Source organism: Mauremys mutica, chromosome 7 (genome assembly GCF_020497125.1).
Source record: "Mauremys mutica isolate MM-2020 ecotype Southern chromosome 7, ASM2049712v1, whole genome shotgun sequence".
Classification (NCBI taxonomy): domain Eukaryota; kingdom Metazoa; phylum Chordata; order Testudines; family Geoemydidae; genus Mauremys; species Mauremys mutica.
This window is the reverse complement of record NC_059078.1, coordinates 32,167,489-32,233,008: the sequence shown is the minus strand read 5'-3', so window position 1 is coordinate 32,233,008 and position 65,520 is coordinate 32,167,489. Positions and strand designations below refer to the sequence as shown.

The following is a 65,520-nucleotide window of genomic DNA, read 5'->3' as shown; positions in this document are numbered from 1 at the left end:
CACGGGGGAGCAGCTCTCAGAGCAGAGAGCTCTGTAATGTAGCAGGCACAGGCAGGAGATCTGCTGGCTGGGGGCAGAAGTGAAAGAAATTCAGAGGCAAATTTTTAACAAGAAACCATTGGAACATTTGACCTAGGAATGTGGTGGATTCGCTATTGCTTGGAGTCTGTAAATCAAGATCCAGTGTCTCTGTTTAAAATACACACACTAGCTCCACTGCAGGTTATGGGCCTGATGCACGAATCAGTGGGTAACTTTTTTTTTGTTAATTTTAGACCAAAAAATAAATTTGTGTGGATTTTCACCATTTTTTTTTGCAGTTTTCAGTGGCTTTTAGCTGAAATTTGTTTACTGTTTTATTTTTGTTTGAATTTCCCCCCAGAAAATGTGCTTTGATTGTTTTTATGGGGAAAAAATAGTGTTTTTCCCAACCTGCAAAAGTGATTTTTTTCCCAGTGGCTTTCAGCAAATTTTACAGTTTAAGGCAGCTCTTGGCAGAAAAAAATTACTTTTTTTAATTTTTTTTTTTGCCAAAATACGTACATTTTTCTGCCAAAAACTATTTGGGAGGTTTAATGTAATGGTTTTGGCAGAACGTTTTATGTGTTTTGGTGGTTTTCATAGGAAAATTTGAGTTTTTCCTTTTGACAATTTTTTTCCCATTGTTCGCAGTAGTGGTGTAGCCGTGTTGGTCCCAAAATATTAAAGTGACATGGTGGGTGAGGTGATCTCTTTTATTGGACCAACCTCTGTTGGTGAAAGAGACGTGCTTTCAGCTCTGTGTAAGCTGGAAGCTTCTCTCTTTCACCAACAGCGGTTGGTCCAATACAAGAGATCACCTCACCCACCTTCTTTCTCTCAATTTTTCCATTGACATTTGTGACAAAACAATGCTTTGGTTTTGTCTTCATTTAAACTTTCCCCGGCGGTGGGGGGAGGCGAGGGCGTGAATCAATTTCCAACGAGCTCTGATGGCCTCTTTTTGCCTTGCTGAGTTCTACACCAACGCCTTCTAGCAAAACCCAACTAGCTGCTCTGGCTGTCCCAGGGGGGAGAGGAGCTGCGGGGGGCGGGGCATGGGAAGTGGAGTGTATAGTTAGAACAGCACTGAGGCTGCTCTCATTCTGTTCTGTGTAGAGTCATCACCGTGGTATCTGGGCACCTTCCAGTGGTCCATTGAGCAACATGACTCCACATTTGTCATGTAGGGGTTTCTTCTCCCCTCCTCTCCCAGGGGGAGAAGCACGAGCAGTGGAATGTCTTGTTTTGGTAGGGTTTTTGAATATAGCTGTTGCTCTGTATTTGTATTAGAGAAGGCAGGGCAAGGAGATGCACCTGGCACTTGGAGCAGAAGGTGGCAAGGTTTGGGATGGGCCTTAGCTCCTCAGGGAGCTCATTCTGCAGCCCCCCAGAAAGATCTGTCTCCCTGCACAGATGAGCTTTACCCTTATTGTAAAGAGTGCCACTGGGTCAGAGGAGCGGAGTGGGGGGCTCCATCCTGCAATTATAGGCAGCCTTCTTGGTACCTTGGGTGCAAGTCATGGAGCCTGCAGGACCCAGACCTTAAACTTGACTCAGCATTGTATGGGAAGCCAGTGCAGGGAGCAGAGGAGAGGGCTGATGTGTTAACAGTAGCCGACACTGCTGAGGAGATACGACGCAACTGACCACGTCAGCTGGAGTTTCCTCGGGGCTGAAGGTGTCACACCCAGGTCACTGCAGTGCTGTGGTTGAGCTGAGCAATGCCCAAGGCTGAATAACTAAGGCCAGGTCATGGTTGGCCAGGCTGGGGCAGCATCTCTGAGCCAGCTGGAGATGGTTGAAAGCATTAGTCATGGAGTGGGCGCTGGGGGCCCGACTCTGACGGGGGCCGGGTAATTTAAAAACACCTGGGGGATTGAACGATAAACCAGACCAGCAGCCATGTAGCTTTGCTTTCTCTGCCTGTGATCAGCAGAGTTCAGGACAGCTGCATCTTTGAGCCCCCCATTAACTTGTGTTTCACTAAAGCATTTTCCAGAGTCTGGATCGAGAATCCACCCCTGTCCTTGGCAGGTTGTTCCAATTGTTAATCACCCTCCCTTTGAAAAATGTGTCCTGTATTTGAATGTGTCTGGCTTTTGCTTCCAGCCTTCAGTTCTTAGTCTGCCTCTCTCCACTAGGTTAAAGAGCCCTTTAGGACCCAGGATTTTTTCGGTGGGAAGGTGCTTACATACCATGATCAACTCACTGCTCAATCTTCTTTGTGATTAAACTAAACTAAACTAATTGAGCTCTTTAAGTCTCTCACTGTCAGGCCTTTTTTCCCCCCCATCTTAGTGGCTCTTTTCTGCACCCTCTCCAATTTAACCAACACCCTTCCTAAAATGTGCACACCAGAACTGGACGCACTATTCCAGTACTAGTCTCACCAACGTCCTATACAGAGGTCAAATCACCTCCCTGCTCCAGCTCGCTACTCTCCTCTTTATGCCCTCTGAGGCCCCCTGCTGGAGCCCTCATGGCCCTGCCACACCCTGCCCCAAAACAAGGCAATGGAAAGGGTCCTCCAAGCTGCGTAGAGTGACTGTGTGGGACGCAGCCAATCAGGGCCCAGCAGCCTATTATAAGAAGAGCTGCAGGGCCAGAGGGAGTTCAGTTCCTTGCTGGAGCTGTCGGAGTGTGGCTGGTTGGCAGATAGAGTTGCAGAACCCTGGATAGGGCAGCACTGCCAGTACCTGGGGAGAGCAAGAAAGCGCCCTGAGCTGGTTACTAGGTCTCCATTAGGACGAGGCCCTGAGGTAAAGGTGAAGATGCTGTGGGGAAGTGGCCCGGGGACTTAGAGAAGCCATGTGACATAGTTAAAGGGACACAGCAGACAGCTGTGATCTACAGAGTCCCTGGGCTGGGACCCAGAGTAGTGGGTAGGCCTGGGTCCCCACCCCACCCCGTTAGCCACTGGGGGGAAATGGCCTGGACATTAAGGCACCCCAGAAGGGGAACTGAACTATAGTGGCCCAACTGGAGAGCTGTAGCCAGGAATCCCCAAGAGGGTGAAGACATTATCCCTGCTCTGGGATAGAGCAGTGCCCCAGGCCTCCCTCCCTGGAGACAATCTGAGAGTGTGTGTGCAGGTGTGCACACTTGGCCAAGGGGGTGCTCATGAGAGGCACCCTGTTACAGCATCCCACGACTGGATCAGCCTGTGATGGGGCATCCACCTCACACTGGCCAGTAAGGGGTTAATAAAGCCCTAGGGAGGCTGAGTGAAAAGCAGCCAATAGGAGAGGGACTATGAAGAATGGCCACTCAGGGCCCCCTTATAAGAGTTGCATGATGGACAGAGGAGAGCAGAGTGAGTAGCTGCATGGAGCTGGCGGAGGAAGGATTGTATCTGGAGTAGGCTGCAATGCTGTAGCACCTTGAACAGAGCACTGCAGGCAGGACCCCAGGGAGAGGGGAAGGAGCTCCGGATGAGCTGCTGAGACTGAGGGGGGTTGCTGCGGCCCAGGGAAATGCAGCGATCGTAGAGGCAAAAGAATGCAGTAAGTGACTGTGGATCAGAGAGTCCCTGGGCTCACGCCTGGAGTAGTGGGTAGGCCTGGGTCTCCCCATTGTGGAAGTAGGACGACAGTTTACTGCTGTCACCACTGGGGCAGTGGCTGGACTCCTGAGGGGCTAAACCTCCCCCAGAAGGGGAGACATGGACAGTGCCATGGCCGGGGGGGGGGGCTGAGCCACAAAGAGGATGCTGCAGTTCCTGAGGCGGCGAGAGGGGCTGTAGGCAGACGGCGGAGATCAAGTGACAGTGTGCAGACTGTCGACCTTGAGCTCATCCCCAGAGCAACCTAGGGGAGGCACCAGGCCAGTGGTGAGTAACACACCGTGACACAGTCCTTTGGGCCACTGTGTTGCACTGGCAGCTCATATTGAATTGCTTGTCCACTGTGACCCTCATATCCTTTAGAGTCACTGCTTTCCAGGATAAAACCTTCAAAATGGAAGCCTGTATTTGTTTGGCATGGAAAACAGCCCCGTCTTGACCTCAGTGCTCTTTCACTTAGTGAAAGGGTTTCCCATGGCATCTTTGGCTGTAACTTTTCTTCCTGTCCAGCTGCACCCCAGAAGTGGCTGCATATCTGTGGGGCTTTCTACACAGACATTGTGTCGCAGTTATGGGGGAAAGACCTTGTGCTATATCTAAGGATAGGTGGTACGAAGGCAGAGAAGTAGGAGTCAGGACTCCTGGGTTCTTTTCCTAGCTCTGGGAGAAGAGTGTGGTGTAAGGGGTTAGACTGGGGGAGCAGGAAGGCTGGGAATCAGGACTTGTAGGTTCTATTCCCAGGGGCTCCAGGTGGGGAGCTGGGTCTGGTGGATTGGTGTTGGGGGAGAGAGGGGCTGGCAGTCAGGACTTCTGGGTCCTATTCCTAGTTTGGCTGTATTATGCATAAAATATTTGACTCCCGTTAATCTCCTTTTGGAGGATCTAATAATGAGTCCACCCCAGCTGGCAATGGGTTGCAAAGGACCCATGCGTGGGAAAACAAGATACAGTGTGATATTGTTTTGCACTGATGCATCTATTCATCTTGGAGTAAGGGATGGCTTCCCAGAGGTACAGTGGCTTTGCAGAGCGCACACACATGCCCAAGGCTGTGTTAGCTACAGGAAAGCTGTACAAGCACAGACTATCAGCCATCTTGTCCTGGGTCTGATTACACCCACCAGCACTTACAGTGAACATCCTGAGGGCTTGGATGTGTGCCAACGAAGCATTGCTAACCCCGGACTGGGATAGCTGCTCTCTCTCATCTCACATGTCTCCAAGGCCCGGAGAAGCATATTCCTTTGCACAATGAAGTCTCAAATCTCTGCAAACCCACTATGTATTCACCACCAGTCTGGGTATTGCTTTAATATACCAGGCCTTTAATCTCGCTCGCCACGGCTTCGGTTCTGACCTCATTTCTAAGAGCAGCTCTGCAGGATTGACAGAGCCTGTGAGACAGGCTTTCAAACAAGATCACAATGAATTTCAATCAGTGTACTGGGTGCTGCACAGACCCCCCCACTCCTTGACTCTGACAGGGTAGGGAGGAAGCATCATGTCAGGTGCTGCACAGACCTGGACCAAGCTTGAGGCCCTTCGTGCTGGGCCCTGCCCAGACCATGACCGAAATCAGGAGCCCAGTGGGTCGTGCACTGCCCAGCTGGTCCCTGCTACAAAGACCTTCCAGTCTAAGTGGACAAAAAGGAATAATTATCCCCATTTTACAGGTGTGCAAGTGGAGGCAGAGTGAGATGAACATTCGAGTAGAAGGCAGGGACAGAGTCAGAACTCAGGAGTTCTATTCCTGGCTCTGGGAGCACAGTGAAGTCGAATGGGTTAGAACAGGGGGTGCTGGGCTTCAGCACCCCAGACTGTATTCCTGGGGCTGATCACAGTGGTGGGGTTTAGTGGGTTAAAGCAGGGGAGCTGGGAGTCAGGATTCCTGAGTACCATCCCTCGCTCTAGAAGCAGAGTGAGTTCTCATGCCTAGAGACAGGGGAGCAGGAGCCAGAACTCCTGGGCACTATTCCAGACTCACTCTGAACTTTGGGGCATGTCCTTTTCCCGCTCTGCACCTTGGTCCCCAGCCTTTTTTGGCTCCGGCCATGAATTCCAGCAGAGTTAGGAACGGGGTGTCCAATCCTGGCCTGGCTTTTTCTCCATTGTAGTGCAGTGAGCTGTACCATTCAGGGAGGAGTGGAGGATGCTGATTTCCCTCAAGGGAGCCTGCACTCTGGCACCTTCACCGCAGCAGCAAAGGAATCCGTTGGCACGTTGTTGGCTTGCGTTTCCTGAGATGTCCCCCAGGAGGATGGGAGCAGCCAGAGGCGCCACAGGGAGCTGGCAAGGACATAGGGCCTGCCTCTCAGATTTCCCCCCCTCATGGCAGGTAAATGAGCTGGGAAGCCTCTGCTGTTCCATCACATCTATGGCAAAGACCCAGCACTCCAGGTATTGTGGCAAAGAGTTTGTATTAGGGATCTGCCGAGTGCTGGGTGCGCGGGGGGGTGGAGGGGTCTAGTGGGTTTGGAGGGGCGGGTCTAGTGGGTTTGGAGGGGCTGGTCTAGTGGGTTACAGCTAAAAATCACAGAGCAGGGAGTCAGGCCTCCTGGGTTCTCTGCCACCTCTGGGAGGGGAGTGGGGTGTGGTGTGTTAGAGCAGGGGAGGCAGGACTCCTGGGTTCAATTCCTGACTCTGGGGATATTGTCTAATAGAATATCAGGGTTGGAAGGGACCTCAGGAGATCATCTTGTCCAACCCCCTGCTCAAAGCAGGACAATCCTCAGACAGATTTTTGCCCCAGATCCCTGAATGGCCCCCTCAAGGATTGAACTCACAACCCTGGGTTTAGCTGGCCAATGCTCAAACCACTGAATAGGTTTAGCTCGCCTCCACTGGTCCCTGCACATTGCAGCCTGCTCCAGGGTGGCGGTGGCAGGGTCTCTGCCTGTCAGACTGGACTGGGCCAGGCTAACAGCAGAGAGTTTGCTGACTGATGAGAATTAAGTAGATTTTCTGTTGCCATGGAAATGCTATAGCTGGGTAAGGAGAAATCCTCCTACTCCCAGAACTCCTTCCCCGACACTGCTCTGCCTATGGCCCCTCCTCCCCCGACATGCACCACTAGGCCCCATTCCTCTCCCAGAGCTGGGAAAAGAACCCAGCAGTCTTGACTCCCACCCGCTCTAGCCCCCAAATCCCACTCTACTCCTAGATCTGGCATAGAACCCAGGAGGCTTAACTCATGGCTCTGTGCTTTTTAGCAGCACGTCCATCCCCCCCACACGGACCAGCTCTTCAGTTTTCTCATTCCCTCTATTTCATCCCCAGCTCCCAAATCACTCCCCCTCCCCCTCACCACTACCAGGCAGTTCCTCTCCCCAAGGTGCTAAGATGCATGGAAAGTGGGGAGAACCAATGTCACTCAGGACATTTGGATCTAGGACACAGCCTAACCTTGGGGGATAGATTGTAGGAGGGGTAATCCTGCCTTCCTCTCGCAGGCGGTGCTGACCTTCATAGAATATCAGGGTTGGAAGGGACCTCAGGAGGTCATCTTGTCCAACCCCCTGCTCGAAGCAGGGCCAATCCCCAGATAGATTTTTTACCCCAGTTCCCTAAATGGCCCCCTCAAGGATTGAACTCACAACCCTGGGTTTAGCAGGCCAATGCCAAATCACTAAGCTTCCCTCCCTCCAGCACAATGCTAGGGGGTGCTCTGTTACAGGGAGCTGGGCAGGGGGCTCAGTTGGGGGCACTCTCCCCTGGCAGTCAGCGCTGGCTCCCCAGTGCATGATGCTGCAGGGAGCAGGGTGGGGTTCAGCAGATGAGTTTCAGGATGTTCTCGTAGCTCAGGAAGGTCACCGCGTTGACAGGGAAGGAACGGATAATGTTCAGGGTAAGGCCCTTTAGGAAGACCTGGGGTCCCTCATACCGAACGCTGATGCGGATGCAATCCCAGACCCCGCAGTAGGACACTCCCTTCACCCCGTCCATCTGGAGCCGGGCCTTGATCACGTCCAGGGGTGTGGCGAAGACCCAGGAGGTGGTGCCAGCACAGCCCCCGGCTATGAGAACTGTCACTGGCCCTGGGAGCAAAGGGGAGAGGGAAGAGAGTTAGGGCTCGGCAGGGGCCGTTACCCCTCAGTCAGTGCTGTCCCCAGGGCAGTGGTTGTGGTTAGTTATTGCAGTTGTTAAACAGCTGTCAGTTTCCACCCAAGAGATGGCTGCATTATAATGCTGTGTGAAAAGATCCATCTTAATTGTTTCTGCCCCATCAAAGCACTCGCATTACGCAACAGGAATCCAGTTCCCTACAGTCTCTTCCCCCGGTGAGGTGGACTGTAGGGGGCTATCCATTCCCATCTCACCTGGTTCTCGCCCCTGCACTGTCATGGCCTGGCAGAGGCTGGTGTAGGTGAGGAAGTAGATGGCCATAGTGGGTGTATCTCGCAGCACCAGGGCCCAGGTGCCCCGGAACAGGCCCATGACCCCCTCCTCGCGGAATATGCTGGCACCACAGTGCACTGGGCCCCGGTACTGGGCTCCAGAGGCCCCCGCTAGACTCTTCAGCCCATAGGGGTGAAGCTGGTTCTGTAGCCGAACTTTGATCAGGTCAACAGGAGCCAGGACCACAGCCTGAGATGGGGGGGCGGGGAGAGAAGGGGTGAATGGGAAAAGAGGCCCATGGTTAGTTCCTCAAGGAAAAATATTGATAAGCAATGACTCCTGTGGCTGGAGACAGAGAACCGCAGGTGTCCCAGCTCCCAGCCCCACTTGCTCTAACCCACTTCCACCCCACTCCCCTTCCCGGAGCTGGGATAGAACCCAGGAGTCTTGATTCCCAGCCCCCCTGCTCTAAGCACTGGACCTGACTCCCTTCCCCTCCCAGAGGTAGGGCTAGAAGCCAGGAGTTCTGCTCTCTACCCCGCCCCCCACATGAGCTGCCTGGTCCCTCACCTGCATCAGGCCGGAGAAGCTGCCAGCGGTGAGGACGTGGGCGTAGCTGGGAGGGTTGGCATGGCGGTCGTGGTGATGGGTGGCGCTCAGGTACAGCAGGGCATTGCTGTAGGCCCCAAACATCACTGAGTTCACCAGGGCCACGCTCAGCAGTGGGAAACTCATCCCCTTAAAGAAGCCTAGGACCTGCAAGGCAAAGGGCACCATGGAGGGATCAACACCAGCCCTGAGCGTATGTGACTCATGGCTCGGCATGAGGGAGTGAGTGGGGAACCCCTCTCCAAAGGCTGACACCCATGTGTACGCACACACTGCTCCCCCTAGCATACAGCATGGGGGGGGCTGATCCCCATCAGGGGCAGATGTGCAGCCCCCAGCACGAGGGGAGCCTCTGAGCTTGGGCAGGGGTCTCTTGGCACTGCCCTAATACAAATAATAAATGTGCTGCCTCAAACCGTTTCATTGCGGTACGTTTTGATTACGCAATCCAGGATCCCCCGATAGCCAGACTGCGTCTGCAGCCGCACCTGGAATGAGACACCATCTTTAAGCAAAGAATTTGCAGGGAGATATTAGCAGCGGCAGTTTATGTAAAGGCCAAACTCCTCCTTAGAGGCATTTGGAGGTAGCATTTTCTAGTGGATGGGACTGTGGCCTGGGACTTAGGACTCCTGGCTTCTGTTCACAGCTCTGGCTGGAGAGTGGGATCTAGGGAGTTAAAGCTGTCGGGGGGTGCTGGGAGTCAGGACTCCTGGGTTCTATTCCTGGTTCTGCCACTGAGCTGAGGCAAGTCCCTCTCTGTGCCTCTATTTCCCCTCCCACCTTGTCTATTCAGACTGTGGACTCTTGGGGGGAGGGGTTCTCGCTCACGGTGGGTCTGTGCAGTGCCTCTCCTGATGGGTGGAGGGCCCTGATCTCGTGGGGAGGGATGTCTGTGTAGTGCCTGGCCTGACAGGGTGGCCTGAACTTGGGCAGGGAGGGTCTGTGCAGACAAAGACCCCTATGTCGGTTAGGTCGACCATCATAAGAAATAAATGAGTTAAAATAGCTATTGCTTGCCCTTTGAGGTGCTGGACACTGCTCTGAGCTAGCTAGTTCCCTAGCAGGGATGTATCACCTCATTCTATCTATAGGAGAGAAGTTTTCCCTGTCCCTTCCCACCCCCAATCCCCCTACAGCAGTACCAGCTTCAGATTCACCTTCACTGTGTCCACTGGGTGCCCTAAGGCCAGCCCCACAGCTCCTGTGTCCAAAGGAAAAACAAGTCAGTTGGAAATTAGAACCTGCCGCTGTCCCGGTTATGAGAATGGAACCCAGGAGTCCTGACTCCCAGGCCTGCTGCTGTAACTCACTAGGCCCACCCCTCTGGGGGCTAGGAATAGGACCCAGGAGTCCTACCCTCCTCCACACGTCCATAAACACCCCACTGCCACTTCCTCTTTTTCTTGGGGATCCCAATGCTGCCGGCAAATGTTAAAATGGTAGAAAAGGACACAGACCCCCAGTGCGAGACAAAGCTTGATTTATTTTTAACTCGCTTGTTAATGAGCGACTGGGAAGTGTCACTTTTTTTTTTTCAGCAAAAAAACTGAATTTGGAACTTAAATTCCACTCTTTTTAACATGCAAATAAATTGGGGAGGGAGGCCGGCCTTGTCATGGTGAAGCTGGACTGGGATTCAGGGAACCTGGCTTAATTCCCCGCTCTGCTACTACCTCTGCCTCCCTGGGTGATCTTGGGCAAGTCACTTCCCTGCTCTCTGCCTCATTTTCCCCCCTCTATAAAGGGGGCAGAATAATCTTTCCTTTGTCTATTAATTTAGATTAGAAATTCTTTGGGGGCAAAAACTGTCTCATTATGTGTTTGTGCAGTGCCCGGCACATGGGGGCCCCAGTCTCAGTTGGCAGGGTCTGTGCCGCACTTAGCCCAGGGGAGGGAGGTCTCAATCTCATCTGAGGTCTGGGAAGCCCCTGGCACGACAGGGTCCTGACTCTGAGCGGCAGGGGCATGTGTCTGGGCAGCACCCAGGAGGAATTGGATCCTTCTCATTCTTACCTGAAATCCAGCCAGCCACAAACTCCTCCACAGGCATGGTGAGTAGAGCGCACAGGGACTGTACAGGGCTCTGGATAAGAGGAAAGATCTGGTCAAAGTTAATCCATTTAATCCCTAACTTGTCCTCCTGGGTGCTTCAATCTTTAACTTGATCCTCCCCTGCCCTGTGAATTGCCCTTTTCGCAACAGCAGTGCCCAGGGCACGCAGTGAAATGGAAACGCAGGAGATGAAGCAGGGGTGACCAGGCAGAGTTAGGGTAACCGGGGAAACTCAACTGGTGCAGTATCTCACTGAGATTAAGGGCTGGATCCACCAGCCAGGCTGGCTGCTCTCCCCCCCGGGGCCTGTCCTCCGCCAAAGGGGCTGGAGCCTTTCAGGCCCACACTCAGGGCTGGATTTTCCAAAGCCCTCCGTCCTCAGCACACAGCTCCTTAGATGCTGAATTAAATTCACGCTGTGCCATTCTGAAAAACAACTCTCCCCTCAGGAAGATTCCCAGACCAAGAGAAGCGCGGAGCCTGCTTTCTGTAAGGACTGTAAGTGGCTTTCGACGGGTTAATAACTGACAGCAGACTGTGCTGAGCATGTTTCAGGATGGGACGTTATAAAGGCTGGATTCTGCCAAGGCCTGTTCAGGTGCTTACCGGGAGGCATTTGGACGCAGATCCTTACAACGATGGAGGCACTCAACTCATGGAGGCACAATTGCAATCGGGGACAGGGGTGCTTTTTGGCTTTCCTCTGAAGCATCGGGGATCACCTACAGCTGGAGCAGGGATAACAGGTAATGGGGCCTGCGCTCTGAGGTTTCTCTGTTGTAGATGGCTGTAGGGTGAGTCTTGTTCAGGGTCCAGCTGATCAATGATGTGGCAGTGGGCAGGAATTCTCCCCCCCCAGGTCACAGTGGCAGGGACCTTTTGCCCTCCTCTGCAGCATGAGGCGTGGGGCAGCTGTTGTGCTCATCATGGTCTTACCTAATCAAGCCCCACATAATGCCAGAGACCCTGGTTCTCTCCTGTTCTCTGCATGGGGCTCACAACCCCTTCAGCCAGGGGTGGGCAAACATTCTGGCCCGAGGGCCACATCTGGGAATAGAAATTGTATAGTGGGCCATGAATGCTCATAAAATTGGGGTTGAGGTGAGGGCTCTGGTTGAAGGTGAGGGCTCCGGGGTGGGGCCAGAAAAGAGGAGGAGTTCCGGGTGGGGGAGGGAGCTCCGGGTGGGGGTGAAGGCTCTGGCTGGGGTGCAGGCTCTGGGGTGGGGCTGGGGATGAGGGGTTTGGGGTGCAGGAGGGTGCTCCGGGCTGGGATCAAAGGGTTCGGAGGGTGGGGGGGATCAGGGTTGGGGCAGGGGCGTGGGGAGAGGCTCAGGGGTGCAGGCTCTGGGTGGCGCTTTTACCTCAAGCGGCTCCCGGAAGCAGTGGCATGTCCCGTCTCCGGCTCCTATGTGGAGGCGCGGCCAGGTGGCTCTGCACGCTGTCCGGTCCGCAGGCACCACCCCTGCAGCTCCCATTGAAGTGCCAGAGGGGGCCATTGGAGCACATAGGAACTGGAGGGGGGCCATGCCGTGGCTTCTGGGAGCTGCGTGGAGCAGCCCCCGACCCTGCTCCCCAGCTGGAGTGCCAGAGCGAGGCAAGCCCCAGACCTCACTCCCCAGCAGGAACTTGAGGACCGGCTTAAAATGGCTGGCAGGCTGGATCTGGGCCACGTAGTTTGCCCACCCCTGCCTTAAGCTCGAGGGTGGAAATGCTGAAGTCATTGGGCTCAACCTACGACTGTCTGGGTGAAGTTTAATGTCCTGGGATATTCAGGTCAGACTAGATGATCTAATGATGCCATCTACCCTTAACCTCTGAAACCCTAGACACCGCTCCCCTCCCTGAGCTGGGGATGAAACCCAGGAGTCCTGACTTCCAGCACCCCTGCTTTAGCCACTGTATCCCCTCCTCTCCCACAGCCAGAGACAGAAAGCTTGCCTCCCGCCCACTGACAAAGGATGGTGTGGGTTAATGAGCCAGCACCTTTTTTCCTAGCCAGGATGAAAGCAGCTTCCACAATCCCAGGCCAGTGCCTCCATCCCAGCACCCCCCAGCTGCCTTTGCAAACCTTTCCTCTCCCCTTAACCCAAGGCCCTGGACAAGTTTGCAGCACACACACATGGAGTGTGCACTGGGGCCCTAACAGCGAGCTGCTTGCATAGACAGATCCTCGCAAACCAGTGTTACATCCTGTGCCGTGGCCCTTAGCGGCTAACCCTCCTCTCTGCACCCCCCGGGAAGACTTACCCCATGGGGGTGGCGGGCACAATTTAGCCGGAAACTAAATCTCATCAACAACAACGTTGTTTATAGTCATGCACAGAGGTGTCACTTCCGGCTGGACTGCATTTACTTGTCACGACTCCACCTTTCACGGTCCCACTCCTCCAGCATTCGGCCGGCCCCCTTTTCAGATCACCACCTTGCCACCGTGACGGCCTCTCTCTGCGCCGAGAGGCCGGGACCGGCCTATTGGCACTTTAACATTACAAGGGCCCCTCGTTGATTTTGCTGATACAGACTAACACGGCCCATCATATCAAGCTACCACTAGAGGGAAGCAGACACCTATTTCAATGCACTTGTTGTTTAAAGTAGGGTCTGAAGGGCAGAAACTGAAATCAACTACGCCCAGCTAATCTTGACTGAGAGCAGGGTAGGGCCCCTGTTCTGTTGTGCCAGGCGCTGCATGGACCCTGACTGAGACGGGGCCCCACAGAGCCGCATAGAGCCCGGGGTCAGGTCCCACTGGATGCTGCTCAGACCCTGACTGAGGTTAAGTATCAGAGGGGTAGCCGTGTTAGTCTGGATCTGTAAAAGCAGCAAAGAATCCTGTGGCACCTTATAGACTAACAGACGTTTTGCAGCATGAGCTTTCGTGGGTGAATACCCACTTCGTGGGATGCAAGGTTGTGGCCCATGTCAGGTCACGTGCTGCACAAACCCGGACCCCGGCGAGACAGCCCCTGTCCCGAGCTGCTCACAGCCTAAGACCCAAAGGGGGGAGGGGAAATCGAGGCTCACGCGTTGGCAAAGCCGGGAACGCCCAGCCCGGTGCCCGCGTGTGACCCCTGCCCTGCGAGCGAGCGCCTCCGTGCGGGGGGGGGGGGGCTGGTGCACTTGGCTGCCCCCCAGCCTGGTGTTCTGCAGGGCGGAGGCCGCCCGTTTATCGGCCCCCGCCCCCGTTGGCATCGCTGGCTCGGACGGGTTCAAAATTCACTGTTGGGTTTGGGAGCCCCCGGTTCGTACCTCGGCACCACAAACCTGCCCGGAACCAGGTTAACCCACAAATCGAATTCCGGTGCGGGCGCCGCCGCCAACCGTCAGGCTCGGCGAGGCGAATCTCCGTGACGTCACACAGCCAGCGGCGGGCGGGGATTGGGCGGGACATCGCTCCCTCCAGCTTCCGGGGCTCGCCGCCCGCGCTGCTTCCAGCTGCACAGACCCGGGCAGGGAGCGGGAGAGATTCGGGCGGGCGGCGAGCGACGGCGCCATGGAGGTGAGAGGGGGGTTGAGAGGAGGCCCCCTGGGGCCTTCCGGGGGTCTGGGCTCCCCTCCCCCCAAGGGATTCCCGCTCTGGGGCCCAGCACCCCCCCCACCCACCAGGGACCCTCTGCCCATCCCTCCTAGTGCCCCGCACTCCTTCCAACCCAAGAGACCCAATGTTCTCCCCCCCCCCGCTCTGGAGCCTCGCACCCCTCTCACACTCGAGCCCCTCTGTCCCACCCCCACAGGGGACCCTCCGCCCCCCCTGCTGTGGGGACCTGCACCCCTCCTCCTTGAGCCGGCTCCCCCTGTGGCCCTGCACCCCTCTTCCAAAGGGCCATCTGTGACCCCCCCCCATCTAGAGGGCTCCCAACCTTGGGGAGCATGCAGAGCCCCAGGATCTCCCTCCCCCTGCAAGGTCCAGGGATATCCCTGGCTTCCTGCCCGGGGGCTCCCATCCTCCCCCCATCCACTAACTTCCCCCCCCACCCAAGGGTCTCCCAGTGCTGCTAAGATACCTAACTAGTGGGTCCTTACACTTCTAGCTGGAGGCTCCTATCCCCTGCTTGGGTCCAGCAACACCCTCCCCACACTAGTCCAGGTTCCCTGGGGCTTGGCTCCCATCTCTATGCCCTCCTCGAAGTTCCTGGAGCTGTTTACCCCAATGTGCGCGCCCCCCGAAAAACGCTGTATGCCTGGGGGTCTCTCTCTTGTCGATAACCCCCATCAAGGTCTGAACCTTTTCTTCCCCTTCTCCCCCCCCCCCCCCACCGATGTTTGTGTGTCTGCAGATGGAAGGCGCAGATGGGGCTGCTGTCCCCCCCAGCTTGGCCGATCGCTCCCATCGAAGCAGCATCTCCTCCATGTGTGCCCGATGTAGGTGACATTTGGAAGGCAGGTGGTGTCTTTTAGAGGAGGGTGGGTTGTCTGGTGGTTTTGGGTTAGGGATTGGGAGCTAGGACCCCTGGGTTCTTTTCCCAGCTCTGGGAGGGGAATGGGCTCTAGAGTGGGGCGGGGGGGAGTAAAGAGAGGCAAGACTCTTGGTTTTTGTCCAAAACTCCGGGATTGGATTTACTAGAGCGTCTCATGCTTCATAGCTTGTGTAGGCTGAACTCATTACACACCCTGGGCTCCTTTCGTCCCTCCATTTCTGCATCACCCCTTTCCCCCAGCTCCCTGTATGCCATGCCCCCATCCTCCTCTTCTTCAGGAACTCCTGCAACCCGATTCCCCTTTTCCCCCATGCCAGGGCTGTATATGGCCTCCCATTTCTCCCTTTCCAGTTTTTGTGACTGTTTTTCACCAAGTTCTATAGGGATCTGCCTAGAATATTACTGGAAATTTTGGAGCGACTCGGATGTAGCGTTCAAAAGCTACCGTGTTACAGACAGAGAAATGCCCTGGAGTTGAGCATAAAGATTGATGTAAGCCAGTGGCTTTCAAACTTTTTTACTGGTGACCCCTTTCACATAGCAAAACTCTGAGTGTTTATAACCAGTCCCCTTATCAATTAAAAACACTTTTTATATATTTAACACCATTATAAATGCTGCAGGCAAAGTGGGGTTTGTGGTGGAGGTTGACAGCTCGTGACCCCCTATGTAATAACCTCACAACTCCCTGAGGGGTCCTGACCCCCAGTTTGAGAACCCCTGATGTAAGCCAACTCTTGGGCCTCTGTTCAGTCAGCTGTGTCATGGCTACATCAGGTCAGGACTTTTCCACGCATTGTTTGTCACCCAAAGATTCAACTTTGCCAAAACCAAAACTGTTCATGAAACAGGGTCGGTTTTGACAAATCTCCGAGCTCAAAAACTTTTGGGAAAATAAACAGTTTTGCGGTTAACAGGCTGTGTCATCTTTTTTGAACCAGAGAGTTCTGGGGGTTTGAGTCAAAATGATGTGGTATTTGGAAATTTTAGCAAATATAGATTTAAAAAGATCGAAATTGAAATGCATCAAAACTGATCTGGACTGAACTTTGTCAACTCTTTGGTTTGTGAAAATGTTCATGTTTTTGACTTTTTATCTTAGTTTGGGATGGAAAATTTTTTGGGGTATCAAAAACTTTCATGAAACAGGAAAACTGTGACCCTCTGCTCTCCTCTTAGCGGTGGATGTCCTGGTATATCTGATCGATGACACTGTGGTGCAGCTGAGCGTGGACAGTCTGATGTCTGTCACTGTTCATGAGCTACATCGCATCGTCCGGGACGCCCTGCAGCTTCCTGAGTATGCCATGGAAGTCTTCGCCCTGTGGCTCATCTCTCCCTTGCTTGGTGAGGTGCTTGGTTCATTGTCAGGATCTCTTATGTTACATCCTCTCCTGTCACACGGGGGGGGGGGGGGGGGGCTGTGCATAGCCTTCTCTACTGCTGCATTACCCAAGACTTTGCAAGTCTCATCACCCCATTTTACAGGGGAAACTTAAGCACAGAGAGGGGAAGGGATTGGTCTGAGGTCATGTGTAGATTTATTGGTGGAGCTGGTAATGGAACATGAGGGTCCTGACTCCCAGTCTCCTCCACTCTAACCATTAGGCCACCCCTCCGCTCCCAGAGCGGGGAATGGAACCCAGCAATCTGGTTCCCAGCTCTGATCACTAAGCCACAGTCCCCTCCTATTGCTAGGGATAGAACCCAGGAGTCCTGACTCCTGGTCCTGTGCTGCAATCATTAGCCTGCCCTGTCTTTCCACTGACAAAGTATTTATCTGCTTCTTACTTTGCATTGTCTATTTCGGTAGTAAATGGTTGCTGTTTGATTTCAGGTGGGTTGGAAATGTGTCCCCTGGCTGTTGTGTGACTCAGCCATTGTTTGTTAAAATAAATAAGGAATGAGGAAACTTCCTGTATCCATCCACCTGTGTTCCTAAATAGAGGTTCTGAAATGCTTTCTGTTCTAAACAGCCTCAGCGCCTCACCCCGGAGGTGGCCACATCTCTGTGCTGAGTGAGGGAACCCTGTATAAACATCACCCCAGAGGTGGCTGCGTTTCAACTGTTGTCAAAGCAACTCCTGTGTTTGTAATAAAGTGCTTTTGGAATCGGTCCTCGGTGGGTACTGAGGTACGGCTGCCTCTAGAGTGGGGTGCTGGGACTGTTGATACAGGAGTTCCTCACTGAGCATATGATGTTACATTGATTTATTGTGATGAACACTAGTAACAGTCCCTCTCTTGCACACTTACTGGACAATCATTTGCTTTAAGTGCAACCAGGAACCCCGTGCAAAAGTCCTTCAACTGGCTCTGCCCTGTGGTCCCTGAGCCCCCAGCCGGAGGGTTGTTAGCAGGAAGTGTTGAATGGCAGGCAGTGGGTTAATCTGGGGCTGTTGAGCCTGAATCTTCCCAGCTGGGAGCACGTCGGGAGCAGAACGGAAACTTCCAAGGAACATCCAGGCAAAATGAATCATTTCATGGCACTGTTCCAGCTAGCTTGGCTGATGTCTTTGTCACCTGACTTACATCTGTTCCCTTATCTCCCATCAGCTTCCCATCCCTAGCACAGCCCTGCTGTAACCTCTCAGATGTTTCTTGCTTACTCTCTCAGACCTCCCCCAATCTCCCCAGCCTGCTGGTTTCATTGACCCTCTCCCGGTATTAGGAGTCCCAGCAATGTCTGACTGTCTTCAAAACTTAGCATCTCAGGCTTTTTAGCAGCTGCAACCAGTATTGCTGGGTTTGATGCCCTCCAGTGTGAAGGGAGACTGGGAGTCAGGGCTCCTGGGTTCTATCCCCAGCTCTGGGAGGGGCGTGGGGTCTAGTAGTTAGAGCACAGTGCCTGGAAGCCAGCATTACTATTAGTACAAGGTGTTGCATCTGTCATTAGGGCTCAGTCTCTGTCCAGGTGCCTAGGTGTTGTGACTAAGGCTACGTTTTAGTCACGGGTGTTTTTAGTAAAAGTCATGGACGGGTCACGGGCAGTAAACAAAAATTCATGGCCCGTGACCTGTCCATGACTTGTACTATATACCCCTGACTAAAACTTGGGCCGCGGGTGCTCGGGGGGGGGGGAGCGGGCCGCGGGTGCTCGGGGGGGGGGGAGCGGGCCGCGGGTGCTCGGGGGGGGGGAGCGGGCCGCGGGTGCTCGGGGGGGGGGAGCGGGCCGCGGGTGCTCGGGGGGGGGGAGCGGGCCGCGGGTGCTCATGGGGGGGGGGGGGGAGCGGGCCGCGGGTGCTTGGGGCGGGAACCCCACTGGTGCTGGGGGGGAGGGTTGGCAGGCTCCTTACCCGGTTCCGTGCTGTTCCCCGGAAGCAGCCAGCATGTCCCCGCATCTCCTAGGAGGAGGGAAGGCCAGGGGGTCTCTGTGCTGGCTCTGCAGCGCCCACTGGCCAGGAACCACAGCCAATGGGAGCTGCAGGGCCAATGCCTGCAAGCAGGGGCAATGCACAGAGCCCCCTGGCCCCTCTGCCTAGGGGCTGCAGGGACCTGCTGGCCACTTCCAGTGGCCCTCCCCACTCCCAGCCCTGAGCCCCCCTCCCACAGGCTAACAGACACACAGCCTTAGCTATGCCAACAGGTGCGCTATCAAGAACTGCAGGAAGTGGACTATGCTTCAGATCAATGAGGTTTTGGGGTGTTGTTTTCCATCTGCCAGTCTCCATTGCCACCTGTGCTTCTGCTGCCCTTGGTTAGCAGCACCGTCTCCCCCTGTGGCATCCCAACCTGCTGTGTGAATGGCCTTTGCTTCTCCTGCTTGGGACTCCAATGGTCAGGAGCACAGCTGTTACCCCTCCTCTGCCCCCTCCCCCAGTCTGTGGAGACAGAGGGAGCATTCACAAAGGGGGGAGGGGACGGTGAGTTCTCCCTTCCCACCCCACCTGCTGACTGTCCCTGGGCCCTGGCAGTGTTGAATTTAGCAGGTGCTTATAAGTGGTTTAGGAGGGCTGGTTTTTTATTTCTATTACGGTAGTGCCTAGAGGACCCAGGTGACAACAGGGCCTCTTTATGGGGTGTGCATTATTGGTAGTATGACAGTAGTTCCTAGAGGTCTCAGCCAAGATTGGGGCCCCATTCTGGGGTGTGCATTATTCATAGTACAGTACTGTGATTCTGTCCTGACGGCTGGGAGGAGAGTGGGGAGCAGTGGGGGCTGGGAGCCAGGACTCCGGGGTTCCACAGTAGTATTAATAACAACTTCGGGCTGGCTTCCCTGGACAATTGACTCTGCATCTGGCTCCTGGGCTGCAGGGCTGATGCTCTGTTAGAGACTCTCTCTTTCTGTCTTAGAGGTGCAGCTGAAGCCGAAGCACCAGCCATACAAGGTGTGCCGCCAGTGGCAGGAGCTGCTCTTGCGTTTCACTGATTGCCAGGAGGATGAGATCATGCAGGGTGCGTGTGCGAAGCTTCCTCACTCCTTTCTGGCCCGCTGACACCCCCGCCTCGACCTTGGAATGCCCTCCTCCAATTGCTGAGCTCATCCTGCCTGGCTTAGTTGTACAGAGGGGAGTGTATGCCAATGGCTAGAGCTGGGTGTGTGTGAAAAGAGCCAGGACTCCTAGGGGGATGTGGTCAAGTGGGTGAAAGCTTTGGGAGTTAGAAATCATAGGTTCTAGTCCCAGCTGGGGGAGGGGAGGCATCTAGTGGGTTAGAGCAGGGAGTGGGAGTCAGGGCTCTGGGTTTCTATCCCCAGTTGGGGGAGGGGAGGGAGTCTAGTGGGGTTGGTAGCTGGGATTCTGGGGTTCTCTTCCCAGCTCTGACCTGTGTATCCAGCCTGGCTGGCTCCCCAGTTTCCAGGAGGCGGTGGGAAAGCAGACTCTTGGGCCACGTACATGTCTTTACCGGGGTCTCTTTTGTCTCCCAGATGAGCCTTCCCTGCAGTTCAGAAGGAACGTGTTTTTCCCGAAGAGAAGGGAGCTGCAGGTGAGCACATGGGCTCCTATCTGAGTCTCCTCTGCTGGTGTCACTCACCTCTGACTGTGTGGCGAGGCCTTTTGCATATTGATCAACTTCTTATTGTTTAGCCTCTGATTATCTGGGGAGTTAAGAGCCTAACGCACTGCAAGCCCACAAGAGATGGGGTCGTTGGGAAATCCCAGCCTTGTCATACACAATTTCTGTTGCAGTAGCTCTGCATGGGTGTCCCCTCCCTGGCAGCCCCGATCATGGCCCCTGTTGTGCCAGGCAGTGCACAGACCATCCCCTACCCGAGGTGAGGGCCATGTCATGTGGGGCACTGCATGGGTACATGCTGAGAGACAGACCTAGAGAGGTGGGGGATTATTTTTGCTGTTATACGAATGGGGAAACTGAGACACAGAGAGGGGAAGTGACTTGCCCAAGGTCACACAGGGGAGTCAGTGGCAGAGCCAGGAATAGAACCCAGGTGTCCTGTGTCCCAATGCCGGGCCCTAAGACCATTCCTCCTACAAAAACATCTGCTCTGTCTCTAGGCTTTTGTAAAATCTTGCTGCGACCAACCTGGTGTTCTGGACTTTGTGTCAACCTGTCAAATCAGTCCCTCAGCCTCCTGCTCTGGTTCCTTAGGCATCATCTACAGTGGGAAAGTCACACTGGTTAACCACAGATTTTAATTCTAGCTGGTTCCAGCTCCTCTGGAGATGTTGTAAATTCGGTTTAATTTAACTCTGTTTCCAGTGCCATGCAGCGAGAAACTGAAGCAGCTCAGTCTGTTCATTTTATTACAAAGCAGATTGAGAGAGGATCTGCTAGTGTGGGATATCTTCCTGGGGAGCAAACCCCACATACCAAAAGGATAGAACTAGTTGGGAATTCGTCAACAAAATGATTTGTGTTTGGAAAATGCCAGCTTGTGGAAACCAAAACTCTGCAGAAACCCGTTTTGACGCATGTAGCAGGGAAAACTTCTCCAGGCCTGGGAGGGCTACCAAGAGAGAGGTGGGCCAGTAGTGCAGTGGTTAGAGCGCTTTCCTGGGATGTGAGAAACCCAGGTTCAAGTCCTTGCTCTGCCAGACTTAGATTAGGAGCAGGGTGTTGAATGTGGGTCCCCAACATCCTGCACAAGTGCTTCTATCCTGCAGGGGGGCATGAGAAATTTTGAAAAGTTTCAGTTTCCTTCTCCCATCAGAACAAAAACAAATGTTGAAACTTCAAATGTTTCCATGCAATGGAATTGCTTCCCAGCCAGCTCCACTACAGGACTCTTAACCTAGCAAAGAGAGGCAGAAGAGGAACCACTGGGTGGAAGTTGAAGGCAGACATGTTCCAATTAGAAATAAGGCACCAGTTTTTAACAGTGCAGGTCATTAACCACTGCAACGAATTCTAGCGGGGAGTGTCAGAGTCTCCATCTTTTGACTGGGCTCAATACAGGGGTAGCTGGGTGAAATGTAATGGCCGGTGTCAGACGGGAGACCAGACTAGATGATTGACTGAGCCCTTTTGGCCTTAAAATTAACCTCCCAGGCAGCCCAGCTTGAGCCAGAGGTGGAACTGGAGCCACTCTCTGGCCTTAGCTTTGATCACACCCTTTGGCCTGCAGATCGAAAACGAGGCTGTCCTGCGGCTGCTCTACGAAGAGGCCAAGTTCAACATCCTGGAGGGACGCTACCCGTGTGACGTGGAGGACTGCGAGCAGCTGGGGGCCCTGGTCTGCAGGCTGCAGCTGGGTCCCTACAACCAGGACCAGCATACGGCCTGTGCCTTGAAGTAAGTGGGGGGGTGGGGGCATTGTCTAGAGCAGAGGTGTCAGTCATCTGGAGGATCAGCCTTTTAACTGTGGGCCGGGGTATAAACTCAGGGCTATGTACTCCCCCTTGGATGCCCAGTAGGTCTCCCATTGGGGTTGGGGTGGCCCTGGGAGCAAGGGGAGAGCAGTCTTTATGCAGTTACTAGGGGGGCTGTATGCTTGGTAGCTTGCGTAGGCCAACCGCATTGCACAGGGGCTCCGTACATCCCTCCACAGTTCCCCATGTGCCACCCTCCATCTCAGGGGCACCCTCTCAGAAAAACCCTCTCCCCCATGCTAGGGGTTCTGGATGCCACGCAGTCCCCCTACCCCCATATCAGGGTCTCCCATTCTCCTCCCTGTGCCAGGGGTTGTGTGCATGCTCCTATCTCCCCCCCCCCCCCACATTCTTTCCATCTGGGCAATTAGTCATTTGGGATGTCAATGTGTTCCTCTTGGGAGGATGAGCAGAGAGAAGCAGGAGTGGTGTTATGCTGAAGGCGTTAATAGAGCCATCAACTAATTGTTTGATTTATGCACAAGTGCTTGACACTGGCTGTGTGAATCAAATGGCAGAGGCTCCATGTGTCCTCCATATTTTCCCCTTGTGGTTTTTCATTCCCCCCCCGCCAATCCATTGGGTTCTGGCCATTGATGCCTAGAACATTTCCTGAAATTTTGGCAACGGTCAGATGCAGCAGTCAAAAACTATTGTTGCGTCTATAAAGAGAAAAACCATTGAGTTGAGTGTAGAGGCTTTGCAAGCTGTGGCAGCTACGCTTCTGTTCCTGCATTCAGTATCAGTCCAAGAGCAAAGCTGTAGGCTGATCGTTGCTTTCCCACTTTGGTTCTTCATTCTCCCATCTTCCTTTCTCTTTCTCTCCTTTTTTCTTCTCTCCCTTCCCTACAACAGTTGCTTCTCACCCCTTCTCCCTTTCCATCTGCTAAAATGATCAGCCATGGAATAGTCTGACACTTGTCATCTTAGAGCTCGACCTCCAGTGAGATTAGTATGTGTCATGGGGAGTGGACCCCTTAGAGTATCATTAGAGACTCAGGTGTGTCAGTTACATTCAGAGCAGTTTCCCCCCTGCACACACACACAAAGCAATTGGTTCAGGCTCTCTGCAGACTCAGGCAGGCCTCACTGTGTTGCTTGCACTCAGGGCATTCCCCCCAATCCATCTCTGAGCTATTGTGTCGAGCTCTTGGCAGACTCAGGCAGGTTCTGTGATATCAGTCACACTCCGGTGACATTGGGAAGCTTGAGATTTTGTACCATTGGAATGTTATGCAAGCCACAGATACATCATACAGGCCACGCTTGGTCTGCAGGCTGTATGTTTGATATCCGTAATCTAGTTGAGTATACTTCCCTCTCAGAACTGGGAATGGAACCCAGGAATCCTGGCTCCCGGCCCCCTGTTGCTCTAACCAGTGGACCCCACTCCTTTCCTGGAGCTGGGAATAGAACCGAGGAGCACCAGCTCCTAGTCCCACTGCTGAATGTGTTTTCCTATGCTTGGAGTGATGCTGGTGAATGAAGATGGGGCAGGTTTCCCCCACTCTGTGCAGCTGGATGCTCCCAGTAGAGGGTCTGCTGATCCCACGCAGCTCACTTGCTCCCAAAGAATGCAAGATTGGCTGGGATCCTGAGCCAGGATAATGGCTCACTGTCCCACCCAGCAATGCTGTGTCTGAGGGGCAGCTTATCTGGGCTTGCTTGTGAACAATGGTGCTATTCAGTGAGGTGGTGCGTGTAGCTGTGCAACACCCACCTCTATTGGCGAGTCTAGTTGCAGCTGTTTAAAATGTGCCCTCCACCGGCCTGTCTGTGTGCTGAAAGGAGATGATGCCAGGGATGTACTCGTAAATATTCTGTAAGCTGTGATGCTTCTGATCCTGACCGTGGCAGAGCTCGGAATAGAACCCAGGAGTCCTGGCTCCCTTCCCCTCCTTCCTCGGTGGTATCCACACAAGTTACAATCTCCGAGGGGCAGCTGGAGAGGAGGGGGGATGGTTAACTGGATCAGGAGGCTCCATTAATGGGGGAGGATGGAATCTCAGTAAAGAGGGTTGGGGGGAGGGAGGTGTCATAGCCCAGGAGTGAAGGGGCTGAAGGGGAGGGAGCTGTCTTAGCCTGGGGGCTATGGGGGGCTGCTGCCCCCCTGTTCTGAGAGCTGTGCTGTCCCTGCAGGGAGAAGCTGGAGGCCTTCCTGCCTGCTCACCTGTGCCGGCGGGGGCACAGCCTGCTGACGGCACTATGGAAGCGGGGGGCCAAGCAGCCAGCCTACGAGCAGGGGCTGCTCCAGGCCTACCAAGCAGTGCGGGAGGAGGCAGCCTGCGAGGAGCCTGAGGCTCTGCGCCAGCACTACCAGGCCTATCTGCAGAGGTGCCACCAGCTGCCATACTATGGGTGAGTCTGGGCATTTGGCTGCAGAATAACCTGGTAACTCCTGCACCTGTCAGTATGGGGGGTGTGGGGGCGGTTGGCAATCCCAGCCCAGCAATCCCATCATCTCCCCCGTTCGCGGTCTGCCTAGGCCCCTCAGGCAAGGACCTAGTTGTGCAAGAACCATTTCCTGGCCGTAGCGTGACAAGATCTCGCAATAGCGCCTGTATCTTTGCTATCTGTGGGTTGGGGGACATGGGGGAGGAATATGGTGCCCAGGGGGACAAACCCCCAGGTCTTCCCAGTTCTGTTAGTGAGCGCTTGTGCAATCCGAGCACTTCCCCGTGCGAGGCCTACCTGCCCTGGTGCAACGGGTGTGTGTGTCTCTCCAGCTGCGCTTTCTTCTATGGGGAGATTGACAAGCCAGCCCAGGGCTTCCTGCACCGGGGAGGGCGCAAGGCAGTGTCAGTCGCCATCAGCCTGGAGGGTGTGTACGTCATGGATAGCAAGGAGAAGGTAACACTGCTCAGGGGATCTCCAGTGGGGGGGGGGGTGCATGAGAGCTGTGCACAGGGACATGGCTGGGGGCTGCCTCTGGATCCCCCATATCCCTACAGCGCCTCCTAGTGCTGCCCAGATCCTCCCTGGACCGCCCAGAGCCCCCTAGTGCCGCTCCCCACACACTCTAGTGCCTCCTAATACTGCCCATGTGTGTGCTCTGTTTTCCACCATGCTGAGCCAGCCAGTCCCCCTGCTATGGGGCCGGATCGCAGCCAGTGCCCCCTAGAAGGGAAAGACCTCATGTCCCATTCCCCACCCCCAAAGCCAGCCAGTCAGTCCCCCCGCCCTGGTGCTGGATTATAGCTGGCACCCCCTGGGAGAGAAAGGTCCTATGCTCCATCCCTCTTTCTATGGCAGCACGTCTTGCTGGGCCTGCGGTTCCAGGAGCTCTCGTGGGACCACACGTACCCCGATGAGGAGGAGGAGCACATCCTCTGGCTGGAGTTCGATGGGGAAAACGAAGGGACCCTGGTCAACAAGCTGCTGAAGATTTACTCCAAGCAGGTGACTGGGATCTCTAGGGTGGTTTTGGTTTCTGGGCCCCATCCAGCATCTGGTCGCCCCATGGAGGCTGCCAGCGAGCAGCAGGGGGTATAGTCAGTGCTCGGAGCAATGCTCCTGTCACAGCGCTGGCCATTTTCCCCTACTAGAGCCTGGATTTGTTTCACAGGCCAAAAAATAGCCACCGGACTGGGAACAGGCTCTTCTTGGGGCTGGGTTAGAGGGGGAATCTCCAGGTCCCATTCCCTGAGCCTGCCAATCCCCCCTGCATGGGGCCCAATCAGACCTGGAGCCTCTATAGAGGAATGGCCTCCTGTCCCATTCCCCACCTCCCTGAGCCCGCCAGTCCCCGCTGCGCCCTAGCGGGGAAGGCCCAGCTGACCAACAACCCCCTCTCCCTGCAGGCAGAGCTGATGAGTGGCCTTATCGAGTACTGCCTGGAGCTGAACGCAGCAGCGGAGGCTTCGGCCCTGGAGAACAGCACCCTCCAGAGCCCCACGCTGCCACCTCTGGCCAACAAGCAGCGCCCCAAGCTGCGACGGCAGAACAGCGTGGTCTGCAGCCGCATCCAGCACCTCGCCACCATAGACTACATTGAGGATGGTAAGAGGGAGGGGGGCTCATCCTGGGGTGCTGCACCCAGCTTGGAGCCACAACTGGGCCTGCCCTGCCCTCTACCAGTCCTCTGGAACCTCCTGTATCTCTCGCTCGAGTCACCCCCAGTGGAGTCTCATAGCTCCATTATCACCCCAGCATTACCGAGGGGACCAAACTGGTGGGTGAGTCAGTGGCAGAACCTGGGATAGAACCCAGGTGTCCTGGCTCCCAGCCCCCGCTACTGTAACCCACTAGACCCAACTCCCTTCCCAGAACCAGGGATAGAACCCAGGAGTCCTGACGCCTGTTCCTCTGCTCTAACCACGAGACCCTACTTCCCTGCAGAGCCAGTGAGAGAACCCAGGCATCCTGGCTCCTAGCTCCCCCACTCTTCCCCCAGTGGAGGATGGAACCCACAAATCCTGCCTTAAGCGCTGCTGTGACTCTCGGGAGCTGTCTCTCGGGGGAAACAGTCATTTTGTTAGCCATTTTCAGCTCCCACCATTAAGCTGTGGCCCCGTGGAGTCCAGTGAGTGAATCCAGGGCTGACTTGTGCCTGTATCTCTCCTCCCCACCCTCTTACCCGCTCCCTGGGCTCCAGGTAAAGAGATCAAGCGTGTGAAACCCAAGCGGACGGCCTCCTTCTTCACCCGCCAGTTCTCGCATGGCGCTACCTCCTACTCAGCTGTGCAGGCTCCAGCGGAGAGCCTGGAGCAGGGCTGAGTGCCGTCTTCGCCGGTGCACAGGGAGCAATGGACCGATCCATCTAGGGGCATGCCCTGTGCCCAGCACGCTGGCTCTCCTCCTAGTGCCTCTCTAAGTTATTCTGTGTTAATTTATACCAGTGGGATTCCAGCTTGCTGCATCGAAAGTCTCTCTACTGCAGCCATTCCAGCCTGAGCCCTCAGGTGCCTGGGCTCCTCTGGTTATGTTGCTTTGAGTGTTCTCTGCACCTGGGCAATGACAACCCCTCCCTCCCCTGGGTGGTGGAAGCCTCCCAGTGTGGTTCTACTGTATGTGTGCTGGCACGCCGCCATTGATTTCAGTTGGCACCAATGTAAATGAGGGGAAAAGCAGCCATGCCACCTCGCCGAGCCACCTCGCCGAGCCAGTATTGCTCTGAGATCATCTCTTCCCTCCCCCCCCACTCCCGGCGCTCCTAGACCACTGAGAGCTGCCCTGATGGTGAGCACGCTCTGCATCGTTCCTGCCTCAGAGCTCTGAGTCTCTCCCCCCGGGGTGAAGTGTCCCGTCAGCACTGGCTTCACGGAGTGCAGGACCAGAACCTGCCTGCATGTGCCCATCAGTTCAGCACATCAGGGTCCTGCGGCACCTCGCTTGTCCTGAGTGAGGAACTCTCCTGTCTCTGAATGTCATCTCCCTTGAGGCAGGGCGGGAAGGGCTGTGCCGCGTTGGTTCATTCCACATCTGATAGAATATTGAGGTGTCTTGGCTATATCCCCTGATGGGTCGTTCCATTTTCCAACCTGTGTGAGAGTCGGATGGGGAAGGGGGATAGTGATTCTGACATAACCCCGCCTGCGTTTCTGGGTGAACTGATTGCATAGCAGCTTTAAGACCTTTTGCAATTCAGCTGGGGGTGTCTGATTTCAAAGCTGGCCTCGCCTCTGGTCCATGGCTAATTCAGTCCAGGAGAGGTAGGCACGAGGTGTTCAGTGAAGTGAAGCGGGGAAGACTGCTTTGCTGCCGACGCTTCACTGAGAAACAAGCCTCCTGGGCCTATCAGCTCAGGACATCTCACCAGCCCTAAAAATCCCTTCCTGGCTCCTGCATCTACTTCCTGCCCCAGGAACTAAGCCCGCTTTTTGGAGGGGTTTGCACGTATCGCCCTTTCTGTTGATTGGGATATTTTTCTCGATGGCTGGACAAGTGAGTTGCTGGTGCAGGAAATGGGTGACTCCCCCACATGAAGACTTGTTCAGCTGTGAAGGAGACATGCTGGGGTATTAACACAAAGGATCAGTAATTGACTGCAGCAGGTTTCCTCGCTGGACGTGCAGCTGTTGGAAGGAACAAGCTCCTTGCCTTTCTGAGGCTGCTGGTTGGTCTATTTCAAGTTGGGTGTGGTGACATATGCCAGGGGTCCAAACTGCTTTGCCCTATCCGTTCAGTACACAGAGGCTGTTTTGAACAACTCAGCCTGTGTCTGTGGTTTGGACTTGAGCCAAAGGGGTTTAGATACACCAGCCCTGTTAACTTTAACAAGAGCTGTGCATCTAAATCTCTTGCTTCATTTTTGAAAATCTTAGCCTTAAAACCCCAGCACTGCACACTTTCCTGTGAGTGCTTTATTTCCCTAATGGGGAAGAGCTCTAATGGGTGCTTATTAAATGACTGTGTTGCTTGTTAACCTCCCTCCCCCTTTTTAAATCTGCACTGTGCAATCTAGGGTAGGTGGAGACATCCTTTTAATATGGGAAAAACCCTTTCAGGGTGGGATGTTTAAAGGGACAGAGGGGATTTAGTCTCTGAACTCCTGTTGAATTTCACTGGGAATTGGGTGCTGATTGGAAACCTTAGCCTTGCTTACTGCAGTGCTGTTTGGAGAGTGGGGAGCAAGCTGAGAGTGTGAAAGTGGAATAAGTCAATTTCCGGATCTAGACAAATCCTTGGTGGCTGGCAGTGGCTCTGTGTGCGTGGGCAATCTGGGGGAGGAGGGACATCACCCAGGGGTATTGAGAATCTTAAGCCATACAGACCTGCCAGCCACACACCTCAGCTGCACAAGCACAGCACATGCTGCTGTGCTCCCCAGTCTCCATCGTGCACGTCACCTTGGAAATCTCTCTCCTATGGCAGCGAGGGTTTTCCAGGGATTGTACCACGACAGTTCGCTTGTTGCCTTCTCAGCACACCCCACCAGGGAACCAGATGTTCCTGCTCGTGGACTGAGCCTGGATGGCAGTTCATTCCCCTGCGCTGCCTAGAGAGGGTAAATGGCCATAAGCTATAGATCTAAACTGCTTATCCCGTGTTAGCAGCACTTGTGCCAAAAAAGCTTTGCCTTCTTTCCCCCGGGGGTTGGCAGCTGAGCCCATGGTGCAGTCAGGGTGAGGCTGGCATTCTGAGCTCAGTGCCTTAGATTTCCAAAGGGTTTCAGGCACCACCTCCCATTGAATTTCAATGGGATTCCCTTCGCTCCTTTGGGGAAAAGCACTAGTCTCCATCTGTTGGCTTTAAGCACTTGTTGATGCTAATCCGGCATCCAAACTGATCAGCAATCAGACTGCTTGGAGGGCAGGACTGTCACTGCCTAAGGGGTTGAAGTGTTCATCTCGGGTTTCCTTTGGGAATTTCCAAGTGGTCTTGTCCTCAGTTCCTTCGGGCCCTCCTGGCATTGCAGCGTCGCTAAACGCTGATGTTGCTGATCCAGTGGCAGCAGGAGTGGGAGGCATAGGCAGACTTTCCTCTGGGGCAGAGTTTGTTCACAGATCGTAAGGTAGAAAGATGGAGTTTTTCCATGTGTTACCAAGTGGCTTGGCTGGTTTCAGAACCTGTTTGACAGCAAAAGTGTAAGGTGAGGGGAGATTCAGTTTGGGGAAGGGAAAAAATTCGGCTCCATTTATTTTTAGGGTTGGCTGGAAAAGCTGCAGCACTTAGCGGAAGCAGGCCAGCTGCTTTGCCAGGGCTGGCTGCGTTTGCACCCAAATGGCATGCAAAACTTTGGCTCTTGTCAGGGACAGCCTGCGTATTGGGAGGGCTGGCTTGGTGCTGAAGGAGGCGTTGATGCCGCAGGCTTTTAGATACGGCACGGTGGAAGCATCAGTGGGTTAGCTGGGCCCAACTAACAACTTGTCTAACTTCCCTCTGGCTTTGTAGCATGTGCAGTTCCCATGATTAGTGTATTTCTGGAGCGTGTGCTGCTGCCTTAGTGCTAGGTCAGTCAATGACTCTAGGGGTTCTCTAGCTGGGGCTTGGATCCAAGTGTTGGGCTCTGTCCTTCTCATCTCAGTGGGAAAGGTGGTCTGCTAGAGGGACTTCATAAATGATTTTGCTCCAGCCCTAGGTTCATCTGGGTCCTGGGCTGATTTCTAGCTCTGCCAGCCAGTGCTCCGGCTCCAGCCGTTCTCCCAGTATGATGGCACTGCCCCTTCTGCTTCCAAGCCACATTTGTGATCAGCTCTGTTTTTCCCCAGAGTTGTTCTGACCCAGTTAGCATCTTGTGCTCATTTTGTGCTGTTGTTCCTGTTAGTGCAAAGGTGCAGGACAGCGGTGAATCTAGTTCCAAGCTCTGAATGGAGCGGAAATGGGGTTGCTAGTGATTTGAGTAAAAAATAAAAAACTGAGCAAAAAAATACAGGGCATGATCCTGTTTCAAACTGGGGGTGGGATGGGGCTTAGAACCTTCCCTGGGGTACCTGGCAGTTTCTCACTGTACTGCAGAGTCAACATGTTAATGTGAGCATTGAAATGGTACGCCATAGAACGCATCCCAGTTTCACTGGGGTGAAAGAAAAGTACGCTGGTTAAAGGTGACAGCCATGTTCTCTGGGCAGGAGAACTCTGATATCCCACATGCAAAGGCTGGGCTCTGTCTTGTGCCACGGGATTGAAGCACAAGCCTTTGTGAGACAGACGTGGATTCTTGCAGACTTGGAGCGGAGCGCGAGGGGAACTGCTGCAGCTGTGAATGAGCCACAGGTCAGCTAAACACGAGGGCTCTGGATTTCAGTAGTGAGTCTGGGGGAAGTCTAGCCTGAGACTCCTCCAATGGGACTGGATTTTCAAAGAGCAGCTGGTCAGCAATTCCTGCAAACTAGGCCCCTTTTAAGGGTAGCCAAAAGTTGAAGCACCCAAAATCCTTAGTCACTGTTGAAAACTCTTGAGGATCATTCATGTTAAACCTGAGACACCCAGTGTCTGAACCCTGAATACTCTGGGCTGTTATGTCAGTAGAAGGCACCTTGAAGCATCTTGTCTCTTTAATGCCGCAAAAGCCTTCAAAGCAGACAAAATGCCTTCATTCTGCATCTGATGCAAGGTCCACTGCAGTGCCAAGTGGGTGTGAAACACCGCTGGGTCCTTGCATGCACTCTGGTAAAATTGCTACATGAGGCTGATGGAACTAGGCCCAAAGTATTTAAGGTTCCAGTCCCCCTCTGCGATTGGATTCAGGCTGAGTTGGCGCTTTGGCCAGTGCCTGTTTTGTGATCAGCTTTGGGGACTGCCATGGGGGCTGTTAAAAATCGCTGAGCTTGGCCTTCATTCTGCACTTCCCGATCAGCCTGTGGTTAGCAGGTTGGGAGGGGCCGAGGGAGAAAATAGTTTGCCTCTTAGCCATTTGCAACTGCTGGTGCTTGCGTAACTGGATTCCTCCTTTTACTAGGTCATAGGTCACATCCTTCTGAAAATGACCCCACAGTTCTTGTTACAAACTAAGGGGAAGACTTTTTAAAAGCCCCTGAGCGATTTTGGAGTACAGATCTCTCTGAATTGCCTGATACTTGTGCTCCTAAACACCAGGCCATGCTTCAAAATTCCCCCCTTAATGATTAAAATAGGGCAAAATGTTTTTTTGTTTTGTTTTTGTAAACCCATTTTATATTTTTTCTCTTCTCTTAAGGGCAGTTAGTTACAAGTCAGTTTCACACTGAGGTTTTCATACTCTTGCACAATGGCTGCAATGTTTTGGGTTTGCAAGATTTTTTTTAAACAATGTAAACACTGCTGTTGGTTTGAGGTTTGGCTAAAAACGCAGGAGGGTGTTTTAACTACACTTGGGCAACCTCTGGACCCACTTCCTCTCATTTTTGGAAGGCAAAGGGCTACTGTTTTGGTTTCACAGATGCAAATAATGCTCCCTAGTACTTTACAGATGATCACCTGGTGTGTCTTCCTACCCTTCCCCCAGCATATTTCACAACAGCTGCAAGAAGACAGCTTTGGACTCTGATGCACTTGTCCAGATTTTCACTGAAGCTGTGCTGTTTACAGCACCTGGAATCACTGTATTGATTTAGACCAGCTGATGTTCTGGCCCATTATCAACATAAAACTCCATATAATTAACATAGGTTTTGAAAAACCTACAACACTAACTAGTAGCCACATGGAGAATTTGGAAGAGCCACTATATTTTTCACAAATGATCCTGTGTCTCACTTTTGCATTTACCATTAAAGTTAAACTGGTCGGTTTCCCTTTTCGGCATCAGTTCACTTTCTCCTTCTGATGCTGTTGTACTGTATTTGGGTCTCTGAATGTCATTTAAATCCAAATAACTTTGTCACTGACTTGTTTGATTTAAAAATTCCAAAAAATGTCTATTCACACTAGGCTTTGTAAACCTTCCCCTTTGTTTTGTATAGAGTGAATTTTGGGTTCTGTGCATACGTGGTCCTTTCATTCCAGCCTTCTTCTCTGTTTAATTCTAGAAGTCTGTGGAGTGAGATACATATTTTTCACTCTTGGCAAGATCGCATGTCATGTTTGTCTGGTGCCATGATGCCTTTCGGGATAAAATTGCCAACATGTGTCTTAAACCACAATCCATACAGTTGGGTCTAAGATCAGTATATGCCCAGCACTTTGTAAATGTGTCTTCAAAGGCAGTGCCATGGAAGGAAATTGACTGAAATGTATTCTCTCTTGTAGCCAGTAAGCAAATCATTCTAATGTTACCTGGAAGAGTTGTGCTTTCCAGGCTGGATTCTGCCCTCAGAGACCCGAGTTTGTAATGGAGAATCAAGCCAATAATCACTATACACATCTGTCTGAACTGTATCATTCTGTCTTGAGCTCATTGCATCTTGTATCTGGAAGTGTTAATTCGTGTGTGTGTTTGAATTCCCCTGAACTGGAAATATGTCATACCTATCTATGATATGCAACACAAAATGGCCTTCTCTTTTTACTGATTTCTGTGTGAATTTCATTTTTACAAAAAAAAATTGTGTACATACTAATATTTTTCTTTTGTATGCTACAGATCACTCATAATAAAGAGGCTGTTTTCAACAAATGCTAAGGTGCTAATTTGAGATCTGCTTATAAATGGTATTATCTAAGAAGCCAGGTGTTAAGATGGGCAGTGTTAATTACAGCATGTGATTGAGGAAGGGAGGAGAGAGCTTGTTTTCAAAGTTACCCCATTTCACATGTCTCTCAAAGCTTATGATCATTATGAAATCACTTCTGTCTTAAGTACTCTTCTGGCCCCCATCCCCAAAGCATCTAAATACTTCACAATCTGTAATGCACTTCACACCACCTCTGGGACATAGGGCAGTGCTTTTATCCCCATATAACTGTGTGCCTCAGTTTCCCCATTTAAGTGACTTGCCCAAAATCACACAGGGCAGCGTTAGAGCAGGGAATCAAACCCCCGTCCCTCAAGTATTAGGGTATGTCTACCCACTGGGCAGTGATCAATCCAGCTGGGGTCGATTTATTGCATCTAGTCTAGATGCAATAAATCGACCCCCGAGCGCTCTCCCATCGACTCCTGTACTCCAGCGCCACGAGAGGTGCAGGCAGAGTCGACGCAGGGGAGCGGCAGCAGTCGACTCACCGGAGTGAAGACACCACGGTGAGTAGGTCTAAGTACGTCGACTTCAGCTACGTTATTCATGGACCTGAAGTTGTGTAACTTAGATCGATCCTTCCTCCCCCCCCCCCCCCCGCACTCCAGTGTAGACCAGGCCTTAGTCTAGCATCCTACCTGTTAGAGGGCTTTCTCTCCACCCTCCCACTTCCCTGGTTCTTGTCACACAGACAGCAAGCAGCAAAAGAGCAGAAGTCCAAAGTGCAGACGATGCAATGTTTATTGGGGTTAATTTCCAACAAGTATGATTCCAGTTTCCCTACCTACTTCCTGTTTGACCCCCATTTATATAGTAATATAGATTCTAGGACTGGAAGGGACCTTGAGTGGTCATCGAGTCCAGTCCCCTGCCCTCATGGCAGGACCAAATACTGTCTAGACCATCCCTGATAGACATTTATCTAACCTACTCTTAAATATCTCCAGAGATGGAGATTCCACAACCTCCCTAGGCAATTTATTGCAGTGTTTAACCACCCTGACAGGAACTTTTCCCTAATGTCCAACCTAAATCTCCCTTGCTGCAGTTTAAGCCCATTGCTTCTTGTTCTATCCTTAGAGGCTAAGATGAACAAGTTTTCTCCCTCCTCCTGATGACACCCTTTTAGATACCTGAAAACTGCTATCATGGTCCCTCTGTCTTCTCTTTTCCAAACTAAACAAACCCAATTCTTTCAGCCTTTCTTCATAGGTCATGTTCTCAAGACCTTTAATAATTCTTGTTGCTCTTCTTTGGACCCTCTCCAATTTCTCCAAATCTTTCTTGAAATGCGGTGCCCAAAACTGGACACAGTACTCCACAATACTGGACACAATATTCTCAGCTATACCTTAACCCAGGGGTCCCCAACACAATGCCTGCGAGCGCCATGGCGTCTAAATGCACCCGCGTCCTGGCCGGCGGTTGAGCATCCGCCGAAATGCTGTTGAATTTCGGCAGCATTTTGGCGGATGCTCAACCGCCGCCAGAGTCCTTTGTCTGGCACCCACCAGATGAAAACGGTTGGGGCCACTGCCTTAACCAATCGTTTTACTGAAATCTATCTAACCAATCCTAATATATTGTAACATAATTCTCTAACCAACTATATCCCACTACCCTAATTAACTTACACCTAGCAAAATTAATTATACAGCAGACAGAAACAATTAGAGAACCAGACAGATTAACAATAGAAAAGTGGGAGCCATAAAGATAAAACAATACAGAAATGAGGGTTTAACAACCATCAATACATGATTTCTTGCCAGACAGGATGCTATCAATCTAAGTTTTCTTTAGCCATCTTAAGATCTGTTTATCTGGTGACGATGGGCATTATCAGGACAGGCTTGTAACAGCCCAATAGCACCTTATTTCAATGTGACTGGTTTGGGATGTGAGGCTGTGACCATTCGCTTCCCAGCTTATGGCTGCCCCTGCTGCTTAGCTAAAGGCCTTACCATAAGAACAAGGCCTCGGACTATCCTAGTAATAGAAGGCCCAGACACAGGAGGACTGTGATTTTGATTCTTTGTTTTATACCTTTATAACTAGCTAAGTGATAAAAAAAAATACACCTAAGTTCTTAAAGTATAGGCCTTTACTGTAGGCCTGCATAGATCTATATTCTAACACTGCCGGCTGGGTCAGCCTTCCTATTCCTCAAAGTTCATTTATGCTGTGAAACCGAGGGATAGCTCAGTGGTTTGAGCATTGTGGGTTGTGAGTTCAATCCTTGAGGGGGCCATTTGGGGATTGGTCCTGCTTTGAGCAGGGGGTTGGACTAGATGATCTCCTGAGGTCCCTTCCAACCCTAATAATCTATGATTCTATGAAATCACTCCATAGTCTTAGTCACTCCAGATCAACTTGTCTCTTTTTTTAGTTGAGGTGGTTGTTCTAACTCCTGAGCAATTCAGAGTCGGAAGGTAGAGAAGAGATGTTTCAGTGAGGATAAGGAGGAATGTGGGAAGATGGTGGTTGCTAGACTGCATCAAAGCACTGCTGCATTTATTTCAATACCCACATGCTAAGAGTGGCCAGTGCCAGCTGGGTCAAGCGAAAGTGCAAGAATCCAAGTGGTATTATTTACAGGATAACTTCCCCCTTCCTGACCACTATTTAGGTAGTGGCTGGTTTATGCCCTGAAGCAGGGGTCCCCAACATGGTGCCCACAGGTGCCATGGCGCCCGCCGGGGCATCTCTGTGTGCCCGCCTACTGGCCGCCGGACATGCAGCCGCCAAAATGCTGCCGAGAAGCGGTAACGTCAAGAAGCGTTGCCACTGAAATGCCACCAATTTTTGGTGGCAATTCGGCGGCGATGCCTCTTGATGATGATGCTTTTCGGTGGTGACGCTTCTTGACGTTGCCGCTTCTCGGCGGTGTTTCGGCGGCTGCTTGTCCTGCGCCCACCACACGGAAAAGGTTGGGGACCACCGCCCTTCCCAAATTTTTATATATATATATATATATACTGAATGTTCTAATTTTGGATGTTCTTATACATAGAAATGTTCAGTCCTTGGCATGTCACCTCAATACCATGGATGAAGGTGAACAAAGGGTTAACAGGAGTTGGAAAGCTCATTTAGCCCACCTAGTTGCACCTGTCCTGGAGGGTGAGTCAGGCCTAATTAATGGGGAGGGGTTAGGTGGTGGTTTAAACAGGAATTTTAGAGCAGAAGGGGCCTGGAGGGAGAAATGACAGTCACTGTCTGCAGTAGGGAGTGAAGGGACCTGTAGGGAACTGGAAGGATCTTGCAGGGTGAGGAGAAAGTCCAGGGAAAGGCTTGGAAGGAAGAAGACCAGGGAGGTGGCAGCAAGGAGTCTAATGGGGTGACCCTGGACTGCCTGTGTAAGGGGACTCTTGGGCCGTTACTGAAACTTAGTGGGCTTTTTGGCTGGCCCTCTCCCAGTACTAAGAGAAAGGGGAAGGGACGATGCTCCAGCTCAGCCTGACTGACAGGCAGGGAGGCCAATGAGGGAGACAGGAGCGTGGGGTCCCCATACTCCTTGTGAGCTAGATCTGCCTGACCAGAGGGGCCGAGCTAAGGAGAGAGCGGCAGCCAGAGCCGGAGCAGATCCATGCTGGGAGCAGAGCCGCAGCAGCAAGAGCCAGAACCGGGGAGCTGCACTGGAGGCAGAGCAGCAGTAGAGCTGGAGTGGGAGCAGTCTGGACACAAATATGGTGAGCAGCTGGGGAGAGCGAGGGGGACCCTGGGCAGCGGGCCCAGCGCAGGGAGATGCCACCAGCCAGGAGGTCTTGCAGGCTGGACTAGGAGGAGGGATTGACACGGGGAAGAAGGGCCCTGCCACCTAGCACCAGAGCAAGTGTCTGACCCGCTGCACCCCTGCAGCACAGCCAGGGCCTGGGCAGGGGCCTGGGACAGGTGAGGGACAGACTGAACGGTCCAGAGATGGCTGGTTGTGGTGTCCTTGTGCCACAGGGAGGGGGAACGGGTTTTCCTTTCACCTTTCACATTCTTTCCTTTTTTTTTTTTTAATTGGTTGCTGTTTACTAAATTGTATTCGCTTTGAACTGTATGTAATGGATCAGTGGGTCAGGGAAGAGTCCAGTGCGGAGAGAGCACCCCGGAGTGGGGACACCCTAGCCCCTGCCCTAAGTGACCACGACAAGCCTGGGGGTCGAGCCCCCAGGAGTCCTGGGCCCAGCTTTGTTGGGGTTACAAGGAGTCTGCCACACAGGAGTGTGGAAGGGGAGCCCTCAGGGTCAGGCAGGCTTCTGGCGGAGGAGCAGGAGCGAGGATTCAGATCCTTTTGCTAGCCAGTTCTACCAGGGTAGTGTATAGGCCAGGAAAGTCCCACATAATAGTGGGACCATTCCCCTGCTTCCCCAGTCCTAGGTCCCTGGCACTGGACTGGAACCTGCCAAACACTGATTAGGTGGTGTGAGGGCCCTGAAACAGGGATCTGGATAACTGGAAGCCCTGAGAAAAAGGTGCATAGACCACTGGGCCCAGACTTGAGGGCAGCAAACAAGACAGAGCCACTGGAAGGACTGGGAAGGTTGGCCCAGTGCGTAGGAAGCTATTACTCTGGAAGGGTTGGGACTAAACCCCAGCTGGCCAGACAGCTGAGCCATGTGAAAGAGACAGACCAGGGTAGGGCCAGATCAGCTGTCAGCAGGGGGCATTAGATGAGGTGAGCCCACTGTGCCACACCCAGCCATCAGGGGGTGTCCCAGCAGTGACAACTCTTCCACAATCCCCTTGTTGCACAGGCTAAGTACATAGGATGGGGAAAATTGTTGCTCAGAGTTAGGTGCTATTTTTCCTAGCTGTATGGGGAGTTTTCTTTGTTTTGTTGTCAGAACAGCTCTTTGGGGTGTGGGTCTGTTTGGCACCTGGCATCACTGGGGCGGGGGGAGGCACCAGGCTCAGTTATGGTGGGGTCTGTGCAGCACCCAGTGTGACACTGCATACCACAACGATCCCAACTAGAGACACGAAACCCATCCGCCCTCTTGGTTGGGGTCTATGCAGTATCACTTCCCGCCCCCATCCCAGTATCTATACTGCCAGATACTAGATAATTATTAATAACTCAGGCCAAAATGTTTTTTAAAAATGACTAATGATTTGGGGAGTCCAACCTGACACCTTTTAAAAGGGGCTGGTTTTTAGTGGGTGGGTGACCCATTTTTTTTAGTGCCTCAATTCAGGTGCCCAGTTAATCCAGATATTGAAAATCTTGTCTGCAACTAAAATCTCTTGCTGGAAGCCAGAGCCAGACAAAGATGAGTGACAAATAAGGCATACGTTTAACAGTGCGTCTGACTGACCATTGTAATGAACAGCCAATGGAAGTGGGGAGGGGGTGTTCTCCAGCTCATTTCAAGACTTGGATGTCTTTCCAGAAGTTATTCTAGTCAAATACAAGTTACTGGGCTCAACGCGCCAGTAATGGGGTGAAATTCTCAGCTCTGTGTTATACAGGAGGTCAGGCTGGATAATCTAACACTTCTCCTCGATGAAAAAACCTTCGCTGTGTTGAAAATCTAAGCTCAGAGGCTTGAGGGTCTATTGGGCTTTTAGTAGAGCAGCACAGTTCTCTGCTTGTGAATCTTCTCTGCAGAATGAAGGAGCTGAAAAACCAGCTTGCAGAGACAAATCCTGCCACGAGGTGGTGCAAATGGACCATGTCCAATGCCTGTTTGTTTTTCCAAGATAGGGCTGGTTTTGTTCCTTTGCTCGGAGGCAAAGCTTGCTAGGCGCCTATGCCTCCCTAAGAAAGGCCCCTGGGACTAGTGCTGCTTCTGTGTCGGTTGTGCTGTAACATTTTCAGAGCATCCAAAATGTGGCAGTAAAAAAATTGGGCTGGACAGCAGCAGCAGCCAGTGCTAAGACCCCATGGAAAGGGGCAGAAACAGCTGGATACAACAAAAACTGCTGTCTGAAACCCACAGCAAGTTCTGCCTTTTCCTTGTGCAAAATGGGGGGATTATGTCTTCCTAGGGTCCTGTCCCAGGCCTTGGATACAGTATCTTGTGGCATTTAAATGCCTGTCAGCTGTTATTTGTATCTAGGACATCTGTCTGTGGTTCTTACACTCCCCGCCCCAACCCCACCACCACAGCGGATCTGAATGCCTCACAGTCTGTCAATGAAAGAACAGGAGTACTTGTGGCACCTTAAAGACTAACAAATTTATTTTAGCATGAGCTTTCGTGAGCTACAGCTCACTTCTTTGGATGCATAGAATGGAACACACAGACAGGAGATATTTATACATACAGAGAACATGAAAAGGTGGAAGTATGCAAGTCTGTCAATGGATCCTCCTGTGAGGGAGGGCAGTGCTGTTACTCTGTGGTACAGAGAGGCTTTGTCTGCGCTGGTGCTGGAAGGTGTAACGTCCAGCTTGAGACGTGCAACCGCTGGCTAAGGGGTGCGAGCTGCAGGAGGGGCCAGTGTCTCAGGTGGGTACGTACTTGAGCTCCCGCCACTGCAGCTACACTCTGTGTTAGCCTGCTCGCTGGATGAGAGCAAGCATGGGTATGTCTCCTTGAACAGTAGACATGCCCTTGGTGACGTGCCCAAGGTCACGCAGAACGTCTGACAGTGTTGGGACTTGAACCTCGATCTCCCAAGTCCACTAGTGTCCCATCACTGGGCCAATGCTACCCCAGTATAACTTCCCTGTGGGGGCCCACTGGTTTAGAATGAAAGTGGCTTCTTTGATTTATCTTAAACCCCATCCCAAATGCCATAAATTAAACCAAAAAAGACCCTCTTTTACTAGAACTACAATGTCCACCTAGGAGGAAAAGTTGTGCCTGTTTAAATAGATGGGCTTAAATTTATAGCTCAGGCTATTAAGTGAAAATGTTGCCCTGTAGACAAGACTTTGCAGTACCACAAGATGCTGCAATCAGGATCAGGTTCCTGTGGTTGGGGTGTTTGGTGCTATAAGAGTGCTGTACCAGGACATGCCTTCCTCAAACACTGCACTGCTGCTGAATCCATAGTGCAGAGAATATGGCATCTAAGCATTGCCTTTAGGGGAGCACTTACTGAGCCACTTTGCTCTTTGTGAGAGCCGGAGAAGGTGTATCTTGAGTGTTTCCATGCACAGAATCCACCAAGGGACAGGGCTGTCTAAGGGTATAGTGAGATAGCGGCAGGAGTGGGAATAGAACCCAGGACTCCTGATCCCAGCCCTGTCCTTTGTTTTAACCTGCTAGAACCCACTCCCTTCCCTCAAGCTGGGACTAGAACCAAGGGGTCCTAGGACCCACTCTTCCCCAGAGCCACAGATAGACCCAGGAGTCCTGGATCACAGTTCTGTGCCTATAAAAACACAAATCTATTTCAGTTTCTCTCTCATGAAATGGACACTGCTGTCCCAGGAAGTGTGCCTGTAAAACCCCTCTCTAAATACTGTGGCCAGGCCCAAGCATTCCAAAATCATGAGACTGGCTTAAAAAAATAAATCACAGGGCTTTTTAAATTAGCAGCGCTGGGTCCAGTCACTTTGTCTTCTGGGATTGGAGGCCTTAGGGGTCACATCTCCAAGCTAACGAAGGCTGCTAAGCAAAACCCAAATCCAAATGGAGTTGGGGAGCGCTGGCTCAGCCGCTGCAAGGGGCTGGCCTTGTTCTGCTGAGGCAGTTACAAGCTGTGCCAGGATTGTAACAGTGTAAACCCTGTATTTTTCCACACTGTCTCCCCTGTCTGTTTTGCAGCTCAGCACTGGTCACAAGACAGGCTTCAAATAGACTGACCCCATGGTCTCCTAAGCTCTTTAGGGACAGGGTCCATTGTTGTTTGTACAGCACCTAGCACAGTGGGGTCTTTGGCTGGGGCTCAAAGGTGCTACCACCATGGAAATAATAGTATCTCCATTATTGTTCTCTTAGCTATGGCCTCTGTCTGAAGTTAAACAGGACATGAACCATATCCAGTGCACGGAGACTGCTATTATGAGCTGGGTGAAACCTTGTTGTGGTTGAGTTAAAACCTCATTGAGATTGCTTTTGCTGATTACTGTTTAGAGTGGGGAGGTGGGGGGGTGGCAGAACAGACAAAAAACCTGGGAGAGACTGAGAGTCAGGGACTGTGGCTGACCCTGGAAGAAACCCCACCATTATGGAGAGGTTTTTGGGTCAGGGGAGCAGGCTGAAAAGCGGGCTCCTGGTTCCATGAGCAAAGGAAGCTGTTTCCTGCTGTTTGATTCCTTCCCTATTCAGGGACTCAGGCCTTTGTCCATTCTGAGCAACAAAACAGCATCAAAGACAAAAACCGATCACCAAATTTCTGGTCCCATCTGGAATGCTCCCAGGGCCCTGGAATTTGCCTAGCTATTCGGGTTGAAAAGAGGCAACACTATTGAGAAACTGAGACCCGTGCACTAACAATAGCTGGTCTACCTGCATTTGTCCCTTCTGCAGCTGCCCAAACAGCATTAAGTTATTCCTAGCATACATTTTGCCTCTAGCCGAGCAATGAATGTCAGGGCAGCAGTGGAAAATTCCTTCCACTCGTTCCTGCCTTTTCTGGAAAGAGCCAGATCTGGGCGTTGCCTTTGCTGTTGCAGAACTCGGACACTGTAGAAAAAACCCCTTGGGGACTGAGATTGTGGTGGTTTCAGAGGTGGGTGGGGGAGGGGAGCCCATAGGATGGTTGTGTGTGTGGAGAAAGTAGGGACCGTCCTGATATTAGGGGCTTTGTCTTATATGGGCAACTAAACCCCTCTCTGCCCCTGAAAAAAAAAGTGTCCCAATTTTTCACACTTGCTATCTGGTCACCCTAGGAGGAAGGCTGCAGGGAGGCTTCGGGGGGAGGTGTGTTTGTTTGCAGCGGGGGGGGGGGGAAGTGCCTCATGGTGTGTGGGGGGGATTATGTACAAGAGTGAAGTAGAGAAGAGTTTTTGGAGGGGATGGGTGGAGTGCATTGGCTCCAAGAGGGCAGATGGTTTTGTGTGTGTAGATGGGATCGTTGTAGTATGCAGTGTGACGTATCAGGAGTTGTTGTGGTGTGTGTTGTGTACTTAGGGGTGTTCACGGTGTGTGTACAGAGCAGGGCCGCCCAGAGGATTCCGGGGGCCCAGGGTCTTCGGCGGCGGGGGGCCCTTCCGTTCCAGGACCCGCCGCCGAAGTGCCCCGAAGACCCGCGGCGGGAGCCCCCCGCCGCCGAATTACCGCCGAAGTGGGACCCGCTGCCGAAGTGCAGCCCGGTCTTCGGCGGTAATTCGGCGGCGGGGGAGGGTCCCCGCCGCGGGTCTTCGGGGCACTTCGGCGACGGGTCCCGGAACGGAAGGGGCCCCCCGCCGCCGAAGACCGGGCTGCGCTTCAGCGGCGGGTCCCGCTTCCCCCCCGCCCCGGCCCCAGCCTCTTACCCCCGGCTCCCTCCTCACCCGGAGTCTCAGCGCCTCGCCGGAACAGCTGCAGCGTGTGGCCGGCGGGGCCTGAGCCCCGTCCCGCTCAGAGCCGCGTGGTGAGGGGGCGGGGCTGGGAGCTCCACGCCGAGCGGAGCTCGCAGCCCCGCCCCCTGACCACGCGGCTCTGAGGGGGCGGGGCTCGGGCCCCGCCGGAGACACGGCGCTTGATGCGCTGAGGCTCCTGGAGAGAGGCGGAGGCGGGAGCCTCCGCTGTTCTCTTGGGGGCCCCTGCGGAGCCCGGGACCCGGGGCAAATTGCCCCCTTTGCCCCCCCCTCTGGGCGGCCCTGGTACAGAGGGTGCTGTGTACAGGGGTAGCTCTAGCTTTTTTGCCACCCCAAGCACGGCAGTCAGGCTGCCTTCAGCGGCTTGCCTGAGAGAGGTCCCGCGGCTTCGGCATACCCACCGCCGAATTGCCGCCGAATCCATAGGACCAGCGGACCTCCCGCAGGCGCGCCGCTGAAGGCAGCCTGACTGCCGCCCTCTCAGGGACCGGCAGGGCGCCCCCTGTGGCTTGCCACCCCAGGCACACGCTTGCGCTGGTGCCTGGAACCACTGCTGGCTGTGTATGAGGCAGCAGGGGTGTGGTATGTTGTGACAGGGCCGCCCAGAGGATTCCAGGGGCCCGAGATCTTCGGCGGCGGGGGGCCCCTTCCGTTCCGGGACCCACCGCCAAAGTGCCCCGAAAACCCGCGGCGGGAGCCCCCCGCCGCCGAATTACCGCCGAAGTGGGACCCGCCGCCGAAGCGCAGCCCAGGCTTCGGCGGTAATTCGATGGCGGGGGGGGGCCCACCGCTGGCCTTCGGGGCACTTCGGCGGCGGGTCCCGGAACAGAAGGGGCCCCCCGCCGCCGAAGACCGGGCTGCGCTTCGGCTTCGGCGGCGGCGGCTCCCACTCCCCCCCCCCCCCCGGCCCCAGCCTCAGCCTCTTACCCGAGCGCGTCTCCGGCGGGGCCTGAGCTCCGTCCCGCTCAGAGCTGCGTGGTGAGGGGGCGGGGCTGTGAGCTCCACGCCGAGCGGAGGCAGTGCCCCGCCCCCTCCCCACGCCGCTCTGAGCGGGGCGGGGCTCAGGCCCCGTTGGAGCTCCCAGCCCCGGCCCCTGACCACGCGGCTTGGATCGGGGCGGGGCTCAGGGGCTCGGCCGGAGACTCGGCGCTTGATGTGCTGAGGCTCCAGGAGAGGGGCGGAGGCGGGAGCCTCCGTTCTTCTCTTGGGGGCCCCTGCGGAGCCCGGGGCAAATTGCCCCCTTTGCCCCCCCCTCTGGGCGGCCCTGTGTTGTGATGGGGGCTGTGTGAGAGGTGGCAGGGTTGTTGCAGTGTGTTGTGTACAGAGAGACTTGTGCTGTGTGTGAGGCAGTGGGGTTGTTGTGGTTCATAGTGTATGGGGGGGTTGTGTTATGTGAGGATGCAGGGTTGTTGTGGCATGTTGTGTCAGGGGGGTTCTGTGTGAGGCTGTGGGGCTGTTGTGGTGTGTACAGGTGGTGCTGTGTGTGAGGTGGTGCGACAGAGTCATTGTGCATTGTGTGCAGTGGGGTTGTGCTGTGTGTAGGCAGCAGGCTCTTGTGGTGTGTTGTGTACAGAGTGGTTTGTACCATGTGAGGTGCCATAGTCATTGTGGTGCGTTGTGTATGGGGTGTCATTCTGTGTGAGGCAGGAGGGTCATTGTGTTGTGTTCAGGCATCGCTTTGTGTGAGGCAGCAAAGTTGTTGTGGTGCACTGTGTACAGGTGCTGTGCTGTGTCAGGTGGGGGTTGTTGTGGTGCATTGTGTACAGAGGCAGTGGGGTTGCTGTGGTGCATTGTGTACTGTGTGTGTATGAGGCGGGGTTGTTGTGATGGGTTGTGTACAGGGGCTATGCTGTGACTGGCAGGGGAGTTGTTGTCGTGCATTGTGTACTGGGGGTGTCAGGCGGGGGTTGTTGTGGTGCATTGTGTACAGGGACTGTGCTATCAAGCAGTGGGGTTGTTGTTGTGCACTGTGTTCAGGGTGAGGTTTTGGTTGCGCAAGGCTCCCCCCCCTCCTAACCAGAGACTGTGACTGCACTGAGCTGTCTGTCCCTTCCCCTCCCCCAGTCACGTCCTGCATGGGCGGCTCCCTCCTCCTCTGCAGTGATGCGACTTCATGCGCAGATATCCCTCCGCCCGGGCCCTGCCCCCGCCCCCGCTCCCCACTGTAAACACAAACCAGTAAAGGTTAAAGCCAGACACGCACTGCACCCTCCCCATGCAGGATTGGCTGTTGGCTGCTCTCTTTGCCCTGCCAGAGCCTGGGATTGTACCTGGCCCCAAAACCGAAATTACCCCCCCCAACACACATTCCTGACGGGCTGGGGCAATATTTACCAACACCCCCTCCCACTCTGCCAGGGGCTGGGATAATATTACCCCGCACCCCCCCATTACCTCCCCTGCCCCCAGTCCTGGGAGGGATTTGTCTTTACCTCCCCTGCAGGAAGTGGGGGTGACGGGGGGGAGGCTGGGACAATATCCCCCCCATCTCTCCCATGATAGGGTTTATTTTGTATCCCCTAATTAGGGCAACTGGGGGCCCTGAACAGGTTTCGGGGGCCGCCAAGCAGGGCCAGTGTTGGACTCACAGGGGCCCAGGGCAGAAAGCTGAAGCCCCACTGCATGGGGCTAAGCCCCGCTACTGGGGGCTGAAGCCAAAGCCTGAGCAACGTAGCTTCGTGGGGGCCCCTGTGGCATGGGGCCCCAGGCAATTGCCCTGCTTGCTATTCCTTAACGCCAGGCCTCGCTTTTATAAGCAGAAAACCAGTTGTACAGGTGGGCTGTGGAGTTTTTATAGCCTATTTGGGGGGGGCCTCAGAAAGAAAAAGGTTGAGAACCCCTGAGTTAGCCATGCTGTGCCTCAGTTTCTCCAGCCAGACACAGGGAGTGAGGGCCTTGCCCTGCACCACAGGGAGGCTGTGAGGTTAAATACATTTGAGTGTGAAGTGCTCGGATACTACAGTGAGGGCTGCCGTACCAGTACCTAAAATAGACCCCAAAGGGACAGCCTTGTCTTTCTCTCCTATTCCTCCCCCGCACCTGAGCCCCTGGGAGACGTCCTGGCTCCTCATCACAACACACACACACCCCTCCCCAATGTGCTTTATCCCCTGTACCTTAGGCTGGATAATATTTAGTGCTTATTTGGAACAGTATTTACCCTCCCCCGTCGCCATCCTCCCCACCACCCCCGTGTGAGGGAACTTTCCAGAACCTTCTCCGCAATCCATGTTCAAAAGGGACATGAAATCTGATTTATCCACAAGCAGCTTCTACCCTCGCCTGCCTTGATTCACCACCCACTTCCCCTAGAGTGGGGGGAATGTACTGGTTTTGGAGGGAACATGCTTATGGGGAGATAAAAGAGAGAGGGACTATTTTTGTTCCCTCTGGCTGGCGGAGGAATTGTCCCGATTTGGTTCCCTTTTGGGAGGTGCTGCGGCCAGGGCCAGGGTTATATAAGGAGAGCGAGGCGGGGTGTTGTGGGGCATGCTGCTGAGAGAGGAAGGAGAGGGCCAGAGAGGAGGGAGGGAGGGAGGGCTGGGGGTGGAAAGAGACTAGAGGCAGCTGCAATTGACACAAGAGAGACAGTGAGCAGAGCCAGCATGGAGAGGGGAGAGAAGCGAAGCACAGAAGAGAGGAGTGAGAAAAGTAGGTGGAGGAAAAGTGAAAAGAGGGCAAGGGAGCAATGAGGAAGGTTGAAAGAAAGCAAGATGGATGGAGTGAGGCAAGGGCAGGGGAAGAGTGAGGTGGAAGGGAAAGGAAGAGCGAAGAGGCAGAAGGAAGAAGACACAGTTTTCTCCCATAGGTGATAGCTGCGTGGGACCCTCCCCTTGCCCTTGGTATAACGTGCGTATGGACACCCCCCCACGATCCAGGCTGCAAGTGGCGGGTGGCTGGACCGCAGAGGCAGGGAACCTGGGTTTGGGCAGGGGGTGGATGGAGAGCAGAGGCCAGTGGGATAAGTGTTTTGGTCTCTGGTTGGTGGGAGGAATAGCCCAGAAGTGCCACAAGAATTGCTGAGCAGAACGGCTCCTCATTTCTGTTTTAGGCTATTGGTATAAAAGCCTTAACCCATGTCTAGGGAGGGCCTGGCAGCTAGGGGAACACCCCTGATTTGCCTTTGATCAGTAGAAGATGATTATACCAGGAGATGGGGTGTTGCCTCTTCCTAATAAGGGATAAACAGGCTCCTACATGAGAGCAAATTGAACAGCAGGTGTGGTAAACAATTGGTCACATTGCTTAATGCAGCTCGGTGATGAGTGTGGTGTAAGAACCTACAAAGAATAGAATAAGCGATGCATGCTAGTGATGCTGCTTGAACCTGTGGGACTCTTGGAGGGAGGGGTGGTGTGTGCAAACCCTTGTGCAGTTTTCTTTTCCAGGTGGCAGTATTTCTGTCCCTCTATCCCCCACATCTCTCCTTCTGGAGTCTGGCTCTGGACTTGGAATTAGTCTCTTCAGGTCACTTCATCCCGCCCTCCCCTTCCCTCCCTATTAAAATTCAAGAGCCTCAGAGTTGGTAATATAACTTTTTTTTAAAATAATTTCTCTCCGGCTACCGGTAACATGGAGGTGTAAAGGGGCTAAGAGCAGCGCGGGGATGGCGGCATAAACCGCTGAGCTGGGAAAGAGGGAAAATCCCTTTTATCCATAATACAGCCTGATTGCTGATTCTAGCATTCTTGACTAACGTAGTCTTTGGTCTGGGTGGGGATTGGCCTGGGATTTAAAGAAACTTAAGCAACATGTGCTTGGCGTCTTTGGCGGAGGGGTGGGGCGGGTTCATAAAACCAGCTATTTTTAGCCTTTTTTCCAGATGTGCTTTCCTATAAAGTAAAGTAAAAAGGCTTCTTGGCGCATGATCCATTATACCTAGTGTGCTTCGTGGTGATCAGATGAGACAGTAAAGAAATGGAAGCCGTTTGCCAGTGTGATGCCATAAAAGCAGTGCAGGAAAAAGAGAGCTTGTTCTTCTGCCTTGAGGGGTCTTTGCATCACCTGCCATAAATCGATGCCTGCAGTTTAAAGTTTCCAGAGCCTTTTAAAAAGGAAGCCAGAGTTAAATGCCGTGTGCCCTCCTTGCCAATCTAAAAGCATTCAGATGATCGGTGTGTCCCTAGAAGTGCTGTTCTGAATATCCACAGTTGGCTGGAATGATCATGCGGGCCTGCTGAGCAGAAATGTGCCTGTGGGGGGGTTTCTTTGATGTCAATTTGCCCTACAAAATGGGGTCCTCCTTTGTGTAGATGTATTGATTCAGTTCTGCACCATGGACTTTTTCCTTCCAATGAAGATGTTTAAGTTAAACGAGTATTTAAACAAAACAACCCATTAACACTGACATCATAAACTTTCTTGCCAGTGCTATTTTGATAAATAGAAGAGCTATTGATGGACCCATTTTTAACAGACTTAACAAAAAAGTCCTTGTATGTGATATACAGGGTTTGAATATGCGTTTAACAGAAGGAGCTGAATTTCTAATGCTAAGCAAAAGATGACTGGGAACTTTTGACCTCTGTTTAGCTGATGGTTCATCAAATGTCTAATTGTGGTGTTGCTAAGAAATGTGGTTAGTTGCAGAATGTGGTATTAATTGGGTTTGGGTTAAACTATGCACCACGCATTAACAAGTTGGTATCATTTGGTTGGTACTTTTTAAGAGTGTACCATACCATGCAGAGGATCATTTCTCTTGGGGAGTGGAGGGGTGTGCCGTAAGCCTTTACAATATCCTAGCCTGCCTGTTTGCAAACATGGTTTTTGCACTGCAGCTTCACTCCATTCTGGGGGGTTTATCATACACTTCAAAGTTATGCATTCTTCAGTACCAGCTTCACCTAGCTTAACTTCACTTAAAGGGACACTGTCAAGATATTTCATATATTTAAGAAAGTGTGTGTATATTTACAAATACTGTATATATATTTATGGACCTAAGACTTAAGATCAACCCACTACAACAGTTTAATATAACTTCTCACTGTTTATGCTGTTTTACCTTACAGTGAAACTACACTAGTCTGCATCTCTTTGGTTCTTCCCTTACAGCCGTGGAAAGGTTTCCACTTTCTAACACAGCTGGGGATCTATTGAAATTTTTTTTTTAATGAAAATCATCAAGCCAAAATATTTCACTCATCTGTTTTTTGCAGAACTCCATAAATACCAAAACTGGAGCATTTCCACTCAGGTTTTGCAACCCTTTTTATCGAAGCAAAACATATACTGCAAGCCCCCTGAAATACTTTGACAGTGTCCCTTTAATATACTCAGCCTTGTGATGTGAGAGAAGGCTTATATGGGGGGATGTATGTATTGTCATGAAGAGTGTTCATAGCTTAATCTGTCCATGTTAAGACCGGCACTAACAGGAATCAGGTTCATGGAGTGGGACTATCTGTCGTTTATCTTTTGAAATCACTTGAAAGTTTTAATACAACTAAAAGTGGTTGTCATTCTGCAATTAATTAAATGTTGCCTCCGGTGGTTTGGATTGGTCCATGAGCAATGGTGCTTGTGTACACAAGGGTAGCAGTGATCTGAAGTATCTTACACCATGAATCTGTAAATTGGCTAACATGGGTAAAAGGAGGTTTTTTTAAACCAACTCTCTGATCACTGAAATTTAAACAGTTGCATGTCAAGCTGATTTTTTTAATACAGCAGCTTTTCTGTCTGGGCTTAGACAGAGGGAGCATGCATAATCTCATCTATAACATTTTTTCTTATCTAGAACCATGACAAACCAGTTTTTATTGGCTGAAAATTTAACCATTTCTTGGTTGTTGGGTAAATGATGGTATAACAAAGGGTTTTAAAGGAGTTCCATGAATGGAGGTGATATGAAAATGACCTGTCCTCTTTAACTTTTCTGTTAATGCACATTTGACCATGGCTTTTAAAGCAGTGTTCACTGTTCATATGACTGCTTAAAAAAAATCTTGTCTGGATGGTGGTATCAATGGTGGTAGAGTAAAGTTAACTTGTTTGTATCATGTCCCACTCCTGCAAAGGATATGCATTCAGAGGAATAATATTTTAAAAAGTTTTAACTAAACACTGTCCCTCAGGCTAAAAAAAAAAAATTTGAAAAAGAAATCACTGGTTCACTTAGGCTACATAGCGAAGGTTGATATTTTACCTTCAGTGATTATAGCTTGCGCTAAAGATTTAGTCAATTTAAATATCTGAGGTTGATGATGTCTCAAATTATTTCCTTTTGGCCCTGCTATGCATTAGAGCAGTTTCATAAGTCATCTTTCTTGCTGGATAGGATAACCTGGATTGGTTTTATCCATACTAATTTTTAATCAGTGTAATTATTACTCATAGGATGATCCATTTTTTTAGTTCATTTAGTTAATGGGATTAATGGCCTGATGCAAACGTAACTAAACAAGTTCAATATTGTGATCATAAAGAGTTCAATGAATGTGGGACACAGGATCAACAGTAAGTAATATCAGGATGTTTGTTGTTTTAAATAAATGTAATATATCATCAAGTTTGGCTTTATGTGAATAAATGTATCTTAACCCTTTTTTTTTACAGCAATAATCACCATGTGTGTATTAACTTTATATTTGAAGGTATTGTCTTCGTATGTTGTAGCAGTCAGCTTTCTTTTTAACTGTCCTATTTTCTTCCAAATAAAGATTTATTTTTTTAAATAACCCAATTCACTTTTAATAATAAAAAATACATTTGAAACTTTGTAATGGTGGTCGACTAAGCTAATTTATTGTCAAAATGGGGGATTATTTCCTGAAATAACTGGGTCATTGTGGAATCAGTACTATGAAATACGGTCAAAATTTGGACAGATAGAATTCTGTCTAAAATATGACAGTTGGGCAGAATCTATTTAACCTGTTAAACTTGATCTGAGTATGTTTGTTTCCACATTAATGAAACTGTGGTGTATTTAATACTATGTGGTTCAGTATTTTCACATATTAACTTGGTTGCTAAAAATTGAGGAGTGTGATTTGATATACAAATATCTTCAAATGGTTACTTAAAATTTAGTCATCCTAAAGGTATAGAAATCAATGTATATTCAATCTCAGTTTTGATGTACTTTGCCTGCAACAAAGGGTTGTTTTGAAAAACTATAAACTAGTCACTGAAAACTGTGTAGGCAGTTTCTCTAGTGGGTGGCCAAGCTGCATGACTCCAGAGTTTTATCCTGACCTAATATGTTGGTTAAACTCCTAACTAGGAGATGTGTCCTGTACTACCAGATAAAGCCTAAAAGGTTTATATTCTCGAGCTGACTATATTTGTGTACCGATGACGGACTGTATCAAAGCATCCAAATGCTTCTTTTCCTGTGCCTTCCATATTATCAAGTAGTGATACGGCATCTAAATGTGGTTCAAATCTTTTTGTCACACCAAAGATGTGTGTTCCCAGGGTTAAAGAAGGGGAAAGAAAACAGGTGGTAGAACTGAGTGTCTCAAAACCATACCTATAAAAAGAAATGTCTCTGGTGTTTTGGAACACCAAAAATGGGTACCTTGCTTAACAGCTTAGTGGGTTAAGCTACTTCAAATCTATCATCAAACGGTGTCTGATTGAGCTATGTTAATACTGGTGGATTTAAAAAAATGAATCGGTAGTTCTGTGTTACTCCTACCTAATCCTGTACTGAAGACTTACAAAACCACTCTGGATGCTTTTTAAAATCCGGCAATATCTAGAACTGACATTAAAAGAAATGGTGCTCCCTTTCCTGTGAACTATGCAGACTTAGTCCAAGAAGTACAAAGTCTTTTGGGTTTTGTTTTATACTTGCGATATACTATACTCGTCGTTTAAACATTCATCTCTGTGAAGCAATAGATCCATTCTGCTTGGGTATGAAATGGTTCTACAGAACATTCAAATTAGTGGATATAATACAAAAAGCAAAGTAGTGGAAATGGCTTCCCAAATGCCTCTAGACTAGTTTGATGTTTAGCGCAGATGGAAGCTTAACATGAGTTAAGGTGCTGATGGTAGAGAGGGAAGAATGTTACATCTTGCGAAACAAAACCAAGAAAACTGTCTAATCATACACAGGACTAGCTCGCATCTTCTGTCAGGCTCCAGGGGTCACTTTCTTCCAAACATGTCAATTTCATGAATGAATCTTAGTGCCAATACAGTATCTGTATCCATTGTGGAGTCCGTATGTTAAAGTACACTTAAAGGTTTTCCTCAAGGTTTGAGTCTATAATCTCATATTACCAATAAACTGATACTACAAAATATTTATGAACTTGTGCAACTTATGCAGTGGTGAATTTTGGTCAGTGGGGCTGGTTTTTAATGATTAATTAAAATGTATTGATGGTGCCGAGAAGAAGAGTTCATGTGAAAATGGAAAACATTGATTCTGTTTAGCAGTAACTGAAGGTAGTTTGGTTTAATGTGTGTTTTTAAAAAAAAAACAAACAAAAAACATAAGCCCCCTAAAAGGATAGAAGCCTGAATACTGGATAAATTTTTTCTTTGTGATGTAAACAAACTGTTTGATTTTCTTAATATTTAATACTCTTTAGTGTTTACATTAGGAATATTTAATTAATAAGTTGTTTAGAAGCGCAAGTCCCATTGACTTGTGCTCCTAACTACTATAGTAAGGGATAGATTCTGATCACCACTGTCCCCTTTAGAAGCCTTTTACTCAGGGTCGGCTCCACGCATTCCAAGCAGGTGCTTGGGGCGGCAATCTGCAAGGGGCGGCAGTCCATGTGTTTTTGCTGCCCCAAGCAGCGCGCTGAATTGCCGCCGGACGGCGGGGGCAGTCCGTGTGCTGTTAGGGCAGCACGTGAGTTTCCGCAGCAGCGGCAGCTTCTATGTTCAGCTGTCTGCGGCAGCGCAGCTTATGTCTTCCAGCTGAAGACAGAAGCTGCCGCCAAATTGCCACCACCACGGAAACGCGCGTGCCGCCCTAACGGCACATGGACTGCCTCCACCGTCCACGGCGGCAATTCGGCACGGGGCTTGGGGCGGCAAAACCAGTAGAGCCGGCCCTGCTTTTACTCAATAAGTAGTCCCATTGACTTTCATTGGTCCTACCTATGGCTTAAAGTACTATTCAGTCTGAGTTCCGATATCCAAACCTGACCCAAAACGGTTATGCTGAAGGGATATCATTCATCATTTCAGTAGGGAGATCATTCACTTAAAATAGAAAATTAATTACTTACAGGAATAAGGAAAATCAAAGGTTCAATTTGAAGTACTTTTAAAAAAATGAAAATATTCATAAATATCTGTCCAGCCAATAAAAATAAGGAAGAAATAACATCAGTGTTAAAGATAGCTTATTTGTTACTGTCTCGACATCAGGAAAGGTTTTCTATAATAGTTCTACTCTTATAACTGAAGTCAACTTGATAGATAGATAGATAAGATTGTTTAGATGTCAGCTGATGTGATGATTTCTTCATGGTATACAATCATTTTTAAGCCGAAATCTCCATTGAGGTATATAGACTTGTTAAATCTGGCCCATTGAGCACTTTCACAGGTCAAATTAACCGTTTTAAAATCTAGAAACATGGGTTCACAAGACTCTTCTGGAAAAAATTGTGTTTCAAGAAAATGATAAAAATGTCTAATCAAGTAGTAAACACGTGAAGGGTTTAAAGCTTAATACAAGTTATTGGGGTCAACACAAGGGTAACTAGGTGAAATGTAATGGGCTGCAATAGACTAATGGTCCCTTCCAGCCTTAAACTCTCAGAATCTGTGAGGTTAAGTCTTTACATGTCAAACTTGGTTATACTTTGCATATTGCTGAGTGATCTTAACTAAAATAATGCCTTATAGATTGTTTTAATTAATGGTGTCTAAAGTAGATCTTGGAAAAATTCAGGTGAAAACATCTGGAAATGTATAGATTTGATAAAGTATTGTGACAAAATCTTTTAAATTAAAAAGCAAAATAGACAAAATTTGTAATATTGTATAACAAAAAAAGCAGATTTACTGGGAGACTTAAAATAATGTTGGTGGGAAAAGGGGAACTGCCAGGGATAATATGAAGATTTCCCAGGTGTCTTTAAATGTCGGTGGGTTGATGTTTTGGGTGAAATTTCTTCTTTGCAGTATAAATAAGAAATTTTGATTCAAACAGATTTTTTTTTCTAAAAGCCATTATTGATATTAGAAATCTAGTAAATAAACAATGAAAATTTGGTTTTGAGTAATGAACTCGGTATAGGACAGGTGAGTATCACAATCACTGACTTGAGTTCTGCCTAATTAAGCAGAATATAGAGATGCTCCCAGTTGAATTTTAAATAAAGATCATAGGATATGCTGATGTTTTGTGAACCGATATAATTATAGGTGTGTTATCTTTTTTTTTATAATCTGTTCAATACAGTAACTCAAGGTTGTATGAAATAGGATAATTTACTTTAATATGCTAATGCTAAAGAATAGATTTAAAAATGTTATTAACATGTTTTTTAAAAAAGTGAACGGTACAGAGTTTAAGCGTAGACGTTTCTGGTTATCAGGGAATAATATACAGATTATCAAGGGGTGCAAAGTTCAGTTTAAGATTGGATGGCATAAGGAATACATAATCTGCAATATCCCAGATTGGGGGTAAAAGGTTAACGGATGAAAGTACAGACATTGAGATATGAGTATGTTGTTCATATGATGGCTATGTTCAGGTGTGGAGTATAATGGGTGGATATGATGATGAGGATGGATTGACCCTCATTTGGTGAGATTTAACGTTCAGTGAGTTTTTGGTTCCAGCTCATGGTCCAATGGACAAAGTCTCTTGGTCCCTTTTACAATGTCGCTCCGGCTCACGCCTCCTGGTACTGTTGGTGGCCGGTGATGTGTTCAGTGTAGATAGGTTTCTATCCTTTATAATTGTTCAAAGTACTCTATCTGAAAGTGGAATCTTACATTTAATAGGTATTCACACACAAAAGTCCTCTTATAAAGTGGAAATAGTTGGTGGTGTTTCTAATAATCAAAAGATTTCTTAACTTCAGAACAGCGACCTTCAAATTATCAGTTTTCAATTACTCTGAACTGGATCTCAGATGTCAGGGATTTCTGCTTAGAGCAAATAGCACAAGTTAACAAGCTTTGATGTTCATATTTTGAGGTTTATTAAAGAATCTGTTCCTTTCCGCTCTGATCCTGCAAACGCTGCAACATGTACATATACATGTAAGTAATCAGACTGACTCAGTGGTAAAACTCCTATTGATTTCAGTGGGTTCAGGATTTTCGCCCTAGGACAGTGCTCACATGTGTAAGTGATCACAGGATCAGGGGTAACATTATCAACTGAGGCCCAAGTCCCATTTTCAAAAATGACTCAGGCACTTAACTGTCATTCCAAGTAAATGGGACTTAAATGCCGGAGTGACTTCTGAAAATGGGACTTGGGCTCCTAAGTCTTGAAAATTTTAACCAAGGGCTTTCATTAGTGAAGTGCTGTATATAAGTCCTGATTCAGAAGGGACAGAATTAATCTACAACAAATATTCATTGAAAGAACAAGGAAAATACAAGAGCTATTTTGGTTCAATTGAAAAACTAATTTTAAAAAAAATTTTGGAAGCTTGTTTTATAAAGAGCTCTGTTCAGTCACTAAGGATCCAACCTGATGACCAGTATATCGAGGTTGTGTGGCTAGTCTGTTACTGTTTTAACAAGGACTGTTCACATATAATCTTATGTAACTATGGTAATATAGATTGTTCCTACAAGACAAGATCATTCTGAAAAATTCTGCCTAAAAATGATGAAATAGCACAATTAGCTGGCAGCACGTGAAAGTGCTTAAAAATAATCTTGATGGGTCTTCATTGTTTTTAAAACTTGATAGTACATTTCAGTTGCTAAATGAAACTTGAACATTAATGCAGTTGGTTCTGATTAAATATTAACATTTTGTGCTGATTCATACTAATGAAACTTCTTAAATAACACGAACGCCTGTAGAAAAGTTGCATATTTGACTGGAGAGGTAAGGCAAATATCTCTCTGAATAAAGGCTTATCACTGGGTCTGTTTATACGTTTTTACTCTAATAGCATTGCTTCTTGTGGGCTGGACGCAGCAGTAGTTACTCATGTTGAATCGAATTTACTCATGTTTATGGACCAGCTGTGAATGGGTAAAGTGCTACTTGGTATCAGTAAAATTTGCAGATTCATGCCCAGTCTCAAGTAAAGGGAAGATTCCCCCGCCCCCCCAAATGCACAATCAGCAATTAGGCCACAATAGCTTTCAGTGGGAGACTGGCACAAGCTGCCATTTGTGCCTTTTGAAAATCTCATTTAAGGCTGTCTACACTTAAAATGCTACAGTGGCACAGACACCTATGCCACTATAGCACTGTAGATGAATCCACCTCCGAGAGGTGGTAGCCTGGTCGACAGAAGAGTTCTTCCATTGACCTAGCGCTGTCTATAACGAGGGTTAAGTTGATTTTAACTATGTCTCGGCGTGTGGATTTTTTACACTCCTGAGAGATGTAGCTGTGCCAATGTAACTTGACTTAGGCCAGATCTACATTGAAAAACTTATTAGCAAAGAATTGCTAAGTTGTCCAGTGGTTATTTCCAACAGGGTCTGATCATCTTAAATAAGGATTGATTGGTTTAACTCTATTAATGGTGTATATAAAGGAACTATTTATCAGGAGAATAAAGTTCAGATGAAGACTAGTGGAAATAAGTCTGATCTAATTAAGAAAAGTTGATGTATATCTTTGCAAATTCTTCATAGCAATAAATTTATTATAATCCAAAAGGGACAAAATAGTGAATATGAGAAACTGTGATTTGACATAACTGGATAATGAAGAGTACAAAGAACGTTGCAAGTTTATGCAATTAAAATAGATGGGACATACCTTTTGGGATGCAAGTTGGGTTGATAAATTATGTGGAAGGGAAGTACTTTAAATTATTTAAAAAATGTGGTCATTACTATTTGAAGACCATTTTAAAAACAATGAACAGTGAAGGTTTTGTTTGGATAACATCTTCAAAAGCACGTAAGTCACATTTTAAAAAGTGACTTGGTCACATAGGGCCAAGATTTTTAAAGGTCTTAGGCGTTGCTCTGCAGAGCTATTTGAATTGCTTAGGCCTTGCAACCCCAAGTCCTATCTTCAAAAGTGTTAGTCTCTTAGAGACCAGCTTCTCAAAGGCATTTAGGAGCCGAACTCCCATTGGGGAGCCTAAATACCTTTTGAGGAGATGTGCCTTAAGAGCCTAAACCTCACTGAACTTCAAAGAGGTTGCTAAGTGCTAATTTCTCTTTTTGAAAATGGAATTCAGGCTCCTAAGTCATGTAGACGCTTACGTAAATTTCTTACACAAGGAAGTTCTTATAACAAAAAAAAATCTGAATCCAGAAGTTTGCAGTCTGAGTTTTTCTTTATTCAGAACAATATTGAGATGGTATGAGTTGAACTTGAAGTCAAGATTATAGGATATCTGCTCTGCTAAAAAAGAAAATATAAATGATTAGTGCTTTCTAATCTTGTATTTGATTAAAACAATTAAAATAGTACGGTGTGTTAAAATGGATGGAGAATAGACACTCAAGACATTAACATTGGTGGTTGACTTTCATATGCTGGGTTTGAATTGGGACACTACAGTAAAATATAATTAAAATTCAATTTGATCAGATGTTGAAGTTTGTCTTTTATGCATTTCAGAGTACTAATAAAAACACTAAATCTGCTGATGCAATGTTGGATTGAATGGATATTAATATGGAAAGGGTCCTTTTAAAAAGTGCAGATAATTGATGGTGTTTCTAAATATTACGTCGTTCTAAAAGAAGTTTCTTTTCCCCCTGAGAATTGTACACATTAAAAGTAAATTCTTAATTGTACAAATGTCAACTTTCAATAGGTCCTTTGAATTAGTCCTCAAATTTTAAGCGTTTTTCTTTGGAGCAAACAGCTGAGTTTTAGTGGTGGTTGTAATCTGAATTTTGTGGAATATACTTTAGTAACTACAGAAATGTTATATAGATTTTATCTAAAAAAGTGAGTTGCAGGAATAAGGAAAATACATGGTTTAGTCTGATTAAATTCAAAACATGATTTACTTTTTAGTCAAGCTACTTTATTTATACAATATTGCTAGCCAATAATAGGAATCAAAATTAGTTAACACAGGCTGGTGTATTACTGTCTCAACAAAAAATGTTTATATCAAGACTGGGTTTCTTATAACTAAGGCCATTCTTTGACTAAGTCCTTCTGATCTCTGGTTAACTAAAACACGAAAGAATGCAACAATTAATTTATATATTTATGGTCTAAAGGATGGTTTGCAAAACACTTCTCAAAAATTGTTGTGGAGAAAAGTGACAAAGTATCCTAACTGCTAATGCATTTAGTAGAGTTAGTTAAATGATGTGGGAAGGGTGTGTGTAATTTTAATTTCATCAGTTCCAAAACTAAAATATTTGAACTGGCACTAAAGTCTCTCATTTGAGTCTTGTGTATTGAGGTATTCTCTATCTTGACAGGGATGGCAAAGTCCAGCAATCTTAAATTAAAGCAAATGACCTTATTGATGATTGCAATATAGAACTCTTTGTGCTGATTCACTAATGCAATTTCTAAGGTGTAATTTTTGCAAAAGGCCTTTTACATCCTCTTGTGTAAGGTAGATAAAAATCAGACTTTCTCTGTTCAGGAAAGTGGTGGTTTTTCTTATGGCTCTAGTGTAGACTATGATGGATGGGATTTTCAGGAGTCAGAATTGCGGACACATACTGCATCCTTAGGTACCTAACTGTCTTTGTAATCTCAACCCGCCCAGTGTCTAACTCTTTCTCATTGACAGTTAGAGAGTCCATCCGTACTTGGAAAAAATGTGTGTGTGTGTGTGTTCTTCCTGGGTCCTAACTAAATTCCTAGCACAGTAAAAGGTTTTGCTTCACCCACGTTGTCTGTTGCGCAGGCCAGACAGTTTATACCTTTCACATGCGACTGCAGGCCGAGGTCAATATTAGGGGCTACCTCTTGTTCACTCAACCTGCTAGTTTGTGTGAAAACTAAACTTGTCCTCACAAGGATAGGATTACACCTCTTAGTTATGGGTGTTGAGAACACACCTCTCCCAACTAGTAATGCCCTGGCACTGAAATCCTTGAGGTCTCTCTGAAAACCATAGAAAAATGACTGAGCATACTGTACAACTGGCTGCTTAGAACTGAATAAGCCAGCTGGGGAAACCTGGTTTGTTTGTTTTTTGTTTTCATTGATGTCAATGGCCTTTGGCTCAGGTAGTACTGTTAAAATCAGGTAGTTTGAAACTGACTAATTTTATACAAGGGCTACTTCAAGAAAGATCTGATCAACTTAAATTCAGATTTGCTGTAATGGAAATAAATTAATAGTTGATTTAAATCTATTAATAGTGTCTAGAACATATTGTGGAGATGGAAAACAACTGGAAACAAATGGGAATTCCAACTAATAATTTGAGGCGTATTCTGGCAAATTACTAAAGAGTAAAAATAAAATTTTCAAAAATGTTAAGCATTGAAGTATTAAAAACTCTTTATTTGAAAAACTGACACATATGGATGGGAAATTAATAATGATAAAAATATTGTTCCAAAGTGTCATAAAATGCTGTTGCAATAAAAACGGATGATAAATATTCTTGGAGTGTTGTTCAGATTGATCCTATTGCAGTTTAAAATAACTTTTTAAACCAAAATGTTTTTAAAAAAATCAGGATTAGGGTAGAAATCTAGTTTTTGTTTATAGTGTCATACGTTTTGCATGGCAGCCTTGTTATAACAAAAACTGGGCTGAATCCAGAAATGTATGCTCTGAGGTAGAAAAATTGGGAATGGCAGCAGTTGAATTTGAAACTAAGATTTATGGTATTTGATACACTATAGGTGATAGAACTATATTGGTGTTTTATAATCCTCTACTCAATTCAGAAATTGAAGGTGTTGTAGGAAATGGATGGAGTAACTGACCCTAGAAGCACATTAATATTGCAAAGTGATTTTAATATATCAGTACTGAAAAATATATTGAAAATAACTCAAAGGTTTTATCAGATGGTGTGTTACTCAATGTTCACAGGGTTAACAGACACTGAATTTGCTAGTACAATATTGTGTTTGAGATTTCAATATAGAAAGGTGGTCTTATGGAGTGAGAATAACTGCTAGTATTTGAATCGTTGGGTTATTCTACAATATTTCCTTTCCAAAACAATGTTTTTAAAATATCCATCTAAAAGGAAACTTGGCTGTCTTTAAGAGTGAGGGGAAACAAATGAAGCCTTATTTTTTATTTAATTGAAACAGGAATTAAAACCTTTTTTGTTCCTACTGAAATTTTTGTTTGTTGCTAAAATATCATGATTAGGTCAACAGAAATAATCCCTAGTTTTTACTTAGCATGTTTCGTCTGTACATTTCAAAGCACTTTAAAAAGGAGGTTAGTACCACCATCTCTATCATACATATGGGGAAACTGAGGCATGGAGAGGCATGTGACTTGTTCAGAGTCACCCAGTAGATCAGTGGCCTAGAGGGGAATAGAGTCCAAGTATTCTGCATCCCCAATCAGTATTCTATCTACTATACCGTACTCCCTCCTAGGATTCACTTAGGATCAAAATGTCTTAGTAATCAGTGAACCACTCATTTTCTGTCTTAACAAGAGAGGTAGCTTATAACAAGTGCGTTCTTCAGTTTTTGGCTTTATTTATTCACTCTGATTTTCCACTGTTCGAATCAAGGTTTAAGGACTGCGCAATTTAAATAGATAAAGTAAGATTATTTTAAGAGAAAGGCATTGCTGGAAAAACTATGCTTGGAGGAAAGAAGTAAAATGACTTAATGAAAGCCGTTCAATCAAATCTGTATAAAGTTAACAAAACTGGCCTTCACCTTTGGTTAAATGAGGAGGCACGTCCCAATTTAAAAGAAATCTTGAGATCAAATAAAACAATTTGGTGCTGATGAAATGGCAAAATCTTTGTGTTAGGCAAAGGTCTTTGCATTCAGGATTATGGTCCATGACTATTCAAAATAAGATGATCAATTGAAATAAGGATTTGAGTGGAATATTTACCTTTTCTACAATAATATTACTACTTACGGAGTAGTCTCTGCAACCCTTACTCAGGATGATCGGTACTTGCTCTACTAAGTAATTCCATTAGAGTAAATGAGACTAGTCACATCAGAGAGTACATCCTACTAGAGTAGGATTTTCAAAGGAGACTACGATTTTATCAAGATAAGGAGGTTATTCTGGAATAAGGTGTGAATTTGAAGTGCAATAACTATTCTGGAATAGCTTAATCCAGAAAAAGTTACTCTTATTGAGATGTGGTCATAAATTTTCCAATATTTTTTTGTTGGACAGTGTATATTTGACAAACTGAAACTGTTTGTGATAAAGCATCGGGTTCAACAAAACACCCACCTGGAAAAAAAAATGGTAAAGAAAGTGATTGTTAAACAAGAGAGTTTTGAGTTTCTCAAGTCAAAATGACTTCATTTTAAAATTGTGATACATTTTCACTAAAAAAGAGTAATTAAAAAAAGATTAAATCAAAACTAAATGCTTTGAAATTACTAAAACAAAATGTTTTCGATTGACCAACAGCAAAAAAATGTTCAGATTTTTCGTTCACAAAAAATGTGAACATTGGCCTGATTTAGGGCACAAAATGTTAAAATTTCTCACAGGACAGGCAAACCATTTCCCCTCAGCCCTACTGCTCTTCATGGGGACTTATTCCAGAAGAACCATCATAGAATTGTTGTTCTGGCTAATTTTCCTGTATAGACAAGGCCTAAGGGAATCAGATCCTGAAATCACTGGGCACCTACTTTTCTTAGACTGGTTCAAAAATCTCACCATTCAGTGTAAATGTTAAGGGGAGAATGGAAAAAACTACTCTGACAGTACAGAGAAATGTCAATTCTATTAAATAGATGCAGTATTTAACAATTACACCTAGCTGAAAAGGTCATCATTATCCCCATTTTACAGATGGGGAAACTGAGGCACAGAGAGGGGTCCTGTCTTACCCAAGATCACTAAGCAGGCTAGTGGTCAATCCAGGAATAGAACCCAGCATTCCTGAGTCCCAGGCCAGTGCTTTAGCTACTAAGTCACACTGCTAGAACTTTAGGCATTTTGGCCAATTATCTTAAAAATGTTATAATGAATGAGAATTTTGAAAACACTGATGGTGAATTGCTAAGTATAAAAGGGGTCTGAGGTGTAACACATTTTTGGTAAAATGTTGAGTTTCTAAACAACAGTTTGGAGATTACTTAACTAACTATATAATTGTTTCAACTGCAACCTAGTTGCCTTTGAAATTAGTCATTTTCAGTGTTTAGTTTAATGCATGTACTGATTTAAACAAGGCCTGATAACAGGAAATGGAAGTTTTAATATTTGAATACGATATGGTATCTGATATTTTGTCAGTACAGGTATTTCTAGTACTTTGTAATCATTTATCCACTATAGGATATGAGGGTAAAATATGAAGTGGTTGGGATAATTGTTAAACTGAACACATTGTAAATGGAATTTGAAAGCTTTTTCTGTTTAAACAAAAAATCATGATGTAGTCAGTGGTGAATCTATTAATGTTTTAACAAGAAAGTTATTTGGTACAAGCTTTGTGTTATAACAAAAGTCAGTTTTAAGACCGATATTCTGTAAATGAGTATATTATTTGGATTATTTTTTCTGATCAATTTTTTTAAAGGCTGCAAAACATAAATTAGTCTAAATATTTCTTACAAGGATATTGTCTAATTTTGGTCTTGGAAAGGAAAATAATTGTTGCGATGTTGAGAAAAGTTACCTAAATAGATCAGTATTACAATAGATAGAGTGGATCAGATTTTGAGCTGGTGCAAATTATTATAATCCCATTGACTTCAGCAGAGCTATGACAACTGAATACCCAGCTGAGAATCTACTCCACTATGTTATAAAATCCCATGTGAAGGTGGTAGTGTCAGATCTGTATTGCATTTTCAAACCTGGCCTCTGGATTGAGGTGGCACATTGCAGTTGCTCAGTTCTTAATATTATCAGATAGTCCCAGATAGTACTAGATATATTTTAAAACTTGAGCTCTTTGTTGAAAACACTTTATAGTAAATGGAAAGACCTCTAGACTCAATCACACACATTAAAAATACAAAGCAGAAGGTATCCCAGTTCACAAAGAAAATGTATGGACTTAAAAGTCACTAACACAAAACTTAAAGGAGTAGTTCTGGTTGCTTAGCAGTGCCTTATACCCATTCAATGGTTGGCAAGTGCTCTTTGCAAATAATACTGAGCACCTACTAGACCAGTGGTCCCCGACCTTTTCGTCTGGCAGGCGCCAGACGAAGGACTGTGGTGGCAGTGGAGCATCCGCCGAAATGCCGCTGAATTTGTGCGGCATTTCGGCGGCGACGCCTCTCGATGACGTTGCTTGTTGGCAAGTGGCATCATTGAGAGGCGGCGATGCCGAAACGCCGCAGAAATTCGGCGGCATTTCGGTGGATGCTCCACCGCCGGCCAAGACGCGGGCGCATTTAGATGCCCCCGCGTTGGGGACCCCTGTACTAGACAATCATATGTTGAACTATTTAGATATTAGTTTTTACTGAGTTTTTTCTATGGTTAATAGAAAAGTTTCCTGGCTTCTCCAGAACTATTAAACATGCCATAGGTGGATGCTGCTGTTGTATGTTAGCTTGCTTGTGCCCAGATCTAACTCCACTTGATGGAAAGACTTCAGTGGACTTTGATTCAGTCCCCTAACACAATTGGAGACACGTGTAAGTGGAATAAAAACTGTTGTGTGTATCTCTGGTATTTATATATTCCCTGTTTACCATGGGGTACAAGCACCTCATAATCTTTAGTATATTTATCTTCTAAATATCCTTCAACAGGGGAGGAAGAGTGTTATCCCCATTTTTCAGACGGGGAACTGAGGCAGTGAGGTCCAAAGTTACACAGGAAGTCTGTGGCAGGGCAGGGACTTTAATTCAGGTCTCCCACATCTTAAGATCATCCTTCCTTTTCCAAAGCAGCCTGTTTGCATTCATGGTTTATTCTCAGTCTGTGACCTTTTCCTTTGGTGTCCCACAGGACTCAGTACTGGGTGAAATCCAAGCCCAACAGAGTGTTTTCCCATTAGATTTCAATGGGGCCAGGATTTTTACCTCTTGGCTTTACTTTAATTAAGATGATTCTTATGGGCCAGATTCTGCAGTGCTGATTAGCGCTATCTCAAGCAAATGGTTTTAGTGGAGTGAAATGGCTACTCAGCATGTGTGAGACATGCAGATTTAGACCCTGTATTAGTAAAAAAATTATTTGCCAGCGCATGTGACTTTAGACAGTGGTCACTTCGAAACAGTGTTGGGTCCGTTGGAGTGAAGGAATATTGATATAAATACATGAATGGTGCCTAAAGTGGAAAGGAGGAGCAAATTGTCCAGTGGATAATGAGAAAAGGGATCTCAGTTGTAATTAATAGTAAAAATGGATGTCAGCAAACTCTTTAATGTTTATATATATATATACACACGTATACATACACACACACACACACACAAGGGGACAAAGCTTTGAATATCAGAAATGCCGATTTGAATAGAAAACTCAAATGTCTAAAATGTGTTAAGATTTAAAAAAAGTTTCTAAGATATCATGAAATGTTGATAAAATATCTGATAAATATATTTAGGTTCACAGTTCAAGTGATAATCCCACTTCAGAGTGTAAATGGTTTTAAAAAAACTGGTCACTTTGTTTACATGATGGTGTTTGCAAGAAAAGTCTGTAAGGATCTTATAATCTGTCTGAATCCATAAATTAGTTTAATTTTTTTTCTTAATTAAGCAGAAAATAGAGATGGTGCAAACTTAATGAGACATAGAATAATAAGGTCTTTTGTTGCTCAGTTAACAGCAATGATATAATTATTGTTGAAACTAGAACCCCATAAATATTGAGACATGATTGTAATATACCAGATTCAGATTGAGACACTTGAGAAAATACTTCAGAGGGTTATACTCTGTGATCAGATGTTAGATTTGGTGCTTTGCTCATGTTGTTCCAAGTACTATTGAATGAGGTGGAGTATTTGATTTGATAGGTGTTAATACAAAACAAGCCTTCGTATGAAGTGGCAATAACTGATATTTCTGATAATCAGGGTATTAAAACAATATGGGATTTCTTCTCAGAATAAATTACTTAAACGAGAACAAGTGTCAATTTGCTAGGATTTCTGATTAAAATATAGCTCAAGTTATTGAACTTTCATAGTGTTACTAAGGAATTATGTCTCTTTTGGTTACTAAAGGATTATGCAAAAGTCTTGATTTAACAAGGGCTTAATTTATCCCCCCAAAAATGGAGTACAGGAAAACCCAAGGAAGATTCTGATTCAGTTGAAAAACGAATTCAGGTTTTTTAACTGAAGGCTTTTCATTAATAAACAATGGAAGTTGAGTGGTTAATCTGTTAATGTACTAAGAAAGAGCTTGTTTAAAAGAACAAGATCAGCCTTTTACCTGAGATTTGAAGTCACTGAGTGTTTAAATGGTCAAATGTAAGTGTTAGAGGCTGCAATATTTAAATATTGCATCAGGAGCACTTGAAAAACTTTGCCTTAGAGAAAAGTGCTAAAATGGCCTTTTTTCAAGTAATGTGTGAAGGGGGTTGGGTCAAATTGGTATTATCAAAATGAGCCTTAATTTCTAGGGTGACGCATCCCGGTGGCTAAAGATTATAAAAGTTAAAAGGACAGTTAGTACTGCCTGGATACTGCAGGTGTTAAAATCGTTTGATTAATTATGTAAACACTTAGAAGAAATTTATGCAAAGGCCTTTAGCATTAGCAATTACATATTGTATTATAGTGCACATAAGCATTTCTTTGAAATTCCCCCAACACCCGCGCTCTCTCTCTCTCTCTCACTCACACTCTCACACACACACACACTCCCCCAATGCTTTTGCTCACACTCATACACACTCCAAGACACTATTACTCTCACACACACTCCTCCAACACTCATTCTCGCTTTCTCACACACACTCCCTAACACTGGTTCTCGCTTTCTCTCTCTCTCTCTCACACACACACACACACACACACACACACACACACACACACACACACACACACACACTCTGACGCTCATTCTCATTTTCTCTCACACACACACACTCCCCCAACACTCGTTCTCGCTCTGACACACACACACCCCC

The 65,520-nt window shown here is 48.6% G+C and overlaps 2 protein-coding genes across 9 annotated transcripts; one reads left to right on the top strand and one right to left on the bottom strand.

Moving 5' to 3' along the window:
* Positions 1-6,280: 6,280 nt before the first annotated feature.
* On the bottom strand, positions 6,281-13,951 carry SLC25A45 (solute carrier family 25 member 45). Of its 6 annotated transcripts, none has more exons than XM_045022957.1 (8): positions 13,832-13,951; positions 11,189-11,310; positions 10,544-10,613; positions 9,688-9,731; positions 8,944-9,015; positions 8,489-8,674; positions 7,900-8,167; positions 6,281-7,617 (listed from the first exon to the last, which is right to left on the bottom strand). In XM_045022957.1, the coding sequence occupies exons 3-8, from the start codon at positions 10,578-10,580 to the stop codon at positions 7,349-7,351; spliced, it is 876 nt and encodes a 291-aa protein (XP_044878892.1). In that variant the 5' UTR covers positions 10,581-10,613; positions 11,189-11,310; positions 13,832-13,951; the 3' UTR covers positions 6,281-7,348. The 6 variants fall into 6 exon arrangements, with proteins under 6 accessions (XP_044878892.1, XP_044878890.1, XP_044878893.1 ...); XM_045022955.1 differs by lacking the exon at positions 13,832-13,951 and adding an exon at positions 12,830-13,513; XM_045022958.1 differs by lacking the exon at positions 11,189-11,310 and having other exon boundaries at positions 13,832-13,922.
* Positions 10,771-32,692, top strand: FRMD8 (FERM domain containing 8). 3 transcript variants are annotated; one of them, XM_045022954.1, is made up of 11 exons: positions 10,771-11,328; positions 14,860-14,944; positions 16,180-16,347; positions 19,297-19,398; positions 19,871-19,929; positions 21,530-21,696; positions 23,913-24,131; positions 24,500-24,623; positions 25,026-25,172; positions 25,574-25,772; positions 26,368-32,692. In XM_045022954.1, the coding sequence occupies exons 2-11, from the start codon at positions 14,860-14,862 to the stop codon at positions 26,487-26,489; spliced, it is 1,392 nt and encodes a 463-aa protein (XP_044878889.1). In that variant the 5' UTR covers positions 10,771-11,328; the 3' UTR covers positions 26,490-32,692. The 3 variants fall into 3 exon arrangements, with proteins under 3 accessions (XP_044878889.1, XP_044878888.1, XP_044878887.1); XM_045022953.1 differs by lacking the exon at positions 10,771-11,328 and adding an exon at positions 13,966-14,081; XM_045022952.1 differs by lacking the exon at positions 10,771-11,328 and having other exon boundaries at positions 14,842-14,944.
* Positions 32,693-65,520: the final 32,828 nt, after the last annotated feature.

Bases quoted from the DNA above. Each gene is read 5' to 3' on its own strand.
- FRMD8 (XM_045022952.1), top strand. From the start codon at position 14,842: ATGTTTGTGTGTCTGCAGATGGAAGGCGCAGATGGGGCTGCTGTCCCC. The intron at 16,348-19,296 runs GTGAGGTGCTTG...TTTCTGTCTTAG, and splicing joins GCTCATCTCTCCCTTGCTTG to AGGTGCAGCTGAAGCCGAAG. The intron at 19,930-21,529 runs GTGAGCACATGG...TTTGGCCTGCAG, and splicing joins CGAAGAGAAGGGAGCTGCAG to ATCGAAAACGAGGCTGTCCT.
- SLC25A45 (XM_045022957.1), bottom strand. From the start codon at position 10,580: ATGCCTGTGGAGGAGTTTGTGGCTGGCTGGATTTCAG. The intron at 9,016-9,687 runs GTGAATCTGAAG...GTCTCATTCCAG, and splicing joins ACCCAGTGGACACAGTGAAG to GTGCGGCTGCAGACGCAGTC. The intron at 8,675-8,943 runs GTTTGAGGCAGC...TTTGCCTTGCAG, and splicing joins AAACGTACCGCAATGAAACG to GTCCTAGGCTTCTTTAAGGG.